This window comes from Polypterus senegalus, chromosome 10, assembly GCF_016835505.1.
Source record: "Polypterus senegalus isolate Bchr_013 chromosome 10, ASM1683550v1, whole genome shotgun sequence".
Lineage (NCBI taxonomy): Eukaryota > Metazoa > Chordata > Cladistia > Polypteriformes > Polypteridae > Polypterus > Polypterus senegalus.
In genome coordinates, this window is record NC_053163.1 from 129664460 (window position 1) to 129736548 (window position 72089).

General features: G+C 41.5%; 1 protein-coding gene and 1 long non-coding RNA gene across 3 annotated transcripts; one reads left to right on the forward strand and one right to left on the reverse strand.

Moving 5' to 3' along the window:
• The first annotated feature begins 3955 nt into the window (after positions 1–3955).
• LOC120538248 lies at positions 3956–29906 on the forward strand. The gene is made up of 3 exons (XM_039767700.1): positions 3956–4104; positions 20169–20259; positions 25607–29906. The coding sequence occupies exons 1-3, from the start codon at positions 3956–3958 to the stop codon at positions 26876–26878; spliced, it is 1512 nt and encodes a 503-aa protein (XP_039623634.1). The 3' UTR covers positions 26879–29906.
• Positions 29907–40850: 10944 nt separating this feature from the next.
• Positions 40851–59826, reverse strand: LOC120537583. 2 transcript variants are annotated; one of them, XR_005635352.1, is made up of 2 exons: positions 59790–59826; positions 40851–41129 (listed from the first exon to the last, which is right to left on the reverse strand). It is a non-coding gene; the product is annotated as an uncharacterized LOC120537583 (long non-coding RNA). The 2 variants fall into 2 exon arrangements; XR_005635353.1 differs by lacking the exon at positions 59790–59826 and adding an exon at positions 57803–58023.
• Positions 59827–72089: the final 12263 nt, after the last annotated feature.

Below are 72089 nucleotides of genomic sequence, written 5' to 3' on the forward strand. Positions count from 1 at the left end.
TTGTCATTATGGGGTGTTGTGTGTAGAATTCTGAGGAAAAAAATGAATTTAATCCATTTTGGAATAAGGCTGTAACATTACAAAATGTGGAAAAAGTGATGTGCTGTGAATACTTTCCGGATGCACTGTACATCTTGATATACACAGGCCAGATCTTGATGATTTGCAGATGCAAAGGCTGCCAAATTTAATATCTTTTATCTTTTGTCCCCTGTCACCACTGCAGTTGTTTTCTTCTTTAATGCAAGTGTGGAAAAGCCCCTCATCGCCCACCAGTTGGTGCTTCTGTGCAAAAATTAATCAAGTAATTAATGCTGAGTGAAACAATTTGTGCAAAACTAAATTAGCAGCAAACAAAAAAAAGTTGCTAAACAAATTAGGTTTCACCACAAGCAAAATCCATACCATTACCACATATTTTTTATTTATACTTTCTGCAGCCTTGTATCTCCATGTGCAAAAGCAGAGAAGTTTATTTTGGTGCAGAGCATTGAAAAGGAGCACACAGCCAGAAGGCAAACACCTGCTGGCACTTTGCTGCTACTAAAAGGAGGTGGCCTGGGTATATGGCTGCCAGCAAATCAGCTTTTTCCAGAAATTAGGAAAACTACGTGGCAGCGGCTGTGGAATAACCCTTAGGGAGCAAAATTTCTTACTTCCCATACTAAAAAAATTAAAAACCAACAAAATCTTGTTTAAGTGTCTTTCACATTTCACAATTATTAAATCACAAACAAAGGGAATTTTGCAAAACTGTGTGCAAAACAGAACTCACCACTATAAGTAGTGCATTTGCCTCACTATTATGTAGTGTATTGTTAAAATAATTTTTTAGTCAACATAATCACATTTTTCCAACTTTCCATAATATGTTCACTACAAATTCTTGTCTAGAAAAATATTTCTTTTTGGAATATGTGACATTTTCTTTGTGCCTGGTGTCACTTCCCAATTTCAATTTGTTTCAACCCTGCAGTGTAATTTTTATACCTTTTCAGTAGTTTTCCAGTAGTCTATTATAAACAAATTAAATTCTTTCACCAGGATAGATTTACCTGATTTATATAAAATCATTTCTCAACTGAGACCCTCCACCTGTGTCCTTGACCCAATACCAACAAGTTTTTTCAAAGAAGTATCTGGCGTGCTAATTGACAGTATTCTTGACATAGTAAACTCATCATTAGAAACGGGGGTCTTCCCAGACTGTCTTAAGACTGCTGTAGTTAAACCCCTGCTGAAGAAAAATAATCTTGACTCATCTGCTTTTGAAAGTTTGAGACCTATTTCCAACCTGCCTTTCTTCAGTAAAATTCTAGAGAAGATAGTCATTGTGCAGTTAAATGACCACCTCAATAAACATGCTATTGTTGATAAGTTTCAGTCGGGTTTCAGAACAAATCACAGTACAGAAACTGCACTTGCTAAAGTAGTAAATGACTTGGGGTTTAATGCAAACAGAGCCCGTTTATCTGTTATCATCCTCTTAGATCTGAGTGCTGCATTTGACACCATTGATCACAATATTCTTATAAATCACCTTAGTCAATGGGTGGGCCTCTCTGGCAGTGTCTTAAATTGGTTTGAATCCTACCTGGCAGGTAGAAAATTCTTTGTAAGTTGTGGTAATTATACTTCAAAGACACATGATATTCTATATGGTGTTCCACAAGGCTCTATCCTGGGTCCACTGCTCTTTTCGATTTACATGCTTCCATTAGGTCAGATTATCTCGGGGCATAACGTGAGCTACCACAGCTATGCCAATGACACACAACTGTACTTATCAATAGCGCCTGACATCTCCGACACTGACACTGACACAATGTCTCACTTGTGTTTTCGAATGGATGAGTAGTAATTTTCTTAAACTAAATAAGGAGAAAACAGAAATCTTAGTGATTGGCAAAAATGTATATAATGAGGTTATTAGAAATAAACTTGATGCATTAGGATTAAAAGTCAAGACAGAGGTAAAGAATTTAGGGGTAACTATTGACTCTGACCTAAGTTTTAAATCACATACTAATCAGATGGGCGGCACAGTGGCGCAGTGCTAGCGCTGTTGCCGCGCAGTTAGGAGACCTGGGTTAGCTTCCCGGGTCCTCCCTGCGTGGACTTTGCATGTTCTCCCTATGTCTGCGTGAGTTTCCTCCAACAGTCCAAAAACATGCAAGTTAGGTGCATTGGCAATCCTAAGTTGTGCTTGGTGTGTGGGTGGGTATGTGTGTGTGCCCTGTGGTGGGCTGGCACCCTGCCTGGGGTTTGTTTCCTGCCTTACACCCTGGGACTGGCTCCAGCAGACTCCCATGACCCTGTTGTTAGCATATAGCGGGTTGGATAATGGATGGATGGATATTAATCAGATTACTAGGACAGCATTTTTTCACTTAAGAAATATAACAAAAGTTAGACCCCTTATAACACTGCAAGATGCTGAAAGATTAGTTCACACTTTTGTTTTTAGTTGGCTAGATTACTTTAATACACTCCTCTCAGAACTACCCAAAAAAGGCATCAATCAATTGCAATTAGTACAGAATGCAGCTGGCAGAATCTTAATTAGAAAAAGAAAATCCAAGCACATCTCTCCTGTTCTGATGTCACTACACTGGTTACCTGTGTCATTTAGAATTGACTTTAAAATACTGCTTATGGTTTATAAAGCCTTAAATAATTTCGCGCCATCTTATATTTCGGAATGTCTTACACTTTACACTCCAAATCGTAACCTTAGATCTTCAAATGAGTGTCTGCTTAGAATTCCAAGAGCTAAACTTAAAAGAAGTGGTGAGGCGGCCCTCTGCTGTTACGCACCTAAAATCTGGAATAGCCTGCCAATAGGAATTTGCCAGGCTAATACAGTGGAGCACATTAAAACACTGCTGAAAACACATTATTTTAACATGGCTTTCTCATAGCTTTATCTTAGTTAAATCTTGATATTCTGTATATTCAATTAATTATCATTATCATTCCTGGTGGCTCCATAATCTGTACTAAACCCTACTTTCCCTTCTGCTCTTTATCTGGTTTTCTGTGTTGGCGATCTGCACCATCACCACCTGATCAAAGCACCGTGATGTCCCTACATCAATGGATTAAAGGCCAGAAGTCCACATGACCATCATCATCAAATTCTTCCATGAGAACCCTGAATACAATTAGGACTGATTGAGGTAATTTATGTGAGGTAGAATGCCTAGATTGGGTTGGGTGGTCTTGTGGCCTGGAACCCCTGCAGATTTTATTTTTTTCTCCAGCCGTCTGGAGTTTTTTTTTTTTCTGTCCTCCTTGGCCATCGGACCTTACTTTTATTCTATGTTAATTAGTGTTCCCTAATTTTAATTATTTATTTTGTCTTTTTTCTCTTTCTTCATCATGTAAAGCACTTTGAGCTACAATATTTGTATGAAAATGTTCTATAGAAATAAATGTTGTTGTTGCTATTATCATTTACATACATAAAAATAAATAACAATACAATTTAGGTTCAGTTCAGTTTGATTAATATAGCAAACATGACAATACAAATTAACAGTATAAGAGAAAGAGAATATTGATGATGGAAGAAAAGAAAACAAAAACTCGAATTTGCAGTATTCATGGAGAAAACAAATGCCTGGGAGGCTCCCAGTCAGTTATAATGGATAAAGTTAGACGCAGCCACAGCTGGACCTGACAATCCTGCTACCCTTAAGTAGTCTGGTATTGTCACATCTCAGCATCAGATCACTTTCATATGTCCCACCAAAGTAAATATAACATTACCAGTATAGTCGGTGGCTAAGGGGCGTGTGTGGTGACTGCAGAAAGAGCAGCTGTCACAGTGCAGAGCCCATGTGGTCACAGCAGGCACGGCAAGGTGGCTTCACTGCAGCAGAAGAGACTCCGCCCTCTGAAAAGTGAACGTGAATAACCAGTTCTATTTCCTCAAACTGTAGTTAGCCCAATCATGTCTGAGAATTTTCCAGGAGCTAAACTACTCGGCAGGTTACGTCATCATTTAAACCTCATCGAGACTGAGTGCAGTGAAACCGGGGAAGAAAGAACTTCTGTGAGGCTTCAAGAGAAAGCGTTAATGCTGCTATCCATAAGAAAGAGGTAAAGGAACAGCTCTGGTGTTTTAGATTGTGGTGGTGATGGTCATAAGATGCTACCGGTAACCTTTATATTTTTATTACAATATTGGCTTTGGAGTGGCCTTTTAACATCAGTCTGAGATTTTTTTTTTCATCCTATAAATTTTCTTTTCTCTTGCAAACGCCTTTGTCTCAAAAGGAATTGGAATGAGAAAAAGAGATGTTTTAAAGACAGAAAAAAGCTTGGTTGGGAACTCTAAGAAAAGGACTAATAAAAAACTGAACGAGGGTTAATCAGGAAGAAGTCTGCCTGGCAGGTTGCAGGCTTATCAGGGCCTGTGTGTTGTTCTGCTTAAGAACAATAGGTGGCAGCATCTCTGAGAAGACTCAGACCTTGAAGTTAAAGTAAGGTACTGAAGTTTGGAATCAGAAGGTTAAGGAGTATAAGTCACTAGTGTGAAATAATGTAGAACATGACTTTTCCAGTGATTTTCAGTTGTAGTCTTCATTGAAATAATCTTAGTGAGTTGGAGGCAGTCAGCAGGAATAAACAAAGAAGGTGTATTGGTCCTCACAAACAGAAGCTTTTCAGCCTGATGCCTCATGTTTCACATACCAATACAGAATGGACAAAGACTGAAGCTGATCTAACCTGTTAATCCTTTATCTAGTGTTGGCTCTGTCAGGCAGGACTCAACAGGGTGTCAGAAAGTAGGTGAACATGACTGTATGGGACGAAGTGTGACATCGGCAGCAATTGTTAGGTAAATCTGACGTACCCTACAACTGGAAGTCACGTAATGTGACAACTGGAGCTTAGGCCATGTCCACACTACTGTTCTTTCATTTAAAAACACAAACCTGAGCCTCTGCTTTAACCTTTCATCCATACTATTTCAGAATTTTTAAAACCCTGAAAACCGAGACTTTTGAAAGCACTCTCCAGATCAGTGTACTTCTGAAAGTGGAGACTTAGAGTTGCAATGTGGACGGGTGAAAACATAGACTTTTGAAAATGCAGGCTGTAATTGTGCTGTGATTTACTCATACTTACTACATAGCCCTTCACTGATTGGATCTTTCTCATTACAACATCTCATTCTCTGACTGGGACATAGAAATGTTGCTTTGCAAAGTGCTTGTTGTGTTGCCTACTTGTATGCATCTAAACTCCATTTTACACAGTCTCAATGGGGTGGCACGGAGGCCAAGCGGATTTGCAGTAAGGAGACCAGGGTTCATGTTCTGGGATTTCACTGCGTGGAGTTTGCAAATTCTTCCCACGTAAGTGTAGGTTTCCTCTGGGTGCACTGGCTTTCTCCCACAGTCCAAAGACATGCAGGTTAGGTGGAATTGCAGTACTAAATTGTCACTAGTGTGTCATTGAGGTGTGTATGCGTATGTGTGTTCACCCTTCGATGGACTGGCACCCTGTTCAGGGCTTTTTTTTGCCTTGCACCCTATTGTCACCTTTGAAAAGATCCAGCCCCACCTCCGGTGACCTTGTTCAGGACTAAACGAGTTAGACAATGACTGACAGTCTGAATGCAAAACAGGCAAATAATTTTCCAGTCTCTAGACTTTGTGATAAATTCCATGGCCAACAGTATTACCACCCATCAAGGATTTTTCCATCAAAGTATGCATAACCAGTGTGGGCCAATGTCTACATTATATGTGTTTATGATCGCTTTATAGTGTGATAGCAAAATACCCGCACTTCATAGCGGAGAAGTAGTGTGTTAATGAAGTTATGAAAAAGAAAAGGAAACATTTTAAAAATAACGTAACCTGATTGTCAATGTAATTGTTTTGTCACTGTTGTGAGTGATGAGTGTTGCTGTCATATATATATATATATATATATATATATATTGTATATATATATACACACACACATATAAACATATATATATATACATATATACACATACATCCACATATATATACATATATATACATACTGTACATACATATACATACACACATACATACATACACACACATACTATATACAGACAAATACATATATATATACATACACACACATATTTAAACATATATATATACATATACATACATATCTACATATATACATATACACACATATATATATATTTCTTTCAATCAGGTTCGTATTTGTAGGATGTGTTGTGTTCAAGTTACATTCTGTGTTTGTCAATCGTTATAAAGATTACAGGTTTCATTCATCGATTCGTTTCTTACTGCATCAATAAGCAGCTCGTCTTCTTCTTTATCTGAGATACGACACACTGCATGCACGGGTTTTTTTTTTACACTGTCTTCCTTTAGCGGGACATTGACTTTTTCCCCCGTGTGCTTTATTTCCGCAGTAGCTGCACTTATGAATATGCTTGTATGTATCACACGCTTCATATTTTTTTGCTGCCTTCTCAATTGTGTAATTCGGTTTTTGTTCAGCACTCTTTGGAACTGTTGCTTTTATCTGTGCACGCGTCAGTTCACATGAGCCACTCGGTGTACTTGCATCGAAGGTTCACATCTGTGCTGGTGCCATCTTGTGCAATGTCCACGGCTGTATTTAATGTTAGCTAAGACCCGGCACTTAAAAATTTCTCTCGCAGTTTCGCTGAGTTTGTGCCAAACACCACCCTGACCATCTTATCTTTGTCTGCATAAGCACAGTCCTTCACCCGTGAATATTTAGCGGCAGTGTTTCTATTGGATTGCTGCTGACGGACGACCTTATATGGGCAGGCACTAAATTACGGGAGGCGTAACTCCGCCTCCCACGGCTATCGAGCAGACGTCTATTATAGTATATGGACGAAAAAATAGGTTCCAGTTATGACCATTACGAATAGAATTTTAATATATATGAAACCTGCCCAACTTTTGTAAGGAAGCTGTAAGGAATGAGCCTGCCAGATTTCAGCCTTCTACCTACACTGGAAGTTGGAGAATTAATGATGAGTCAGTCAGTGAGTGAGTGAGTGAGTGAGTCAGTGAGGGCTTTGCCTTTTATTAGTATAGATATACTTTCATAAATGATGTGAAAACACACACACTCTGGGTGGATAGATAATTTCATTTAAAAATGCTATTTTAAATGAAAACGTAGTAGTGTGAACAATGCCTTAGATATAGAGACTGGTGTTATGATCTGTTAAGCTGTTATCCAAACTACAGGACTCAACACTATATCACTTGCAGAAGTTTCAAGAGCAAGAATGAAAGTAAAAAAAAGTCTGAATTCAAGCTGGATTATAACTGGGAAGATTATAATTAAATCAGCAAAAATCTTGGGATTAATAAAGTATCTATCTATCTATCTATGTATCTATTGATGTAGAGCCAAAATACTGGCCAAAAAACAGAGCATTAAGTCGTAAGGGAAAAAATGGCTATTGTTCCGCTTTTAGTGAGCAAAGGGATTTCAAGGAGGCTGACCAGGAGAGAAGACGTGGTTAGGATGTAGCGAAAAAGTAGAAAACCAGGGGATCATTAGCACCAGTGACAAGACCAAGACATTTGGCAAAAACCAAAGTCAAACGTCATAACCAAAATAACACAGAAAAAATAATATGACAGCACAAAGACATGTAAGAATTTATCCATGAACTCAGATAGAAGAGCTCCATATTAGGGAATCTTTTAACCAGTCACAAATTAGCTTTTGGGTCACAACCTCCATAATCTTGCAAAGCCACAAAATATCAAAAGAGGCAGGAAGACAAAATAGCTACAACTGCAATATCTAAAACAGCAGCGGAAACAATTCTAAACAAGGAACAGAAATGTAATTCCAATACGAAAGATAAATTCTCTAGCCTCAAACATTTATATAACGAGTTTCTAATATTTAAGTTTGCCTCAAAATAGGTGCAAAAATTATGAAAATAATTCCTTTCGTAACAGCTACACTTAATCAGAACTAGATGGAAAGTGAGATATAATTCATAGTCACAGAGCAGAAAAGTTGCCATAACCATGCTGCAATCTCAAAACTAGTAATAAGAGGTGGTCTAAAGTTTTTTTTTTGTGAGTGACTGCAGTCTTGGGTGAGCAGGAAACGCCTGATGCTGCTCTTTAACCCATCTTGGCCATAATGTCAACTGCTGCACACTCCTGGCCATGTAGCCTATGAAAGATATAACATCTGTCAACAGAAATATCCCAGAATGGCAGTGTCCATAAGCAAACCAAGACAGAACAGCACAAGAATGGAAATCTTTTCTAATAACAATAAAACAAAATGGGAACACAAAATAAACATTACCAACCAGTTCTTTGATCGTCAAAACCACAGGAACTATAATCAAAAACAATTTTTAAAGTTGGAAAAATTTAAATTCAAAAGCCAAATCATGGCAAAAGATTAGTATGAGGCCTAGAACAAAAATCAGCATGGCCTAAAACTCAAGAAGCCAACTTTGAGACCTGCACAGGCCTGAAGGAGCCAAGACTGAATTCTTTAAAGAGAGCAGAGAGGGGAACCATTAAAAGCTACAACAACAACAACAACATTTATTTATATAGCACATTTTCATACAAACAGTAGCTCAAAGTGCTTTACATATTAAAGAATAGAAAAATGAAAGACACAATTATAAAACAAAATAAATCAACATTAATTAACATCGAGTAAGAGTAAGGTTCAATGGCCAGGGGACAGAAAAAACAAAAAAACTCCAGACGGCTGGAGAAAAATAAAATCTGTAGGGATTCCAGACCATGAGACCGCCCAGTCCCCTCTGGGCATTCTACCTAACATAAATGAAACAGTCCTCTTTGGATTTAGGATTCTCACGGAAGGGCTTGATGATGATGATGGTCACGTAGACTTCTGCCTTTTAATCCGTCCAACATTGTTAGAGCATCATGAAGCTTTGAGTAGGTGGTGGTGGCGCAGGAAAAAGAAACAGAAAAGAGAGTAGGGGTCAGTACCGATTTTAGAGCCACCATGAATAGTTATTTTGAGGAGATTGAACATATAGAGTATCAGGATTAAGTTAAATTACGATTAAAATGAAGTTATAAAAAGGCCATGTTAAAGTAAAAAAGCTGTGGCGCAAAGAAAAAAAACAGATTTCTTTAAATAGTTATGAGGTTTATTAGTTGTGAAAAACAAAACAAGAGCAAAATGGTAAGCAAAACATAGACTGAAAAGACAGATTTAAAAACAAAGCCAAGTCCACAAACCAAGAACAAACCCATTCATCCGAGGCAGAGAGTCAAAATGAGAACTTACTCAAAGCAAGAATCCAAAGATGAGCTGAGCAACATGAGCAGCAGCTAATGCACTCAGCTCAGTACTGGTATTCAGTTTTCTACCAGCTTATAAAGGACTGGGGCCAATCATCGATATCATAAAATATCTGAAAATAAAGAACGGCAAAAGTCTCAGAAACGTTGATCAGCTCAGGTCCACAAAACATTTTAACAGTGCTCTTAGAAAAGAGAAAATGAACAATTTCAGAAATGTCTGCTAATGCACAATGAGAGCAGCAACAAGCCATGGAATTAAAGAACGGTTTTAGTTAATGACAGGAATCGGCAACTCATTGGAGTGAAATTGGTTGGAGTTTGAGATCCTGACTTAGTTGGTCTTCTGTTCTCTCACTCACTTCTCATTTCATTTCTGTTTGGGTACCATTTAGGGAAAGAAATGAAGAAATTCAGGGGAACAAATCTTAAAGAAGCAATTCAATTAAAATGAATTCACAAAAAGTGAATTAGCAGCACAAACAGGGCACTCTTTAAAAAGGGTTAGAATGAAAACCTGCAGCCGTGGTGGTCCTCCTGGACCGGAGTTGGCAACCCCTGTACTAGGATACAGAAGTGATCCCAAGGATGACCTTTAAAACCCATCATGTCATTAGCCAAAGATTACAACCTATGAAGCTAACATGGCAGTGGCCCCAATGACAAGAAGACAAAATAGCACCAATCGTGTATAATTTAAAATTGCATTGAAAACAGAGCAATTATTTGAATACAAACAGAAGTAAGCACTAAATCAAAACACTAGCATTGAGATCAAATTGTAAGTCACAATAAACACCCTTTCTGAGTGTCAGATCTCTAAAAAGGACAAGAAAAAAATGCAAAAAAATGAATAAATGATTCAATCATAACAAAACCAAAAATCAATAGTCAAAAACAAAGCCAAACTCTTAGCCCTGGAATGCTGTAGAAATACGTCTAAATATTGCACAATTCTTTTAATTTGATTTACAAATTTGGAGTGTTGCTGATAGCAAGACGGTGGTTTGAAAACCATCGACTTGCTGACATCATCCTGCATGACTTATGGGTACCCGCCCATAGCAACCTACCAACGCATTCTAGCAATGGCAACACAACATGTAAAAATGGCATCATGGAAAAAATGCTAAATAACAATAATCCATTAAAAATTCATTTATATACAAATGTGAAGCAAATGTAAAACCCTAAGCTAAATAAAAGTGAAGCTAAAGTCTCCGTCCCAACATCATTATGTTGATCTGATGTTTACATTGCATTTTTCATCTCTGGTGTCACCTTTTCACACTCATTATTCAAGGCAGCAGCCATTTTTTTTTGACTTTGATGCCCATTGCTAGTTATCCGAGATGCATGATTTTATCTTTTAATAACTATTTAAGATGGTAGCATGATAAAGATGGCATCCAATCATTAGCAGATTGTCTATTATGATAAAAGAGAGCAATGAACTAAGACAGAGATCCACCAGATAGCCTACTATCCAGGTTGTATTAATATTATTTTGCCAACACTCACATTTGCACTCTTTTTCCATTTTGGGTATATTATCTCTGATGCATGAATAAATGTGTGACTTTCTTTCCTGTTTGTCCTGTTACTCTGTCTGCTCTACCTGATTACCTGGAGTTACAGAGGTGACAGAAATGACAGTCAATCCTGACAGTGTGGTAAGAGTTTGCGATTAGGGTCATTTTTTGAATAAAGTACCTTAAAGCAAAATAGGGTAACCCTAAAACCCTAACATGGCAGAATACATATTTACAAAAACTCTCAGAAGATTAACTTTGGCCACTGCCTTTTGTTTCTCGTTCAGTTTTGACATTTGAGATGTTCTTTTGACCACTTATCTTTGTTTCCTATTTCAGCTCTGCTGGAAGGTCATCTTGATTTACAGATTTCCTGACCCTGGCTTGTTCTCGATTTTAATTTTTGCCCGCTCCATTTAAAAGTTCATCTCCTGGCCTTATTGCTCCAATCCCTTGTCAGCACTGATTTTTCACTCTGGTAAATCACGGCACAAACAGACCAAACCACCTCTCTTAACAGACACGGAGTGCACCTCTCTGTCTTTGCAATTTTTTTTTAAATTGACTGTTATATGCGGTGTGTGACTTCCTCTTGAACCTTCTCCTGTGACTCTGGTGTTTGTAATAAAGGTCCTGGCATGCTGTTACTTTTGTCATTTTGGGACTCTCGCTTCCTACAACAGACTAAAGACCTAAAGACTTTCTCCCCATTATATTGTTTTAGATCATTGACATGGCATTCCACGAGGACCTCCTGAGCATTCAGTCAGAGACATATCTCGCCCTAACCTAAACAAGGGTGAACTTCACCATGTTTTTATCAGCTACAGTAGCTTGGATACTTCCTGGGCCAGCAGTTTTATTAAAACCTAGAGTCCCCAGAATACGGATTAAAAGTATGTTACCACGAGAGGGACTTTGTTGCTGGAAAATCAGTGATGGACAACATGGCAGACTGCATCCGAGCCAGCCAGAAGGTGGTGCTGATCCTCAGTGAGGACTTCTTGCGCAGCCGCTGGTGCCTTCTAGAGGCCAACCTGTCACTCTTCCAGGACTGCAGCCAGGGCAAGCCAGTGGTACCCATCCTCCTACAGCCCTGCGTTATCCCCTTGCACCTCAGACACCTGACCTATTTAGACATTCAGGATCCTCGATTCTACAAAAACTCTTTGAGATCCTTTGTACCCCAACCATCTTCTGAGGAACCCCATGGGACCTCTCTGCCAGCCTGTTTCTGCATACGAAGGAAACTGCTGGCAACAGTGTCAGCAGTGGATGAGGACATTCCCCATCGGCCTCTGGGACATTTAGCAACTTGGGACCCCAGGGCAGCTGGAAATGGTGGCAGACAGTTACAGAGAGGCAATTGAAATGATCAATCAGGTTGCTGCCACCACATCAGTGCTTCAATCTAAGTGGATAAGAAGCATGCTCGGGTTTCTGTTTGGCTTACTTATCGGTTGTGCCTTAACTTTATTTGTCCTAAATCTGACTATATTTAAAATGTCTTTTCCTTCACATTTACTGTTAGGAGTGCTGCTGTTTCCTATTGCCATTGGTCTGCTCTTCATTTCAGCATTTAAGGTTGGTAACTGGGAGAAGCAGGAAGGTAAAGTAAAGCTGGCAAATCTGAGGCAAATTGCTGGGCGTGCGAACATCCTCATGTCTGAGCAAAATGTGCTCCTTGGCTTTGAATCGAGGATACGACTACATTCCATCTACATGCCACTGGAAAGCTGCCGGAGACCTTTCAGGACACCTTCCCAGGCACTTTAGGGAAGAGATGTTTCACAAGTCCTTGCTTCATTTCTCTTCCGGTATGCAGTCTGTGTGGCCAAGAAGCATTTTCCTTTTCCTCTAACTGCCCTAAATGATAGCAGGGTGCACACAGAAGTGGGGGCTTGCTTTTGCCAGTATGTATCCCAACAGCTCCGCCGAGACATTTGGACATAGACCTCTGTGATCTTACACCAGAACTTCTCTTTGACTGCACTCACAGTTCCCCAGCTTTTCTCACCAACAGATGTCTGTTGTTTTCAAGGAGCTATAAAGTAAAATTTGAAGAGCAGCAAAGAAGCTTTACTAATCAATGAATACACACAGACCCAAAAGCAGATCTGCATCATCTTTCACAGAACATCTTGTATGGCTTGAGTCATTAAAAGTAAGGTTTGACTTCTATGGAATCCGAATTTATTTCCAATTTACATAGACATAATTGGACTATAAGACAGCCTGAGGTAAAGGGGTATCGAGGAGATGGTTTAATGTGATTTGAATCTACATGGGTCTAATATGTAAAACTAAAAGTTCATCAGGGTCGCTGGTCTCAAGTATGATTGCTTCAGTATCAAGATCTGGACCCATATTTATCTAGCATCTCAGAATTACTCCAAGGAATTGCACTAAAGGTCACACTAGGATAGGAATTTGTCCAACCTTGGAGTAGGAAATAAAAGTATTAATAAAGGATCCTAGTTCCAGTCCCAGCAAGGAGTAAGAATAAACATCAGAGAGCAAATGATATCACAATTTTACAGCATCCCTCATCATAAACTATGGGTCCCCAACTCAGGTCCTGGAGGACCACAGTGGCTGCAGGTTTTCATTCTAACCTTTTTCTTTATTAGTGGACTGTTTTGCTGCTAATTAACTTCTTTTAAATTTATTTTATGTGGCTTGTTTTTGTTCCCTGAATTTCTTCATCGTTCCTCTGAATTGCTTCATTTATTTCCTTAAATGGCACCCAAATAGAAATGAAATGTGAAGTGAGTGAGCCAAAAGAAATGCAACTAAGCCAGGGCCTCAAACTCCAACTAGTTTCACTCCAACCAGTTGCTTAATTAGCGCCGATTCTTGCTGTTAATTAAACCCGTTCTTTAATTCCATGGCTGGTTGCTGTTCTCATTGTGCAATAGCAGACATTTCCAAAGTTGTTCATTTCCTCTTTTCTAAGAGCACTGTTAAAATGTTTTGTGTATCTGAGCAGATCAACATTTCTGATACTTTCGCCTTTCTTTATTTTCATATTATTTATTTTCGACAATATTGGTCATGTTTTGGTTCATTTTTTATCTCATTATTGTTTGGCTATTAATTAAGGAAAAAGAAACAATTAAGGGGTCTGAGTCTTCAAAAGCAAGTTAAATAAAATGAATGCAAAAGAAGTTAATTATGAGCAAAAAAAGGTCACTAATTAAGAAAACGGTTAGAATGAAAGCCTGCAGCTACTTGGGCCCTCCAGGACCGCTATCATAAACTTATGAGAGTGTTTTGTAGTTTTCTGATAGTAATGCAGAGGCTTCACCACAAAGACAAAAATAATAATAATAATAATAATAATAAAGCAGTAAAAGAAGTGGGAAAACACAATAAGGTAGGAAATTGTGCTGATGTGCATATAATTGCTACCATTTGGCTACCTGACTACTCCTCGCTTCATTCTTACGGCCTCATTCTGAGCTGTGAAGATTGATGGCCTTTCAGTTAATCAATTCTTAACAATTCAATTCTTAACAATTAAGCTGAGATCAGAAGTCCCTATATATGAAAACTGGACTGCCTAATTAATAATTCAATAAATGATTGCTTGTTGCACTAGCATCCTGTAAGGCTAAGGCTAACATAATAAGAGACTGTGCCAGTGAGCAGCAGAGAACAACGTCACTGGTAAGGGCCAAGCTGCAGACAGCCTTGACATGGTGCTTCATACTTGAAAGAAGGAAAAAGACAAGCCTTTAGCAATTGATTCTAAACTAATAAGTGCTACTGTATCTTTTTGTTATTATCACTAAGATGTACAGTATAAAGACGCATTGGTATATAAACTTAAATGTTAGCTAAATTAAATATAAATGTGCATGCTAATATAAAAGCCCATGAACGCGGACAGCAGTGCTGTTAAGTCATTGCTTGCAGCTGCCCAGTGGTCTGACAGAGGCCAAGCTACTGCTCACATCACAGGCACAAGTTCTGGAAAATGTCCCTAACTTTCAACAATCAACTCTTAAGCCCCTATAGTGCTCAAACTAACTAATAATATATGGCATCTTAATGTTATTGCCTAAGGTATTGAAGAGCCCTAATACTTCTAAATGCCATTTGAGTGCTTATATGTTTTATGCGCTAGCTTGGGAGCTTGTTCTTTACTCACATAGGCAAAGACCCTACACACAGTTTGGTTGGTCTTCTGTCAGTAAGAAGCTCCACATTGCATTCTCAAAACAAAATCTGCCTGCTCGCTTCCTCAGAGAGCATAATGACCTTGTCTCACAGAAACTCAAAACAATGCGAGTGACAAGGACAGGCAGGCAAGAGGCCTCTCTAACAAAATAAATGGTGTCCTTTTAAAGCTGCTCCAGGCCTAGGCTTTTAATAGCTAAAAGCACTATTAAAAGTGCTAAAAACTAATAATAAAGCATATTGATCCTTAATCGAAATTCTCAGCACTGGCTGGGATTCCCGTGAAGTGGAAGGATGGGGCAAAGCAGCTTCTATAGGGTAGTGCCTCCCCTGACCCGCTAGGTGGCAGCCCCCTTGTGTTGCAGCAGTACCCCGGATTCCCACAGGGCATTATGAGACTTGGAGTTTGCCAACTCGGCCCTGTTGGGTTACATGGGTGGTACTAGGTAGTGCTGTCGGAACCCTACTTTTTTTGGGCTCCCAGGCCAGTGGTGGCAAACCTATGGCACGTGTGCCAGCGTGGGCATGTGTGCCATTGCCCCAGCACAGAGTTTGTAACTAGAAAGCCAGAGGGACGCGGGGCCGGGCTGCTCCCTTCCCCCTCTCCACGCGCGCCTGAGGACATTTCTCACATCATTCGCCCCTCTGCCCAGCAGCCCAATGGCAGCGCTTCCTCCCTTTCCTGTCTGGGGTAAGGTGGGAAACTCACATGTGGCGCGGATGGCAGCCTGTTGAGTCTGTAGCAAAGGTGATTCCTGTGGTGGGGTGGGAGAGGAGCTAGGTTGTAGTGGATGAGGTGTAGCGGGTCCAAAGCTCAAAATTGAAAAGGCCCGTTTTAATAGATAATCGCCGCACTCGCAGCTTAGAGGGGGCGTGGTAGTGTGGCCAGAGCGGTTTCCGGGAGCTTCATGATGAGGGTGGTCCTCTCTAAAATGCACAGGTGAGGAGTCGTCCACATCTGTAATTGTTTCTGGGAGCTGCTAATCAGCATACCTGATCCAAGTCCCCGTAATATATAATAGATGCGCGAGGCAGATGGAAAGGGGAAAAAAGAGAGAGAGAACGGGAACGGAGGTTAATGGGGAAGACCTGCGTGAAACACTTGAGAAGATAGAAGGGATGACAAAGGACAGCACATTTAGTTCTGAAAATGAAATCCTTAAAGTGTGGAATTCTTTGCCAAATAATTTTAAGTCAGGCGGCACGGTGGTGCAGTTGTAGCGCTCCTGCCTCACAGTTAGGAGACTCGGGTTCACTTCCCCGGTCCTCTCTGCGTGGAGTCTACGTGTTCTCCCCGTGTCTGCATGGGTGTGCTCCAGTTTCCGTCCAAAGACATGCAGTTTAGGTGCACTGGCCTCAGTGTGCGTGTGCCCTGCCTGGGGTTTGATTCCTGCCTTGCGCCCCTGTGTTGGCTGGGATTGGCTCCAGCAGACCCCCTTGACCCTGTAGTTAGGATATAGCAGGTTGGATAATGGATGGATAATTTGAAGTCAATGAAAGCACTTGGGATTGCTTTACCTACTTTGTTTGGATCATCTTATGCTTGTGATTTGAATTATATCAAATCTGACACCAGAAACAGACTAACAGATGACCTGAGTGCTGCTTGTGTTGCTCTCAAACTTGCAAAGTATGAGCCAAGGTTAGACAAATTATCAGCATGCATACAACAACAAAAAGCACATTAATTGTTCAAAAGCATGCCAAATGCAAAGTTTTATCTTTCAATAAAAAGTTGCTTGTATCATTGAAAGCTCTGTTATTGTGTGTTTCTTTTAAGACAAAAGATGTTAATGTATGAGTTGTTTTTTCTAAACTAAAACCTCAATATTCAGGTTAAACTGCCGTGTTGGCACTTTGCGATAAATAAGTGGGTTTTGGGTTGCAGTCGGGAAGGTCAAGTAGGGTTTGAGCACTCGGTCTCTAAAAGGTTCGCCATCACTGTCCCAGGCCAATGCTTTGGGACCCCGAAGTACTCCCGGGTGCTACGTAAAAGAGGCTGGTTGCCTCAACCCCAGGAGCCAGAGTTGGGAGAAAGGTTGACGAAACTTGCGAGAAGGAGTGTAGGAGGCAGTGACCTGTGGCAGAGAGAGAGAGGAGAAGAAAACAAAGAGTTGCAACATTGTATTTTATTGCTGGTGCTTTGTACTGTGACTGTGCTGTGGGAAACGGGGAAGAGTTTCCCAAAATAAAATCCTGTTCTTTATTTTATACACTTGTCTCCGATCCTCTGTGCCGGGTGTCTGGGGAGATGGAGAGCACCCTGCTGTCCACATATGACAGGTTTCATTTCCACAATGCCAACTGTAGGATGACTTAAACGGAGGTTTCCTGTAAGACTTAAACTTGCCATGCTGTTGCTTCTGTTCATGGAACCTGTGGACAACCTGGTACCCTTTCAAAATACATCTTGAAATTGGTCAATTCATTAAACATTGGGGAATTAAAAGTGTGTTTTATTTTTGTTCTCAATAATGTTCTGTTTTTAGTTGCTAGAAGCTCTCTAATGAAATCAAGGAGACTGAAGGTCCAGAAGAAGTTCTGACACTTTCCTCCATAGCAATAATCTCTTGACGCCATCCACCTCCAGAATTGTTGATCTCCTGAACAATGTCTTCAGAGTGGTGGACTCTGTTATACCAGCAAATAATTCCTAGTTATCCGGAGAAGTCAAACAGTCTTTAAATCTGCATGGAAACTATGTTCTATCTTTCTGCTCCTTCTAGGGTTTCCTTAACCTATCCTTCGTTTGATCAGACAAGAAATATTTATGCTAACCTATTTTTATAAGATCTAGAAGACATACAGCCAAGGAATAGATCTGAACACCCATCAATTCACTTTCCTGAGCCGTGTTTCCTATTCTGCATAGTGAGAAAGCTTTAATCCATGCCAACAGGGGCAGCTGTGCCCCGGCTGATATGTTAGTCCATCCCATCTCATGCCCATGTTTACTCAGACAGAAGTCTTTGAACTGTGGATCCCAGCAGGATCTACAAAAACAGAGCTATCTAGTTGCCTGCGCAGCTTTGCAGTTTGAATTTATTAGATCCCTGTATCCACATTATCTTATCAGCTGTCACCACATCCCAGAACCGAAGCCTTCCAACACCATTTATTCTTGTAAATTTGATAGGACCGTTATTGTAGCTGACTAGTACTTTCTTAGGTGCAGTGGAAGCAAAACAAGGAAAGCTGCCAGAGAGGCTCGATAAACACTGTGACCTTGATCGCTAACATTTAAACTGGAAAGAGGGATAGATAGTTTTGGCTACAAGGGTAGCCAAGTGGCCTACTTGGAAGGTCATTGGCAGGACGGGGGTCAGCCTGACTAGAGCAGTGGCTTCTCTCCATGTACTTTCTCTCCTTTTTTAATGCCCTCACGTTGTTTTTCTCACCAGAAATTTCTGAAATTTAATTCTGATTAGCAACCAGGCATGCCAAAGAAAAACAGGTCATGTGTAAAATGGATTAGTATTAGTAGTAAAAGTATATTGGGTTAAACAGACCACGTACTATCACTCAACTCCTGCCCATAAGTCACATCATCATGTGAAGGCTTCCTATTAAATTAGAGACATGTCAAATAGTGGGTAGCTGGGTAGCTCTGCAGGAGACAAAAAGCCACCGACTGAGCTAAGCATTAGCTTTTCCTAGCTCCACAGTCATTTCAATGTAACCTATAAAGTGTTACAAATGTTCTCAATCCACCAAGCAATTAATGCTACATATTTTATAAGATCATTAATCAAAATAGCTACTTTTGCCAAGGCAGACCTGTAATGTCTTCTTAAGTGGTTCTGTTTCATAGTCATTGAAGTGGAACACTAGAGGGCTACCTTACAGCTTCATCATTTCCAGATACATGCATGCATTCTCAAACCCACTTAATCAAGGGTCGCGATGGCGGGACCCTATCTCAGCAACGCCAAGCACAAGACAGGAGGCAGACCAGGAAAGGGCAGCAGCACACAAACCCACACACACAGCCACTCAGGCTAATTAAGAGTCACCAGTTCACCCTAACCTGCAAGTATTTGGAAATGTGGGTGGGAAGATACAGGCAAAAGGAGAACAGGAACACTCCACACAAATAATTCACACCAAGAATGGCGAATCTACATGAAGAAACAGTACCAGTCACTGCACCACCACGTTCCCATGTAACCAACTATCTCATAGAGGAGGCAAAGGACTCCCTTACCTTAGAGTTTGTTCTGCTCCATCTCTCTGTAAGAGTGGAGATTTCAGTTGCACCAGACTTTCCCCTGATGGTTGTGATCAAGTGTTTGGAGGCCAACGACAACCAGAAAGGTCCAGAAACTAAGTTGAGTGATGTGCTGCTGCCAGCCAAATGACCCTCAGATTGAGTATAAAAGAAGAACAGAGGAAGAGGAGCGACATTACACCAGTGGTCAGCAGATCTGAAAGGAATTTTGTCTTTTTCTTTACATTTTTCTTGTTAACTAAGAATGGATTCAGCCTTTTTAGGTCTGTTTGCCTATAATGCGAGAAGCACATATTGTGGCTGCCATGTCCATCTGTCTGCCCATCCATCTGTCCACATTAAATAATTCAGCTTCCCAGTGGACTGATTTTGTTGAAACATAACGCACTTATCTGTAAAAGAAATTTTTTGGAAATCTCAAATACAGCATTCTGTACAATTTCCAAACTTATCTGTCTCAAAACAGCAAAATTGTGAGAACTCTGGGCAAATCCATATACAAATTAGTTTCCATCCATCCATTATCCAACCTGCTATATCCTAACTACAGGATCACGGGGGTCTGCTGGAGCCAATCCCAGCCAACACAGGGCGAAGGCAGAAAACAAACCCTGGGCAGGGCGCACACACCAGGGAAAATTTAGGATCACCAATGCACCTAACCTGCATATCTTTGGACTGTGGGAAGAAACCAGAGGAAACCCACACAGACATGGGGAGAACATGCAAACTCCACGCAGGGAGGACTTGGGAAGCGAACCTAGGATCTCCTAACTGCGAGGCAGCAGCATTACCCACTGCACCACCGTGCTGCCATTACAAATTAGTTTACTGCTTCAAATTTATCTTAAGAGAGGTCACTTCAATGTGTATATTTTATATATTTTCCTCTTTTAGTCGTGTGACAGCTGCTCCGGACAGCAATAGAAGTTACAACATGTGCAAGCTGCATGTCGGGTACGCCAGCTCACTTCTCCTGTCGCTTGAGGTAAGTAAACTGTGAAATTTAAAACAAAGCTAAATTTACCTATCTAGAAATAAATTCAAGAGAAAAAGAAATTATGTAAGCATCAAGTGAACAACTCAGTATTTACATTACACCAATAACAACCTCACAGCTTCATTTTCTTAACTTTATAATGATTTAGTGTTTCTCTGACACTGCAATCTATCAGGAAATCTCCAAACTTGGGGCCTCATTTATAAAACTTTGGGAAGATTCAAGTGTGAAAATACGTGCATAACAAAAAAAAAAAAAACAAGAAAATGTGTATGGCAAAAATAAAATCAGATTTATAAAATGTGGAGTATGCACATTTTTACACAATTTGCCCTTGATAAATCACAATTACATTATAAATATGCGTACATGAACATATACTGAACAATGCCCGGAAATATCCATAAACAGAGAATGCTAATCAACTTCATACATATTTCCATAATCAATACACACTTACATTAAACAGATATATGATGAGATCTTAAGTATAGAATCAACTTTTAAGACTCTAAATTTAAAAGCTCCAACTTTTACATCAATCAAGAACACTCGTGAATGTTACGTCACATCTACATTTTCTAGTTTGTCATACTTTAATAACTTTTATGGACAATTTGGTAAGGCTGCATTTCTGTTTCAAATAATTGATGGTTGATAACTGATAATTTGGGGGAAAAGAAGACACTTCATTAATTTTTTTCTTATTTTCTTTCCCCAAAATGTCCCCATCATGACTGGAATTAGTAATTAACTAGGCTCACCCGCCTTTTAAGGCGACCAGCTTTTAAGTTGACCACTTCTTAAGGCAATTCAATATACAGATCAATTTGATATTTTATACAAACTCATTAATTTGGTTATATTGCATTTGAGCGGTATTACTTTAATACTCGTAGTTTCTGTTATTTTTGTGATGAAATTTAAACTTTTTTTCTATATTCAGGTCGCCCTTCTGAACCCCCCTGATATTTACTACGTGGTGAGGCATTTGTACTCCATCAACATTAATTATTTCCAGAGACATAAGTTTGTCTATTTTTCCAGCGCATCGCGCACAAAAGCAAGGGAACGATGGGAGCACCAGAACTCTGCTCACATCATGTCGCCTGCATCGCAAGCTGCAAGTAGTAAGTCTGTGATAAGCGGAATACCTACGCTTTCCACTCACGGACGGAAGGACAATCCCGACCGCTTTTATATAGTAAGAAAGAAGAAGAAGATATCGTACAGTCTGGAGTAGAAAATCATCTTTTACCTGGAAAAACGAAACTACAAATCCCATCGTGCATTGCAAAATGGACAGGGCGTGTGTGAAACTCCGCGCCTGCGTAGCACTCACGGGACAGAAGGACAATCCCAACCGCTTTTATATAGTAAGAAGACTGTCAGGTCTGATATTTTGTCTAGAAGTGGCACAACAGTCAACCACCTACAGTGGAAGCCACACAACTGATAATATTTGCAACAAAAAAGTTGTGTCTGACATCTTGGTTGACATATGTTACATTGACGTAATATGTTGGTTATATAATATCGAGTAGCCAAAGTGGTCAGAATTATGTATGCCCAGCGTATATGTTTGTTTGAATGGCTGAGGTACAAAAGCAAATCTTTATGCGTTTTCTAAATGTTGTCCCTTTTGTCATTGCTCTCTGAAGTGCAGGCGCCCACTCTGTCATCTACACTACATCTCTATTAAATTCTTTGCTCTCATGAGTCAAGAATTTGCTCTTTTGTGTATAATTGGATCCCATAATTGTGTCAAATCCTTGCTGAGTTGAAATCATGAATGATACTTCCTTGTATTTCATGGTTTAGTGTGGTTTCACGAATAGATGTTTAGTTCCACTTTAATAAACTGAATGGCTTCTTAAATAATTGAATTATTGCTGGGCAAAATTATTATTTATGTGTTGCTCCCTCTATTAACCCTCAATTCATGTTGAAAAATTTGATACTGCATAAACTCCATATGTTAAGTAGGGCGAACTGTAATATATGTGGAAAACTTCAGGATCATCCACTCTGTTTTGGGGTAATGAATGAGTTTGGTGGCATTGGCCCTTCCATTATAACTACCCAGTGAAGTTCTTCATACTCCATGAGGCCTGTATTTCAAACTGTATTAACAATAATGTAAATACAAACTTTTGTGAAAGTAGACATTACCGCTTTTGAGTGATGTGCAATCATAAGCACTGTTGTACATATTGAGTCGCTGAGTTGGAATGGAGCCTTCATTGTGTGTAGGACCAAACCTAAACAACATGCCAAATACATTGCCACCTGCTAAAGCATTTAGGTAGCTATTTTGACTGCAAACAGAAACATTCATAAGCATCAGAAGCATCTTGCTGCCCCCAGTCAGTGCCCATTCTGCCCAAATGTTAAGACAGCAGTGTGGTCTTGAAAAAGGCTGGGAAACACTGCATTTAGAACACAAGAACAAAGGAAATTTGATGAACAGGAGGAGACCATTCAGTCCATCAAGCTTGTTTATTTAGCTAATAGCTAAACTGTGCCAACAAACTTTCTGTACAAATGACACTCATGAACATATTCTTATATTAATAGTAACATACAAATTCCAAATCTGCCTTACCCAACCCAAAGACTTGGGGCCAGAGCTTTTGCCAGTAATACTGGACACAAGGCTAGAAATAGCCACATATGGGCAGAAGTCAATTGCATGGCCCACCTACCACGCACTCCTCCACACTCACAATCAGGGCCATCTTAACAGCATTATAGGCCCCGGGGAAAAGCAGTGCACTGAGGCCCCTACCTACACAACCACTCAGCAAGTCACAACATGCATAGATTAGCATGAAGGCCCCTATTCTCGTGAGGCCCCCTAGGCAACTACCCATTGTGCCATGCGTTAAGAAGGCCCTGCTCAGGATGTAGAATCGCAAGCTAACCTGTATAAACACCTAGTAGAAAATTCGGATAGCAAAGTTATCTCGGAATTGTCTCACGGGAAGCTACATCTTTAGAAGTGCTTTAGACTTTAGGAGTTCAAATTCCGCTAAGCACGCAGAACCAAAGGACCGGCCTTCGCCGTGATGATTTCCGTTTGTACCAGTAGGTGGAGCCAAATGCCACTCTATAACATTAGAGGCCCGCCTCCAGGAAAAGGCTCGTATTAGCCCTCTTTTGGTAACATTTAAACTTTCAGTTCCTTACACCTGGAAGAGTTTGGGCCCATCAGATGTGTTTGATGTCCCCTGGCCATCTGTCCTGCTGCGAGCTGGCGACCTTCTGTCTGTCTTGACGTTGGTGAGGTAAGGGCTTTGTTCTGGCGTGCAGGCTTATAGAACAGTATAGGGTGACCAGGCGTCCCCGTTTTTTCCGGGGCAGTCTCGCTTTTAGGCAGCGTGTCCCATTTTTAACAGACTGGCCTTTTAATAAAGATATAGTGCAGAAAGCATAGCTTAGTCGATTTACATCAGAGAGGAACACCGCTCGCTTGTCGATTTATTACACATCTAACAACGTGCAAGAATCGCCATCGCTTCATTTTTTTAAGTTGTGTCCTGGTGTGGGACTTTGAAAATCTAGTTATCCTAACATTAGTAATAGCTTATTATGGATAAACCGTTTTTTATTCTTCTTCTGTTTTAACTTGACATTGTTCGTGTTTTCTGTAATACTTTTGAAACCAATATCAGTTTTCTAACTGTCCAGTACAGAGCCAGAGGGGGACAGCAGCCATCCTGGCAGCACTGAGCACCAGGCAGTAAACAACCCTGGCAGTCCATGGCAAAGCACTTCTAAAGTCGGCCTTCACGTTGTACAGTTCGTTATTAGAGAATTTCAGAGCTTGCTGCCTAATGTTGTACGTCAAATCACCATGACTGCAAAAGTAATATTTACATGTCTGTCATTTTTAGCCACTCATTTGGCAGTGCACGTAGTAGCGAACTGCACTGTTCTTATTTCTTTAAGATCCCCCTGGCAGGACACTTTTAAAATCGACTTTCACGTCCTACATTTAAATTATCAGAAACTTTCAAAGCTTTTAGTGTACCTGTTTTCAGAATGAATGCTTGCTTGCCACTGGCATTTTTGGACACTCACTTGGCAATGTGCATACTCATGGTGTGCCCCTTTTTATTGTTTCAGGTCACTAAACTGTAAAAAGAAAAACAAATGTGAAAGTACGGTAAAAAGTATGGCAGTACTTTATGCCAACCAAAAACCTAAAAATGACAATCATTTGCTGTATTACAAAATTATAATAAAATACCACTAAAATCATAATAAACTCAATAATGACATTAAGTGGCAAAATGCTCTTAATTCACTATTCAAAAGATAAATGACTGTTAAAAAAATGTTTTTCCCATATTAAAAGGTTTTAAATATTTCAAATCAGTACTGAAATCCTAAAAGAGACAGATCTTTTGCAAAAATATCAATCTATTAATATAAATAAAAATATAAAAAAATACATTTATGTTTACAGAGCCCATTCATAATTCTACATATGTATTTACATAAAAAGAGGTTTTAAACATGTACCATTACTACCGTAAATTGTAAAGATATTTTCGAATGCTCCTTATTTTTTTTCCATCCATCCATTTTCCAAACCCACTTACCCTGAGCAGGGCATCTGGAGCCAACCGAAGCAAGCATGGGGTACTCTTTTATGTTGTTGAAGCAGGTAATCAAGCAACTCTTAAAATATTACATATTATTTTTTATTACCTTTCCAAGCCAAATTCATTTAATTAATTAAAAAAAAAACAAATCAAGATAGAGGTCACTGAATCTGATACACTGCGCCACCGTGCCACCCTTAAATACAGCAATTGATTGTTATTGTAAGGTTTTTGGTTGGCACCCATTGCTGCTGTACTTTTTCCTGTATTTTACCATTTTTTACTGGGTATAATTTTGAGCTTATTTTTTAAATATTTTTTTTCTGTAATACTACTTGAATTTCCAAATACAACTAAAGGAGGAAACCTTTGTGTTCTATAGACTTCTTTAAATCTTCCGAACACTTACAAAGCAACATTAAAGTGTTTATTCATCTCTGCAATGTGACCTACCAACAAAATGTCACTTTGGAGTGGTCTGGGGTGGCTTAACCAAGACATGTTTCCATTGATATTACATATTTAGTATAAGATCTGTGAATGCTTCATATTATCAAGTCATTTTAAAATCATGTTAATATGCCACACTGCACAGAGATGAATGACCTGCTGTTTTATAAGTGACCAAAAGTAGCCTTTGTTAAGGTCTTGTTACATAGGAGGAAATGAGGAATACATTCATTTTTGCAGAACCTAAGGCATCACCTTTTTTTTTTTTTTTGCAGTGTACCATGGCATCCCAAGAAACCCTCATCAGCACAGAGTCAGAGGCACTCCCTGATCCCACCCAGTCTCCCATAGTCACCCCTGACCTAGGAAGGGGCGAGCGCCATCATGTATTCATCAGCTATAGCAGTTTGGATTCCTCCTGGGCTCACACATTTATTGCACGCCTTGAGTCATCCGATCTAGGACTGAAAGTGTGTCACCATGAGAGAGACTTCATCGCTGGGAAATCAGTCATGGACAACATGGCAGACTGTATCCGAGCCAGCCAGAAGGTGGTGCTGGTCCTCAGTGAGGACTTTCTGCGCAGCCGCTGGTGCCTTCTGGAGGCCAACCTGTCACTCTTCCAGGACTGCAGCCAGGGTAAGCCAGTAATACCCATCCTTCTACAGCCTTGTGTCATCCCCTTACACCTTAAACACTTGACTTATCTGGATGTCCAAGATCCCCAGTTCTACAAAAAACTCATTGACATTCTTTGTATTCCCAACCATTTCCTGCGGAACACGATGGGGCCATTGTGCCAGCCTGCTTCCGTATATGAAGGGAAACTGCTGGCAACAGTGTATGCAGTGAATGAGGAAATACCCCAGTGGGCCTCGGGAGTGTTCAGTAAAATGGGACCCCCAGGGCAGCTGGAAATGGTAGCAGACAGTTACAGAGAGGCAATTGAAATGATCAACAATGTTGCTGCCAAAAGATCACTGCTCCAGCCTCTGTGGCTTAGGGTCATACTCTCCATACTGCTAATCTTAATCGCCGTGGTCTCTGCAAACCTGGCCATGGCTTTCTGTGTGGGTGCCTTTACTTTTAATAAGTTTTCCCTTAAAACTCAAATATTAGCAGGCTTACTGTTCTTTTTCAATGGTATTGTGCTGTTCCCCATCTTAATTCAGAAGGTTATCTGTTGGGGAAAACAAGAGGGAAAAACAAAGCTGAATATGATGCAGAAGATTGCTGGCCAGGTGAACATCTTAATGTCTCAGCAGAATGTGCTCCTCAGCTGCAAGTCCAGGACCTGCCTGCTTGCTGTCTATGTACCTCTGGACGGCTGTCGGGAGGCCTTCTTAAACACCTTCCCAGGCGCCCTGGGAGATGAGATGTATCTCAGGGCTTTGCTAAACTTCTCCCCAGGATATGCACTCTGTGTTGCCAAAAAGCATTTTGCTTTTCCACTGGATGTCATAGATTCCAGCAGGAGCCACATGGAGGTGGGAGCATGTTTCTGTCAGTACGTGTCTCAGCAGCTGCGTCAAGACATGTGGTCTTAGACATCTGCAGTCTCATACCTGAATTGCTGCCCTGTGGTTTTACCTCCACTTCAAGCGCATCAAAGTCCATCCGGTCAATTAACTGACACGGGTTTAAAAGGTTGTATAATGCTTTGAAAGGTGCTATAATGCAGAATTTGTAGGGTTGCACAGAAGCATCACTGACCTCTTAATAGAAGAAGGGACAGCAACCTTTAACTTAAAGCTCAACAGCACTTGCTTTCCCAAATTGTTTTCTCAGAGACAAGTTTATGATGTTTAGGACAAGATGACGCTCCAGATAATCAAAAGACGATTTCCTTCTCATTTCATTTGAACTGATCCCCTGGGAGTCCATAGTGGGGAGGACATGGGTCATGTTTTTAATATTAACTACATTTGAGAATTGCTGAGGATTCACACTACAAAGCAATTTGTTTTGTCACTTGCCACTGGCAGTGGTTAGTCTCAGACCTGGAACATCTGGCTCAGAAGGACCCCTTTGCAGTCTGAGCAAAATGGAAAGATCCTTTAGTCAGCCATGTTGAACTTTTCTCAGAACACTGTGAGCAGTGCCCTTCCTGATGACATCAGCTGATCTCTGTCTGTGTCAGCTTGCACCTTTTCTGTGCAGTAATACCACTACACTCCACCCATCCACAGTACAAATCCCATCCTCAGCGCCAAATGAATTACTTTGGATGTACACCACAGAACATCTCAATTTGAAAGTTTATGCTGTGGTAGATTGCCCGTGGTGAGTCTCAAACATGCAACATTTGGCTCAGAAACGAGCTCTTGGCAGCATGAGCTAAATGGAAAGCTCCTTTAGTCAGCCATGTCGAACCCATTTCTGAACACTTCTGATCAACTTGTAGCTGTGGTGGTCTCTGTGTGTGCATCTGTCTCTTCTGTGGCTGTGCTCACTACAATGTTCAAATCAATCATTAAGCTGCAGTTACCTTGTGTTACTTTTAGCCTCTAATTTCTCTCAGCATCAAGTCTTTACCTCAGTTTCTTTCCCTGTTTCATTGAGCACCTGGCTGTTTAAAGTGTATAGACAGGAGGAATTGGGGGTGGGTGTTTTAGGAAGAAATCATCAGGGTTGGGGCAGAACTTTTAGAGCTGTGGATTTTCCCACAGTTCACTATAAACTTAATGGTCGGACCTCAGACGTGCCATGTTTGACCCTGTGAGTCTACTGGATCCTTGGCTCTGTTTTGTTCAGCTGTGAAATTTGGGTCTGATATTTTGACGCTGAAGGAAAATAGGGCAGACTTTAGGGTTAGGATTTGATTCATGCTTCATCTCCTGGTTGTGATGTAAAATTCTTTTGGTGTCACCACTTAGAAATCAGAACAGTTCAGAACATCAAGAGCAAAGTCCAAAATTAATAAAGTATAAAAAATGAAAAGTTCAAAATACCCCTTAAATTTAAAAAAGCATATAACAGTTGGTGTTGGAAGGAAAGCAAGGTAACAAATTTCTGAGTAAGCTGGGAGAAGCAAGCAAATGGCAAAACAGAAGAAACTAAAAATAAACTGGAACAACTGAAACTCAGATGAGAAGCAGAACTGAAGTAAAACGAAACAGACAATGAGTTGAAAACCATGCAAAACTAGAAGATCAGATGCTCAATAAATCAAAAGGAAACAAGGATTTATTCGCAGATCAGATAAGGTTCATGGCCAAGGCCGATTTTTCTGCTGGTTGCTGATTAAGTCACAGCCTCAACCCTGGCGATTCCGCCCCTAGAAACAAGGCTCGTCACCCTGACAACAGTACACAATATGGCTTCTCACAAAGGCAAAGCATCATTTTCCAGCATAAATCATGGCAGATGGAAAGAAATGAATAAAGAATTCAAAGTACAAAACTTACAAAAAAATAAAATTCAAGCTTTAAAAGCTTCCGTAATTAAAAACGCATACAATCCACAATTCAAAAACTAAATCCTAGTATAAAACCAGTGGTTCAAATATTACAGTTAACCAGAGTTTCTTCTCTGACTTTATTTGATTATTTTGTAATTTATTTTGATATACTGTATTTGTTTATTATTCTTCCTTTGTAATTATCTCTCATTTTTTATTATATCCTGTCTTTTTGTTATTTATTCTGTCATTTGCATTTTGTAGCCCTTGACTTCTTTTCCAACATCAGCATCTGACCTGTAATGTATTCTTTTGGCTGAATGGGCACAAATTCCCACAGACGCAGAGAAGTGGAGGCTGTTAAAACTGCAAAGGGGGACCAACTCCATATTCATTTTATTGATTCCTGTTAATATACACGTTGTAGAATATTCTGCCTTGTTGGTATCACAGAACAACTAACTGATTTGCAAATTTTATGTGAAGAAGTAGCTTCCTGTGAGAGAATAAGTGGCTAGGAGTGACTAAGAAGATACCTAACTTCTGCCACATGTCCATTTCAGACTTAACATCATGGGTCATGGATGGACTAGGGTTCCGGCCAAGATGGACCCTGCACCTTTGCCTGGCTGGGTGGCCATTGCAAAGGAAGGTCAGGGAGGGAGCTGTGATATTCCCTTTCTGTGCCACAACATGGACAGGGATGGATGCTGCAGCAGCTTCTGTACTGGGGCTGGTGTCCCAGTAGCCACAGAGGGACGCCATGGATGGGTTTGGGAGATTTGAAGGACAGCACATTGGATGGCAGCATCCCATTTGGCAAACTTCATTATGGACACCCACAGGGTAGCATGGGAGTTGTGGTCTCATGGGGCTTTCCTGTTAGGCTCTGTGGCGGCCACCAGTGGGAGCTGTCAGATATTGATGGTACAAGGACCAGGATAGTTCTGTCTGACCCAGCAGGGCTTCCCAGGGGTAATGGACTGAGCACTGGAAGTGCTTCTGGGTCAGGAGTTAAAAGAAAGCCCACTACTTGACTCAGAAGAGGAGAATGAAAACAAAAGGAGCAAAGACAATGACTAAAGGTTGGGTGGCTGCTGCTACAACCCTAAGGGAAGGAAGCTTGTAAAAGGTACATATTATTATAAATAAAAGTACTGGATTAGAACCTGGGACTATATGTGTGTAGTTGTGTACCATGAGAGTTAAATGACAAAAGTGACCATCAACACTTTCACAAACTTATTTCGTGGAAAAGAACATGTTCAGCTGTTGTAAGTTTTCACTCTTCATGCATGGAAATGGATGTGCCTTCCCTCAAGTTCCTTTTTCTTGTCCCTTCCATTCAAGATCATGTGAACTACCAATATAGTTTGCACACAGAACTGATATACTTAACACACAAATCTGTGACAGGCTGCATTATACAGTTCATATTGAAAGCAGTATATTCAGAAAACCTTTGATAAGGTGCCACATGAGAGGATGGGCATCAAACTAAAAGAAATGGGAGTTCAAGGTGACGTTTTTAGACGGGTGCAGAATTGGCTCAGACACAGGAAGCAGAGGGTGATGGTGCGAGGGACCTCTTCAGAATTGGTTGATGTCAAGAGTGGTGTCCAGCAGGGGTCAGTGCTAGGGCCGCTGTCATTTCTAATGTATACAGTGCCCTCCCCTATTATTGGCACCCCTTATAAAAATGAGTATGTAGGGATTGAAAAAAAATCACTTTTTGCTGAAGAACATCATTTTTTCATCTTACACTAAAAAAATCAGAAACATCTGACTTTTAATTGAAACAAGTTCATTCAAAGAAATAAATATTTTTAACAAAAACATCATATGTTACAATTGTTGGCACCCCTGCATTTAATACTTTGTACAACCTCCCTTTGCCAGTATAACAGCACAGAGTCTTCTCCTGTAATCTTTTATAAGGTTGGAGAATACAGAGCTTGGTATCTGAGCCCATTCCTCTTTACGGGTTATGTTTCATATCTCATCACCACACTTTACACACACATAGGTAAAGGTTAAGAAAGAATGTTACATTTATAGCGGTGGGAGAGAGCGCATTTGCTCTGCACCCTCTACGTGTTCTAAATTTGCCGTTGCAATTCCACAATTCACACTCATTCAATACAAATGAAAGTACAGAGTGGTGTACAAAAAAAACAGATTTCAGTTTCGACCTTAATTGAAACATTTAGGGCGGCATGGTGGCACAGTGGTAGCGCTGCTGCCTCGCAGTTAGGAGACGCGGGTTCGCTTCCTGGGTCCTCCCTGTGTGGTTTGCATGTTTTCCCTGTGTCTGCGTGGGTTTCCTCTGGGCTCTCTGGTTTCCTCCCACAGTCCAAAGACATGCAGGTTAGGTGGATTGGCGATTCTAAATTGTGCTTTGTGTGTGTCCTGCTGTGGGTTGGCACCTTGCCCAGGATTGGTTCCTGCCTTGTGCCCTGTGTTGGCTGGGATTGGCTCCAGCAGACCCCCGTGACCCTGTAGTTAGGATTCAGCGGGTTGGAAAATGGATGGACCTTTTAATTATGATGCTTTAATCAATTTTAATACAGACTGTTCAACAAAAGGATAACAAGAAAAACAAAAGAATATTTTAGTTAAGGTCAAAATGTTTTTAAATGTTGGATTTATTTTTCTTAGGCTGATCCCATTTTTTATAAAGTTGAAAACCGTTTATGGTCTTACCTTTATTTGGAAATGAAGTCCATTCACCTATCCTCCTCCACGAAAATCTCCGTCACTTTCTTGTAAAAGTCCTCCTTATTTTTAAAAATTGTAATCTTCCATTATGGTAGTCAGTCGGAACAAAAAATAAAAATAAACGGACCGCTGCAGTGCACTTGACTTTCTGATATCACTAACTTATTGGCGCCCAGAGCCTCTGCGTACAAGAACAGCAGCAACGAGCACCTGTTGGGCTCACATGCGCCCCCTTCAGGGCAGCATGGTACTGTCTGCCTCACCTTGTGCCTTTTCTCTGCGGTGTTATGTCCGATTAGCAAGACTAAATATGTCACACACATTCATTAAAGATAATAACCAGACTGTGGAAAGTCAGAGTGTATCATAAATGTGTCTGCAAACCTTATATTGGTGACATACAGAGAGAAAGCAAAAGGCACGTGCCAATTGCACGCATCAACCCAATATGTGAGGGAGAGCGAAGTCTGAGGGGAGGCTAAGCTCGGCTTCTTGCTGCCACCCCTTGCATTTCTCCCCTATATTTGAACATGAAATACACCAATTCAGTGATTTTGACTATAAAAATCATTAAAATTATTGGAATCATACAGAAAACAAATTTATAGCACAAGCCAGTGGACAAATTTACTTTATGTTATCATTTTTAGTTGTTCTAATTTTCATGATGACAGGTGAGGCAAAGCACCCTGACCACATCTCCCTGATTTGAATGGCACTACAGAAGCTTCACTGACCACTGAAAAGGAGCAAATTAAGATATGTGATATTTGACTCCATGCAGTGTATTTGGGTACTTTTACCATCTTTCTGACATAAATGCTGTGTTCTTCTCATAACAGAGCTTGGAACTTGCCTTGTATTTATTTATTAAGTAGGATATGGGCCTTCCATTGGTAAATTTTACATTAATCCTCTTTCTTTATGAGTAGGAGTGTTTGGATTTGACTTTGCTGCACAAATTTGCTGTGGCATTGTTTTAAGTGTTGCTCCCTCACAACTATGGGAGAGTGGGTTCTGTTCTTGGCCCGGACACTGTCTTCTTGGATTTTCAGCTTGTTATCTCTTGTGTTTACCGTAGATTTCCAAAAGACATACAATTCAAGTTGAGTGACAGGTCTAGGCTGGCCCAGTATGAGTGAGTGAGAGTTTTTTGCATGAATGTGCCTGGTAATTGAATGGCATTCAAAACCAGGTCTGGATTTAATCAAGGAGGCAGGGTTCCCCTCTCCCTATTTTACATTTTTATTGTTTCTACTTTAATTAAAAGGCATAGCACCTTTTTTGAAGTTTTAGAATTGTTCTATATTTGGGAGGCATAAAAGCCACTGCCACTGCGACAACTACTGCCACTTGCAAAGGGTCAGTTTTGTGTTATTTATTGTCAGGTATTTGTGTCAGATGACTCAAGTTAAAATAATGAAAAAGCTTAATCCACAAGCTTTCATCACTTAAGATACTACAATGTGCTGTAATTACAAAGATGAGAGGTCAAGGATTAGAGCAGTTTCTTGATACTGAAAGAATTGTCTGCAGCTAAACTTCAGCAAAATGAAGAAACTGGTTATTGAATTTTGCCGTACCAAAGAGACTATTCACTATTCATGGAGTAGATGCAGAGGTGATACACTCCTACAGGTACTTGGGGGCCCACATTAATGACAGTTTAGACTGGTCTTGCAACACACTGAGGAATTATAGAAAAAGACAGAATAGGCCTTCTGTGTGGGTAAGGATATCCTTCACACATCTTCTAAAACTCTGTGATGGCCACAGTAGTGTGCTGGGCTGGTAACACCACTTCAGGAGAGGCCCACCAATTCACTAAACTAATTAAAAGGAGAGGTTCAGTTATGGGACGCACTCTGCACTCCCTGGAGGTAGGAGTGAAGGAGAGAATTAAAACAAAACTGAGTGTCATTATGAACCATGCTGCACATCCCCTCTCTGACACACTGACACTGAAGACTTTCAGTCAACGAATTATTCAGCAGAAGTGTGTGAGGAAACGCAATTGAGACTCCTTTATACCCACAGCAGTATGCCTGTATAATGCCTCACTGGGACTGGGACTGCCAATTCAGACCCTTTTTCTTTTTTTTTTTCTTCCCTTTTGGTTATTCTTGTGTGTGTTCAGATTATTAGTATGTGTGTATATATATTTATTTACTGAGCTTCTGTAGAAAGCCAGATTTCCCCCGGGTATAAATTAAGATCTATGTATCTAAACTTGAAGGTGACAGAATTCTACAATCCATCTCCTTGTTGTGTTACATGAGATTAGAATGAATTGCTAAAGACATATTGTTTTCTAGTATTACAAATGCAGTGATACCAGGATAGTTAACATTGCAAATGTTAACATCCATGTTGGCTTTATTCTGTAATAAGAAACAGACAGTTTCTTATTACAGAATAAACTTTGTGAATGCTGGCCCGGACACAGACAGACGGACAACATGGTTCCACCCAACACACTGTTTATTTACACTATATACAAATTTAAAGTCCAGTGCACTCACAAAACCCCAGTGCCTCCAGCACCGATTCCCCCAAAGTCCAGGCCACACAGTCCTGTGCCTTTCTCTCTCCTGGCCGCCTCCAGTCCTCACTCCAGCTCCGTCCTCTTCCGCCCTGACTGAAGGGAGGCGGCCCCTTATATAGTACTTCCGGATGAGAACCAGGTGTTCCCGGCATTCCTTCCTTGGCCACGCCCCAGCGTGGCGGAAGTGCCGGCTGTCCTCCCGGCAGCTCTCCGGGGGTCACGTAAAGTCTTCCCCCCAGCACTTCCTGGTGTGGCGGAAGTGCTGGGCTCCAGGGTTCCTCAGGCACCTGGGCGCCGCCTGACGGTGGCCACGGTCCCCTACAGGGTTGGGCTTCCAAGCCCTCTACCCGTGGCCCCCAGCATAACCAGGACGGACGCCCCCTCGCGGTCTGGAGGAGGCACAAGCCCTCCTCTGGTCCTCCTAGGCTTCCCGGCCGGGGACCACACGGGATATTCCGGCATCGGGGCGCCGCCTGGCGGTGGCCACGGGTCCCTACAGGGCTGGGCTTCCAAGCCCTATACCCGAGGCCCCCAACAGAACCAGGACGGACGCCCCCTCGCGGTCTGGAGGAGGCACAAGCCCTCCTCTGGTCCTCCTGGGACCACAACTTGTATAAACTACAACTACTAGAAAAATATACAGTAAATCAAATACCGAGTCATTATTGTCACTTGTACAGAGATCAGCATTTATTCATTGGTTCTCAGGAACCGATGTTTGGCTACTTACCAATTGTCACAATAGTTCAGGTTCAGGCTCAAAACATTTTGATCAGCTGCTACAATAACTCAAATGGGTAATTTGACTGGCACTTCCCGGAGCTTGGTGAATATTAAAAAGGTATGTTTCCAGGATTATGAATTGTTTTGCAATCTCATCCCCTCAATTTAGAAAGCATGGAATGTAATATACAGTGAATTGAATTTTTCAACCAAGTCATTACATTGAGCTTGTGTCTACTTGCCAATTGTGAATCATCACTTAATAATTCTTTTAAATACCTTTAGTTTCTTCATTATATCATCATAATTTGTTTTGCAATGCAATCATCAATACAATTTAAAGAAACATGTCATGTCATTTTGTAGCCCACTTAATCCAGACCAGTGTCACAGGGGACTGGAGCCAATCCCAGTTAGCATAGGGTGCAAGGCAGGAAAAACCCCGGGCAGGACGTCAGTCCATCACAAGACACACACATGGGCCAGTTTAGCATTGTCAAGTCACCCAATCTGCATGTCTTTGGACTGTGGGAGGAAACAGCAACACCTGTGGAGAACTACAGACACAGGGAGAACATGCAAACCTCATGCAGGGAGGACACAGAAAACAAACCCTGGTCTCCTTATTGTGAGGCAGCAGCACTACCGACATTCCAGCATGTCATTAAAGAAACATCATAAATAATGAGATACTTGAACAATTGATTAATCAAAAGGCAATAAACCTCAGCAAATGATTACCAGTGTCATTTACAATAGAAAAGATAACAGTGGCAGAATTTCAAAGAAAAAGCCATATCTGCAACCAGCAAATAAAAAAGGATTAAATGGGCAAAAGAACAGGCATTGGACAGAAGATGACTGGAAAAGTGTATTATGGTCAGCATCCTGGACTCCTCCATTCTCTGTCGCAGGTTGTCAGGGGTCATTTAAATCATCCGCATGACCCCCTGGTAGTTTGTAAACTGTAAAGTTTATTGTGCACAGAAAAAAAAGAAAGGCAGGTCAGTAAATAATTTAAATGATCGCACAATTCAGGAATATAAATTAAAACAATAAGAATCCTCTTTTAAATGAGTCTGTCACAGGAAAGTACACACACCATCACACATTAAGTTTGCCGACACCGTTAGCACCAGGTATGCCCTCTCCAATGCTTTTTAGCTGGCACTACTTCGTTTTCCACACCTGCACTCATGTTTACCCCAAGGCATCCTCAGCAGCCATCTTCCACTCTGCTCTGTGGCACCAGAGTACTAGCCACCTCACTTCACCACGTGCTGCCAACAAAAGGTACCCCAGCAGTCTTCCTTCCACCGATACCAGCTCTTGGTGGCCATCCCCTCCTCATGTCTTGCCTGCTGTACTTCTAGTGGGGCTCCAGACATTCCACCTCAATACTGCTCAGACATATTCCTGGCGTGGACCTGTTGACGGACTCTCACTTGTCTTCCTTCTCTCATCGCTTGTAAGGCCATTAACAGCAAGATTGCGGTGTTCTTAACAAAACTGTCTCTTTTCCAAAGCTCACTTCCAACTTCACTGCACCTGTTGCTCTTAAAAGCACTTCCGTCCTCATGACCCCTTCCGACTCCATCTGCTCCAGTCACACAGCACTAATTTAATTATTCACTTAATCTAAAACTGATGGCTTTAAAATACTGCTTATGGTTTATAAAGCCTTAAATAATCTCGCTCCATCTTATATATCGGAATGCCTGACACGTTATATTCCAAATCGTAACCTTAGATCTTCAAATGAGTGTCTCCTTATAATTCCAAAAGCTAAACTTAAAAGAAGTGGTGAGGCGGGCGGCCTTCTGCTGTTATGCACCCAAAATCTGGAATAGCCTGCCAATAGGAATTCGCCAGGCTGATACAGTAGAGCACTTTAAAACACTGCTGAAAACACATTACTTTAACATGGCCTTTTTATAACTTCACTTTAACTTAATCCTGATACTCTGTATGTTCAATTCTTCATAATAACTATTCATGGTGGCTCTAAAATCCATACTGACCCTACTCTCTTCTGTTTCTTTTTCCGGTTTTTTGTGGTGGCGGCCTGCGCCACCACCACCTACTCAAAGCATCATGATGCACCAACATTGATGGACTGAAAGCCAGAAGTCTACGTGACCATCATCATCAAGTCCTTCCATGAAAACCCTAAATACAAAGAGGACTGTTTGACTTATGTTAGGTAGATTGCCCAGAGGGGACTGGGCGGTCTCTTGGTCTGGAACCCCTACAGATTTTATTTTTTTCTCCAGCCTTTGGAGTTTTTTTTTGTTTTTTCTGTCCACCCTGGCCATCGGACCTTACTCTTATTCTATGTTAATTAATGTTGACTTATGTTTATCTTTTATTGTGTCTTCTATTTCTCTATTCATTTTGTAAAGCACTTTGAGCTACATTTTTTTGTATGAATATGTGCTATATAAATAAATGTTGATTGATTGATTGATTGATTGATGGGAGCATTACACTTTCAGCACAAGGCGCACATCAATAAAACCACTGTTAAAAAATCATTTCAAGGTCCAGAGGCCCCACAGACGACACTGGTATTTTTTACACATTTAAGAAAGAAGCCAACTGAGGAGCTGTAAAGCATTTGTCTCTCACACTACACACTCTGCACTCTTAGACCCAGTTTGCTCTCTTCTCACAGGACGGTAATAGACGCCTTACACCTTTGTATGAAATCTTCAGTTTCTTGGCCAACTGACATGTTTCTTGAGAAAGCTGCTTCATTGTTGATCTTTAGCAATGCCACTACCCCGTGCCACTTGAAGGCAATTTGGAGCCCTAGACAGGGCATGGCTTCGGTGCCCAGTGTACCTGCCCTTGGATCGCGCAAACTGCGCCATTGAAATTAGCGTAGACCTCAGTGTAATGTTTGAAGTGCACCATGCAATGCATAATATGTCTCTGTTATATGCCACTTAGCACGGGATTCATAAAAGCAGTAGTGATGTTCGTGATGCGTCCTCTATTGCAATGCATTTTATTACTAAAAATGTTTGGGATGCGCCATCTTCTGGAATGACAGAGACACAGCAACAATACAAATAATCTTATCCTTTTACTAAAGTGGATATGCACACACACAATGTATACTATATTTTAAGCAGAGAGATTTGCCTGCAGTTGAGAGTTTCTGGTGTGTGTTCTGAGTATTTGTTTGAATTACATTTGTTAAATAAAGAGTTTCAGAGATATTAAAGTTTATTGTTAGTGTTCCTTGTAGAAGACAAGATCATGACAGACAGAGTCCTCTTTAACCCTCTGTTATTTATAGTCCATCACTAGTCATCACCCCAAGACACAGACACGTCTTCCTCGATCACACAAGAGGTCAGGAACTACTTAGACTCGAGGTGGCAGATGTGATTTTGAAACACAATTTTGAAATTTGTCACTGCAAAGGTTATGCTCAGGGGGCTTCTTCCTAAAACACCCGGCTTCAGTTTCTCCAGTCTGTAATCCACCAGTCTTTCAACGAGAGAGCAAAACAAACTGAACCAAAGGCGTGACACTGACAGAAGATAAAAAGTTAAAATTGGTTTGATCAATTCAGGAGCTCAGTAGCACAAGGCAACTGAAGCCTCGTGATGAATCTGTACATTGTTATGAGCGCTGCGACAGAGGAGACACACACAGACCACTGCAGCTACTTGGCTGCACGCATTTGAGAAGCATTTCTGGCTGCCATGACATTGTGCTGTCCTTTTCATTAAACTGCATCACTGTATGGTGGGGTACTCAACTTCAGTCCTGGAGGTCTGTGGTGGGTGCAGCGTTTCATTCCAACTATATTTGTAATTAGAAGCCAGGCTATGCAAATAATGAAGCTTGGTATTTAATTATATGGATTGTTCATGCTTTCATTCTTCCAAGTCTTCCATTCCAAGAGAATGTTATCCATATGTTTTGTAGTCCAGGACAGACTTGGACTTTCCCTTACTCTTTCATTTATTTAAAAGCATTTTATTAATGCAGATACTTCATGATGCAGTCACGCAGGTTTAAAGAGAAACACGTTAGCTGGAGAGCTAGAGGGCCCTTTGTCATGTCGTGTTATTATTAACTGATGGCTGGTTAAGAAAACAGACAACAATTAAAACCTAAATGCAGCTGTTTAAAAGTAAAATGGGCAATGAAGAGTTCTTAATCCCTCCATCTTCCAACCTGCTGAATCCGAACACAGGGGTCTGCTGGAGCCAATCCCAGCCAACACAGGGCATGAACCAATCCCAGGCAGGGTGCCAACCCACCGCAGGACACACACAAACACACCAAGCCCAATTTAGAATCACCAATCCACCTAATCTGCATGTCTTTGGACTGTGGGAGGAAACCCACACAGACACGGGGAGAACATGCAAACTCCACACAGGGAGGACCTGGGAAGTGAACCCGGGTCTCCTAACTGCAAGGCAGCAGCGCTACCACTGCGCCACCATGCTGCCCCGAGTTCTTAATCATAATAAACAATTAAAACTAAGCCCAAAAAATCACATTGCTTTCATAGTAAATAAATAAGTTCTAATTAAAAATTTGGTTAAAGCAAAAACCTGTGACCCTCCAGTACCAGAGCTGAATACCCCTGCTATATGGTATAACAACGGCAAGTAGAGTTTAGATAAGCATTGTCATCTAGGAGTATACTACATGTACAGTATATTCTGGAATGATAAGTTTGCATTTCCATTTAGACCATAACATTAGTTACTCGTTTAGATGTGTAGTCAGAAAGTGGAAGCTGTGCAGCCTCGTCCGTGCTTCTGCTGGTGTCATTAAGCAGATTTGTTGATTTGGGTGTGTTGAGTACTGAAATCTTCACCTCCTGTGGCTCTTTGTTATCAGCTCATTTAACGTGTGTCCTTTTCCGATCATTTTGACGGGGTGTGACACATCATTTACCTTGGATGCAAATTTTGCAGTGTGGCGGACGGCCGGCTGCTCAACCTGGCCAGGATGCCCAAAGAAGAGAAGGACAAAGGAAGGCAGCTACTAAGGGGCACTGCTTCCCCCAAGATGCCAGATGGCGACTTCCCTGCAGGAAAGCGGTGCCCTGGATTCCCGCAAGGCATCATGGAATCTGTAGTTCTGCATCACACCCTTGCTTAGTACCATGGGTGCCACCAGGAGATGCTGCAGGAAGATCTGGGGATCTTTATTTTCTGTATAGCCCAGAAGTACTCCCAAGTAACAGGATTGGAAGCCCAAAGTACTTCCGGACTGAAGAAAACCTCAAGTCCTCCATCTGACCCCAAAGTGCTGACAAGTCATGAGGATGGAAGAACAGAAGCACCTCCCGGTCAAGGACTATATAAAGGATTACTGAAGACCTAGCAAGCGAGTCAGAGTTGGGAGGTAGAGGACAGAGCTTGCTGGGAGGTGTGGAGGAGAGACTTCAGGAATTAAATATTGTTGTGTTTATGTGTTTATTGTGGTGGAGATGCTTTTATTATTGATATATAATCAATATATTGATTTATTTAAAGAAAGGAGTTAAAGAACTGCTTGGTGCTTTTAAAACATGTTGTCAGTGTCTGTGTGTCGGGTTAAGCGCTGGTATAGCGCCATCTAGTGTTACAGCAGTTCATATTTTCACAACTGTAGCAGCCAAACCTTTCAGCCTTGCATCGGCTCCTACACTGTCATCATAACTGAACAACAGACAGCACACACAGCACCAGTGTCTGGGTATCATTCACGTTTACCATTCGTCCATTGATGTCTTCAAATGCCAGTGCATCATCTCATGTTGGAGAAAGGTTTTTTACTGTCTGTCGGACCAGGTTAATGATGCCACCATTTGTTTTAGTGGTTCAAAATCACCACCCCTACTTTGAGCACCGCCATGATGAGGCATTGCATTGGTTTAAAAATGTGATATTTAGCAATCCGCACAGCTGGATTAACCATTAAGCAAAAAAAGCATGTGCTTAAGGCGTTAAGGGAAGGGGGGGGGGACCACAGAAGTTTTTCATTGTCGGATTTACCACGGGACATATGGTACAAAAAATCAAATGGTGCAGCTGAACCAGGCTCCACAAAAAGGGGCTCCCACATTAAATGAAAAAATATATATTGTCACAAAAATAAAATACAGAGACAAACATAAAGTGTCGGGGAAGCTTCCCAGTATAATCTCCAGGTAGAGAGTAAGAAATTCGGACTGATCTTCTGGTCATATGCAAGGTTTACATTCGACAAAGTGTTACAGCGATGGTGGTTCATATACATCATGAAAGACAGGAAGGAAACAGCCTAAAAAAGAAGAAGTGGAAATGAGGTTGTCAAAGATGTGACGGACATGACGTCATCGACTGGAGACAGGAAGTGGTGTTATTGGATGAGGACAGAAGTGATGTCATCTTAGAGGTAAGTGCATTGTGGTCTGTTGAAGAAAGGAAAAAGACGTTAGTAATTCTTTGCAACCCTCTCTCTATATTACTTTCACTCTCATTTGGACCCTTTGGCTGCCTCCTAAGCACATGTGTGTAACTATATATATATATATATATAGTGCATCTAGAAAGTATTCACAGCACATCACTTTTTCAACATTTTATAATGTTACAGCCTTATTCCAAAATGGATTAAATTCATTTTTTTTCCTCAGAATTCTACACACAACACCCCATAATGACAATGTAAAAAAAGTTTACTTGAGATTTTTACAAATTTATTAAAAATAAAAAAATTGAGAAATCACATGTACATAAGCATTCACAGCCTTTGCCATGAAGCTCAAAATTGAGCTCAGGTGCATCCTGTTTCCCCTGATCATCCTTGAGATGTTTCTGCAGCTTAATTGGAGTCCACCTGTGGTAAATTCAGTTGATTGGACATGATTTGGAGAGGCACACACCTGTCTATATAAGGTCCCACAGTTGACAGTTCATGTCAGAGCACAAACCATGCATGAAGTCAAAGGAATTGTCTCAAGGCACAAATCTGGGGAAGGTTACAGAAAAATTTCTGCTGCTTTGAAGGTCCCAATGAGCACAGTGGCCTCCATCATCTGTAAGTGGAAGAAGTTCGAAACCACCAGGACTCTTCCTAGACCTGGCCGGCCATCTAAACTGAGCGATTGGGGGAGAAGGGCCTTAGTCAGGGAGGTGACCAAGAACCTGATGGTCATTCTGTCAGAGCTCCAGAGGTCTTCTGTGGAGAGAGGAGAACCTTCCAGAAGGACAACCATCTCTGCAGCAATCCACCAATCAGGCCTGTATAGGTAGAGTAGCCAGACGGAAGCCACTCCTTAGTAAAAGGCACATGGCAGCCCGCCTGGAGTTTGCCAAAAGGCACCTGAAGGACTGAGAAACAAAATTCTCTGGTCTGATGAGACAAAGATTGAACTCTTTGGTGTGAATGCCAGGGATCACGTTTAGAGGAAACCAGGCACCGCTCACCACCAGGCCAATACCATACCTACAGTGAAGCGTGGTGGTGGCAGCATCATGCTGTGGGGATGTTTTTCAGCGGCAGGAACTGGGAGACTAGTCAGAATAAAGGGAAAGATGACTGCAGCAATGTACAGAGACATCCTGGATGAAAACCTGCTCCAGAGCGCTCTTGACCTCAGACTGGGGCGACGGTTCATCTTTCAGCAGGACAACGACCCTAAGCACACAGCCAAGATATCAAAGGTGTGGCTTCAACTCTGTGAATGTCCTTGAGTGGCCCAGCCAGAGCCCAGACTTGAATCTGATTGAACATCTCTGGAGAGATCTTAAAATGGCTGTGCACCGACGCTTCCCATCCAACCAGATGGAGCTTGAGAGGTGCTGCAAAGAGGAATGGGCGAAACTGGCCAAGGATAGGTGTGCCAAGCTTGTGGCATCATATTCAAAAAGACTTGAGGCTGTGAATAGTTATGTACATGTGATTTCTCAGTTTTTTTATTTTTAATAAACGTGCAAAAACCTCAAGCAAACTTTTTTCACATTGTCATTATGGGGTGTTGTGTGTAGAATTCAGGGGGAAAAAATGAATTTAAACCATTTTGGAATAAGGCTGTAACATAACAAAATGTGGAAAAAGTGATGCACTGTGAATATATATATATATATATATATATATATATATATATATATATGTCAATTTATTTATATAGCACATTTAAAACAACATAGGAATGCTGCGGCCAAAGTGCTTTACAATAATAGAATAAAAGAAAGCGACAAAATAACATAAATAGAAACAAAATATATGAATATAAAATAAAATACACAATAAATAGAAGTAATGTTATATAATCACAAAAAGGAAACCATCAGTATTAATGAAGGTCACGGAATACAAGTGAATAGAAATGAGTCTTTAGTCTTGTTTTGAACAGTTCAGTTTTAGACGACTCCTTTATGTGATGAGGTAAAGAGTTCCACAGGCGAGGAGCAGCAGATGCACAAGCCCTGTCCCCTTTAGTTTTTCACTTGGTACGAGGGACAACAAGAGAAAAGTGACCAGAAGATCTAAGCACTCTGGATGGATGGTGTAAAACACACAATTCGGATAAATAGGCAGGAGCAAACCCATGTAAAGATTTAAAAACTAGCAACAAGATTTTAAAATCAATTCGAAAACTGACAGGCAGCCAGTGTAAAGAAGCTAAAATGGGAGAAACAGAGTCATACTTTCTTGCCCTAACCAGAAATCGAGCAGCAGCATTCTGGACCAACTGTAACTTGCGTATCAGAGATTTGTTAATCCCAGAATACAGCGAGTTGCAGTAATCGAGGCGAGAAAAAAAAAAAAAATCCTGTGACGAGACGAGACTTGGACTATAACATTTTTTAAGTCCCGCCCTGCCACCATATTCAAACATGCCCACAATCCTCTCACTTCTCATTGGTGTGAGTGCTTTTGACAGACACAGTTCCTGCTTTCTCAGCTCTTATAAATTTTTACGTTTTTTTTTCACTGTAAGTTCCCAATTAAAGGAGAAGTATTATGTCCAAATCTTATTGAAGTATTATTGAAGTATTATTCCTTGAATTCATCAGGAAGGGTTAGCAACAGAAGAAATGAGTACACGGGCAATCCTAGCACCAAGAAATGATAAAGTCAAATGAATTAACTGAAAGATTGTCGATCAGTTACACGGCAAATTGGTTAAATGTGTATCAATAGACTATGCTAAAGCAGTTGGTGGTGATGGTGCAGAAGATGAAAATGTCAACTTACAATATCCCGAAAAACATCTACAATAGTTAACACCATCCGGTCTTCCACCAGCTGAATTTCTGTAGAAAGAAATATCATAATGATGTGAAATTTATGTATGAGTGATGGGTTATGCAATAGGACAAGATTAGCTGTATTCAAAATTTGTCAAACAATTCTGACATGTAAAATTTTAATAGGCGACAAGAAAGTTAGTGTAGTACATCCTCCGCACATAACATTAGACAACAAAGGAAATGCTGATATGCCATTCGTATTAAAACGTTAACAGTTTCCCATTAGAATTTAATTCAAAAAATTGTTTTGACTGAAGTTTTACAGTAAAAGTGTAAGTTTAAATAGTATTTGCGTGTTAATTTCAAAGACAAACAGAACAAAATCGTATTGCGCAACGAATAGTTCTATATTTATCTATACTAATAAAAGGCAAAGCCCTCACTCACTCACTCACTCACTCACTCACTGACTCACTCACTGACTCATCACTAATTCTCCAACTTCCCGTGTGGGTGGAAGGCTGAAATTTGGCAGGTTCATTCCTTACAGCTTCCTTACAAAAGTTGGGCAGGTTTTATATCGAAATTCTACGCGTAATGGTCATAACTGGAAGCAGTTTTTCTCCATTTACTGTAATGGAGATGAGCTTCAACGCCATGGGGGCGGAGTTTCGTGTGACATAATCACGCCTCCCACGTAATCACGCAGCACATAGAAAATCAGGAAGACCTCAAAAAAGCGCTGAAGAAAACATATAAATGAGAAGGCAGCGAAACAATAAGAAGCAAGCGAGTGACATATACAACCATATTGATGAGTTCTGCTACTTCGGAAACAAAGCACGATGTAAACCTACACTTTAAATTAAGTTTATAGACAGGCTGCCGCTGGCGTTTGTAATTTAGTGCCTGCCCATATAAGGCCGTCCGTCAGCGCAATCCAATAGCAAACTCCCACTAAATATTCACGGGTTAAGGACTGTGCTTATGCAGAGGAAGATGAGATGGTCAGCGTGGTGTTCGGCACAAACTCAGCGAAACTGCGAGAGAAAGTTTTAAGTGCCAGGACTAAGGTAACATTAAATAAAGCTATGGACATAGCACGAGATGGCACCAGCACAGCTGGGAACCTTCGATGCAAGTACACCGAGTGGCTCACATGAACTGACGCAGTGCACAGATAAAAGCAACAGTTCCAAAGAGCGCTGAACAAAAACCGAATTACACAATTGAAAAGGCAGCAAAAAATATGAAGCGTCTGATAAGCATATTCATAAATGCAACTACTGTGGAAACAAAGCACACGGTGGAAAAAGTCAATGTCCCGCTAAAGGAAGACAGTGTAAAAAAAACCCGTGCATGCAGTGTGTCAGGTCTCAGATAAAGAAGAAGACGAGCTGTTTATTGATGCAGTAAGAAACGAATCGATGAATGAAACCTGTCATCTTTACAACGATTGACAAACACGGAATGTAACTTGAACACAACACATCCTACAAATACGAACCTGATTGAAAGAAATAATGATAATCAAATCCTTGATGACAGCAACACTCAGTAACACTCACAAAACAAATACTGTATATTGAAAGTCATGTTACGTTATTTTTAAAATGTTCCCTTTTCTTTTTCTACCTTTTTTAACACACTACTTCTCCGCTGCGATACGCGGGTATATATATGTATATATATTGTAGCGTCTTCCCAGACGTAATGACGATGCGAGACGGTCACTTGGTTAGTCCTTTCTTTATTAAATAAAAAACGGTTGCTGTTGGCCGCAACCACGCCGAACAGGCAGAACTCAAAAAAAACAAACTCACAGCGAGAGCGACATGACCGAACTTCTCCTGTCTCCACCCTCCTCGTTCCAAACCAGCGCTCCCCGCCTCGGCTCCACCCCCCCATCCCTCCAGAACCTCCTTTACCTTCCACTCTATTACATGAGAAATAACAGGGACAACAGAATAAATAACTGAGGGATGCAAATCACAGAACACAAACTGCAAAACAGAACTCTACAATAAAGAACAGAACGCTACACTGCTCCCTCCCCACTAAAAGTCCCTGAGGTGCCCGGGGGGTCTTCTCAGTCTCCGAGGCCTGCAGGGTGTGAACGCAGGTGGCTGTGCCTGTGGTCCCGCAGCAGGAGGGTGCAGCGCAGGGGGGGAAGTCAAAGGGTCAGCAGATGGAATAGCAGCTGGGAAGGGGGTGGTGGCCACCCGGTCCCTTTGAGAGGGCATGGGCCGCCTAGGGCTCTGTTGAGGCTGACCAGTGCCCCTGTAGGGTGCCAACCTGTCCCTGTGGAGGGCCACCCGCCTTCCCCTAGGAGGGAGCTGGACTCTATAAACCACCTCTCCCAGTCTTTCAAGCACTCTACAAGGGCCCACCCAGTGGCAGTCCAACTTAGGACAGAGACCCTTCTTTTTTTTCGGGCTATAGACCCAGACCAGATTCCCAGCCTGGAAGTAATGACCTTTAGCCCGCATGTCATAACACCTCTTCTGTCTTATGCCCGCTTTTTGTAGCTGGTCACGGGCAAAGGCATGAGCTGAATCCATTCTGTGCTGGAGCTTGCTAGCATATTCCGGCCCTGGCGGAACAGCGGCACGTCAGGGGTCTCCCAAAGGTCATCTCCGTGGTGTGCGCAGTTCTCGTCCCAACATGAGCAGGGCTGGTGTGCATAGGGTGGAGTCCTGTACCGCAGACCTGTAGGCCAATAAGACGAGGGGGAGGGGAGTGTCCCAGTCGCGCTGGTGCTCTGCCGTGAGGATGGCTAACTGTTTCACCAGGGTTCGATTGAAGCGTTCAACCAAGCCGCCGCTCTGGGGTGCAATGGTGTGGTCCGGGTCTTCCGCATGCCCAGGCGCGCACATGGCTGAAAACACAGCCGACTCAAAGTTCCTTCCCTGGTCACTGTGGATGGTCTCTGCGGCTCCAAACCTTGCAAACATGCCCTCCACCAGGGCATCAGCCACGGTCTCTGCCTCCTGGTCTGGAATGGCATACGCCTCTGGCCACTTGGTAAAGTAGTCCATTGCAACAAGGATATAACGGTTCCCCTTATCTGTACAGGGAACGGGCCCACTATGTCCACCGCACTCTCTCCATCGGGCTCCCACTGCCATCTGCTGAAGTTCGCACGGGACTGATGAGGGGACCCTTGTGCGCTGTGCAGAGGTCACAGCGACGGCAGAAGTCTTCCACGTCCCTCCTGACCTGACCCCAGTAAAACCCTTGCCTGATGCGACGGAGAGTCTTTGCCACCCCAAAGTGACCAGTCCCTGTGGCACCATGGCATGCCTGGAGGATATAGTCCCTCAGGGCCCGGGGAACCACCACCTGCCACCTCTCCTCTCCAGTGGCCGGCTCCTTCCAGGCCCTCTGCAGTACCCGTTCTCTACCCTAAGGGCATCAAATTTCTCAAATAGTCCTTTGGAGGCAGGAGAACACCCTGCCACCTCCTCCCACTGTGGTTTGCGGCCTGCCTCCACCCAGCGTAGCACCGGCTGTAGATCAGCGTCTAGCCCTTGTTGAGCTCTCCACTCTGTTTGGTCCAACATTTGAGTCAACCTGCAAACCGGTCCACCCCCCTCACATGTAGCATCTTGCTCCTCCTCCCCCTTGATCTCGGCCTCCCTGGCCTCTCTCTTCTCACAGTACTTGCAGCCCGCATGCACACAAGGCGTCGGGACATGGCGTCAGCATTAGTGTGCCGGGTTCCCGCCCTGTGCTCCACTGTGAAGGAATACGATGCCAGCTCCTCAAGCCAGCGGGCTATCTGGCCCTCTGGGTCTTTAAAGGACATCAGCCACTGTAGGGCAGAGTGGTCGGAGCGGACGGTGAAAGGGAGGCCGCACAGGTAGTACCTGAAATGTCCTATGGCCTTAACAACTGCAAGGAGCTCCCTGCGGGTCACGCAATAGCGCCGCTCAGCTTTGTTGAAAGTCCTGCTAAAATAGGCCACTACTTTTTCCCCTTCCTCCCCTACTTGGCTCAGCACCGCCCCCATCCCAACACCACTGGCATCCGTGTCAAGGATGAACGGCCGACTGGGGTCGGGGGGGGTGAGGATCGGAGCGTTTGTCAGTGCCATCTTCAAGGAGCTGAAGGCCTGCTCGCACTCTGGTGTCCACACAAAGTCACAGCCCTTTCCCTGCAGGCGGAACAGGGTGCAGCTATACAGGAGAACCCCTGACGAACCGCCTGTAATAGGAGGCCAGCCCAAGGAAGCTCTTCAAGTCCTTGATGCTGGTAGGCGCCGACCAGTCCTTACCGATCGGACCTTGTCCTCCAAAGTGCTGATTCCCTCACCCCGATCCTGTGTCCCAAAAATTCCAGTTCCTTCCTCATGAAGCAGCACTTTTCTGGGTGCAGCTTCAGTCCTGCTGCTGCTATCCTCTGTAGGACTCTCCTCAGCGAACCCAGTGCCGCCTCGAAGGAGCCCCCATGCACAAGAATATCGTCCAAATAAACCAAGCATTCTTGGCGGGGATGGCATCCAGGACCCTTTCCATTAGCCGCTCAAATGTGGCTGGGCGTTACAAAGGCCAAAGCTGAGGACCTTGAACTGCCACAACCCCGCCCGGTGCAGAAAGCGGTCTTGGACGGGCCTCTGGGCTGAGTGGGACCTGCCAATAACCGCTGCGTAGGTCTAATGAGGAGAACCACGATGACCCCGACACCAGATCCAAGGACTCATCTATGCGGGGTAGCGGGTACGAGTCTTTTTTAGTCACACTGTTCAGAGGCCTGTAGTCTACGCAGAACCTCATTTTCTGACTCTTCTTTTTGTGGACCATCACAACCCCCGAAGCCCACGGGCTATTGGACGGCTCAATGATCCCTGCGTTGAGCATTTCCTCAATCGCCGTGTCAGCGGCCTCCTGATGTGCCAGGGGGAGGCGGCGGGGGCGTGTCTTGATCGGCGCGTCCCCTGTGTCGATCTCATGGTGGACCAGGTGTGTCAGGCCGGTCTCTTCTGAGAGTGCGAAGATGTCCTTGAATTCCCACAACACCTGCCACAGCTGCTCTTGTTGCTCGGGTTGCAGGCCATCACAGCTGCGCCTCCAGATCTCTTTCACCGCCGTCAACCTGTCAGCCTCCCCCGACACCGGCTGGTGGACCAAGGACTGTGGCTGTACATCTCCCTGGTGTGGATGACAGGGTGCACGGGACAGGCGGGTCCACCTGCAGGGGTAAGTCCTCCATCTGATGGGTCCCCGCTGCTTCGATGCCGCTGGAGGTGAGCTTTGGGACTGCGCAGGTTGGACCATCTGCACCATGGGACCCCCCGGGAACTGTAGTGTGTTTTTCCCCAAGTCCAGTACACACCGAGCTGCCCTTAGAAAGTCTAGGCCTAATATGCACTCATCCTGTACAGCTGCAACCCACACCTTAAAGTCCACTACTAGGCCACCTACCCGGATGTTCACCAGCCCCCGCCCCAGCATGGGAGTTAACTCCCCCGTCACAGTTCGAAGCTTGACGGATGTGGCTTCCAACTGCGTCCCTGCTGGAACCATGTCGGGTCTGAGGAGCGTGGCAGTGGAGCCCGTATCTATTAGAGCTACACAGAGCACCCCCTTCAGGGTGATAGGGACATGGCAGAAGTCCCCAACATGAGTCCAGCCGACGACCCTGATCCATTCCGCGCCGTCGTCTGCTTCTGGGGAAAGCTGAGCCATACTTTCCCGGCTTTGCAAGTGGGCTCTATCCCCCGACGGACCCACGGTGGGACGGATGAGTAGGGGTCTCGCCGTCCCTTCTACGCAGACCCTGGGCCGTTTCCCTGTCGGTCAGCACGCTTTGGGCACCGCACGCTGATGTGGCCGCCCTGGCCGCACACCCAGCAGACAAGATCTCCGCGGCGAGGTCGGCCGCTCTGCGGGGGCTGGAGTGACACAGCTCGAATCATCTCTGTCCCACGCCGGCCTCTCTGGTCCTTGAATTTCGCTACCCACGGCCCTTGCAACAGGGCTACAGGTGAAGGCATCAGTCTCAACCGTAGCTCCCACCAGCTCCCTCTCCAGCGCTATCTCTAAAGCGTTCTGCAGCGTGCGAGGGTGGGCCAGCTGCGTCTGTACCCCAGATCCCTCGGGACAGAGCCCGGATGAATTGGTCCCTTGCAAGCTCGCTCTGCACCACGGCTGGCATGTGCGAGTAAGCCCTCCTCGTCAGCGTTTCAATCTCCGCAGCCAAAACGCGGAGCGGCTCCCCTGTCAGTCTCTGTCTATTAGCCAGTTCAGAGCGCAGGACAGCGGGCTGATTAAATTGTCCAAACCGCCGCTGCAAGGCCCCAACTAAGGCCTCATAGTCACCCCGTTCTTCTGGGCTAAGTAACAGCAGACAGCACGAGGCATCATCCGTGAGGCACAGAGCCAGCTGAAGTGCTTTGAAGTCTTCGGACCAGCCCGCAGCCTTCGCCAGCAGTTCAAATTGGGCATAAAAGGCCTCCCAGTCAGTCTTACCAGAATATTTTGGCGTTTTCATCTGCGGCTGGACAAATAGGGGCCGCCATTTCTGTTTCCGCTCGCTTCCCTCCTTCCTGGTGAGTATTTGCGCGCCAGCGCCGTCCCCCGCCAACCCCGCGCTGAATCCGGCGTCAGCAGCTAGCTTCCTGGCCGTCTGCCTCAGGCGAGCTACGTGCTCCGTATCACAGAGAGCGTCTATCCTACGTCCCGGTGTATCAGCGTTATCACCGTACTCCACCTCCTCCTTGACTTTTGGTCGAGCGCCTGCGTTGTCCCGCTGTGCGGCCATGCTGCTCACGGTGATAGCAGGGTTAGCTGGAAGCTGCTAGATAGCTCACCCGAAAGCCGAGCACAATCCGCCGGTGTTTACTTCTGACACCAGTGTAGCGTCTTCCCAGACGTAATGACTATGCGAGACGGTCACTTGGTTAGTCCTTTCTTTATTAAATAAAAAACGGTTGCTGTTGGCCGCAACCACGCCGAACAGGCAGAACTCAAAAAAAACAAACTCACAGCGAGAGCGACATGACCGAACTTCTCCTGTCTCCACCCTCCTCGTTCCAAACCAGCGCTCCCCCCCATCCATCCCTCCGGAACCTCCTTTACCTTCCACTCTATTACATGAGAAATAACAGGGACAACAGAATAAATAACTGAGGGATGCAAATCACAGAACACAAACTGCAAAACAGAACTCTACAATAAAGAACAGAACGCTACAATATATATCCCGCTCTACATACTCGAATAATGGATACTTTATTCGCCATCAATGATTGTTTTGGTAAAGCCATACTCAGTGTATTCATTAGATGAACGGTAAAAAGTAAGAGCGAGGGGAGGATGACTCATTGAGGCATGCAGGCTGTAGTGCGCGTCAACTCTATCTGAATTGCGCGATCACATTTGAAAAAATATATCTTTTCAAGTTCTATTTAGTCCATATGTGTCAAACTCAAGGGCGCGGGCCACATCCGCCCGGCGTGTAATTATATCCGCCCGAGATCATTTTATATACTGTATTATTGTTATTAAAGCCCGGGTATATGAAGCGCTGGTAACACAATAAACTACAGATCCCATAATGCAGCGCTTCAGCTGCCTTGCCGAACACTTACCACGTTAATCAAGTCTACCTTATGATGCTGCAAGTTATTGCGAAGCTAGAGTTATTGCGCACTGAGTTTGCACGGCGCTTTGGTGACTTTGAAGAACAAAAAAAGTCCGTCTACATGCGGCTCGAACCTTGTGCATGTTTGGTAGCACATATCTGTGTGAGAAGCTCTTCTCAGTGATAAAGACTAACAAAACAGCACACAGGAGTCGCCTCACTGATGAGCACCTGCAATCCATCCTGAGAATCTCCACAACACAGAACCTCACACCAAACAGAAACGAACTTGTGGCCAAAAAAAGATGCCAGGCGTCCAGCTCTAAAATGACACATGAGCAAAGACAACTGAATGATTTGATTTGTTATTGCACGTAAGAGCGGGAGTCAACCGTTTTAACAAACAGCGTATTGCACTGATATGAAATAGCTGTGTGTGTATATATGTAGATATGTATGTATATGTATATATATGCTTATATATGTGTGTGTGTATGTATGTATATATATATATATATATATGTATTTCTGTGTATATATGTGTGTGTATGTATGTATGTGTGTGTATATATGTGTGTGTATATATGTAGATATATATATGTATGCATATATGTGTATATGTATAGATATGTATATATATATGTTTATGTGTGTGTGTGTAAATATATATATATATATATATATATATATATATATATATATATATATATATATATGACAACAACACTCAACACTCACAACAGTGACAAAACAATTACATTGACAATCAGGTTACGTTATTTTCAAAATGTTTCCTTTTCTTTTCATTGCTTCTTTAACACACTACTTCTCTCTGCATGGCTGGTATTTTTTATACTATATAAAAGAAAAGGCAACTTTCCTTTCTTTACACCTTTTTTCCTTTTATCCCAAACCAAAGCCTTTCTCTCTTAACACTTCAGAGGACACAAAACTAATTTTCTTTAAATGCTGGTAAGGCACATTACCAGAGGCACAAATTTGAATGTTCACATAGAAAATGTAATTTCAATGTACCTGTACTTCTTAAAACGTTAATGTTTTACTGTTTAATAACTTATAGACTATAATTTATTATTTTTCCCTTGCACTCAGTGACCAAACCTATACACACACATATAGACACATACAAACATACACACAAGTATATGTATGTGTATATATATACACACACATACATACATACATACATACACACATATATATAATTTGTGTGTGTGTATGTATGTATGTGTGTGTATATATGATGTAGATAGGTATGTATGTATATATATATGTGTATATGTAGATATGTATATAGATATGTAGATATGAAGATATGTATGTGTGTATATATATATATATATATATGTATATATATATATATATATATATATGTATGTATGTATGTATATGTGTGTGTGTGTGTGTGTGTGTATATGACAGCAGCAATCCAAGCTGTGAGAAAACAGTAAAAAGGAGGCGTGTCAGACGTTGTGGTACATTTTCTGATGCAGCTACCGAAAACAACTTCGTGACGCTGCCGTCAAATACACAAAACAATTACTTTGACAATCATGTTACATTATTTTTAAAATGTTTCCTTTTCTTTCTCTTTCCTTCTTTAACACACTACTTCTCCGCTGCCAAGAGCGGGTATATATATATATATAGATAGATAGATAGAGAAATATATATATAGATAGATATGAGAACAACACTCATATCAATGACAAAACAATTACATTAACAACCATGTTACGTTAGTTTTAAAATTTTTCCTTTTCTTTTCCGTACCTTCTTTAACACACTACTTCTCCGCTGCGAAGCGCGGGTATTCTGCTATATATATATATAGATAGATAGAGATATATATAGATAGATAGATAGAGGTATATATATATATAGATATATATATATATATATATATATATATATATATATATATATAGATAGATAGATAGATAGATATGAGAACAACACTCATATCAATGACAAAACAATTACATTAACAATCATGTTACGTTATTTTTAAAATTTTTCCTTTCTTTTTCGTACCTTCTTTAAAACACTACTTCTCCGCTGCGAAGCGCGGGTATTCTGCTAGTATTTTATATACAGTATGTTTATAAAATAATAACAACAGAGGCAGGCTGGATGACTTATCTCTACTAAATTTAGAAGCAAATGTGTTACGTAAGATTAGCTTTGAGGATCTGATTAAACGATTTTGCAATTAGAAAAAGTGAGAGAAAACTTCATCCATCACAAGGCAGGAACCAATCCCGGGCAGGGTGCCAACCCACCACAGGACACACACAAACACACCAAGCACACACTAGGGCCAATTCAGAATTGCCAATCCACCTAACCTGCATGTCTTTGGACTGTGGGAGGAAACCCACGCAGACACGAGAAGAATATGCGAACCCGGGTCTCCTAACTGCGAGGCAGCAGCGCTACCACTGCGCCACCGTGCCTCCCGAGAGAAATAAAATGGACGTATGCAAGTACACTTGATGATTTGTCAGTTTCAAAATTTAAACATTATGTTTTTTTCAGTAAATAAACAAAAGATGTAGCTCTTGGACTCTGGGCCTCTGTATACCTTCAGAGTATGTCAAACTTGATCCAAACGCAACCTAAGCGTTAAGCCACTTTTTGGTTTACAGAAGAGGCGCTGCTAATCACACGTGTGATGATTTAATACGAACCTACGGTCCCTCAGTGCAGTAGACGTTGTATTCATGCTGTGTGTTATTTACTGATATCACTTGTTATGGATTTGTGCACTAATAGTTTTGATAGCATTGATTGTTCTTTTTTTATTCTGTTAAAAGTTTGAGATGTGCCTGGGTCAGATGTGAGCAAAATGTTTGTTTAAAAATGGATGCAAATGTTTTTGCTACCGTGCACTATTTTGTTTTTATTGAGATGTGCCTGAGTTTTATATAACCAAAATGTTCACTTTTTTATTTTAAAAGTGGAAAAAAGTATTGCTTCTACCTCAGATTTTGTTCCGTTATAGCGTTATGCACTTTTTGAGATGCCAGTGTCACATGAGATCAAATTTTAAAGTGAAACAATGACTAAACGTTACTTGTTTTTCAAAATATTCCTGTTGGTTTAAAATTTGTTATTACCTGCTGCCTACTAGCCGCTGAAAATTTCTGGCCCTGCTAAATTTTTGGGTTTGAAAATCTGACCGAACTGAATTTGTAATTGAATAGCCCTGCTCTTGTGATGTCGACATTAACGCAGCAGAGCACATTTACACGCAATCTCGAACACTCATACAGGCTCAATGTAATGTAGAAATTCTGTGTAAAGCGAAAGTCTTCTAAATTTGGGGTATAACGGGGTTAGCCTTCACACTGCTTTGTCGGCCAGAGTTCTTTAAACCGATCAGTCGCATAATTGAGATTCCCTGCCGCTCAATTGAGAGTTAAATCTTTATCTACCGATCATTCATGAGCAGACACATTTTAGGTTTCATTTTCGTTTCTCCTCTTAGTGCTCATAGCACAGACACTGCCGATATGGAGTCGTATCGTCTTTTGGAGAGACGTCCGCAAAGTGGGAAAGTTGTTTCGCTAAGCAAATTGAATATTATCGCAATCATCGTCCTGATAATTCTACTGCTCTGGTCAGTTTTGAGCACTACTTTCTTGGCGATAAATGTAACGTCAGATAAAGCCGCGAAACTGAGAGAATGTCAAAATGAGCTGCAACAGGCTCTCGACGACTGGTCGAAAGAAACACAACATCTTCAAGAGCAGATTAGCCAGTGCAGAGAGGCGCTGGACAAAGCGATGGAGAATCTGAGAAAATCCCTTGAGCAACTCAAAGAATGCCAGGCGGAGAAGGTGAGAGCCAAGTCAAAATTATAAACCAGTAGGATTGATGACTTTTCCCGAGTTACGCGTTGGTTACATTTTATTTTCCAGTTATTTCGTTGACAGCCTTCAACACCAAAGAAATCTGAAAAGATGCAAATGTTTTTATTTATGGATGTATTCATATAGTACCGCGGAGAACTTGAACACAAGCCAAGATAACTACTTTATCATTCATCGGACACGCTCACACTCAATCCCACGATCGATTTCATGGGTTTCAAAGCAAAGCGTCGTTTATCTTAAAACCCCCACGTTGAAATGTAAAGGAAAGGCGGAGAGACGTTGAGAAGGTATGCAGACAGAGCCGGATTAAGACCTTTAAAGGCCCTAAACAATATTTCAAAGCCCCATATAACTGATTCAAAAAATAAACAATAATAACCGTAAAATAGAATGTTATTTTTCTAAATGAAACAAAACTTATAAGAAAAATATTGTTTATTTTTGTATACTTCAACTTTATTTATATTTTAAAAGTTTTCTCTTACTTTTTCTAATTGCAAGGTCTTTGATCAGATCCTCAAAACTATATCTTACGCAACACATCTGCTTCTCTTAGTAGAGATTAAAACATCCAGCATTTCCTCAATTGTTACTATTTAATTATATGTATGTATGTACTTTTTAAATTTAATGAGGGAGCCCATTTTTGTGGAACCTGGTTCAGCTACGCCATTTGCAGTTTTGCACCATATGGTCCAAAGTAAATACGGCAATGGAAAATTTCTGTGGTGCCCCCTTCCCCTGATGCCCTAAACACGGGTTTATTTTGCTTAATGGTTAATCCAGATGCACGTGCAAACTCCAAACACAATGCAAGGAAGCAGGACTCGGGCTCAGCGCTCAGAAGTCGGGGAGCAGTAGCTCTGTAATTACTGCGTCACCATGCTGCCCGCAATGAGCGAAACTGACCTTGAGTGTGTGTGCGTTGTAATACAGAAGAACAACCCAGAGAGTATGCATATAATAAAGAATAAACAATAATGTTGTAAAATTAAATACGTGTTTTAAAGTGCGCGCAACACGCCAGTCTGCAAACGTTCTATTTAATTTTACGAACCCGTGTTCAGTGGCCATTTTTTAAACTTCAAAACTGCATTATGTAATATATGCTTTACTGAGATTTAAAATGGATCGATTTTTTTGTCACATTTGTATGCACCAAGGCCATCCCAGCCATTATCCAACCCGCTATATCCTAACTACAGGGTCACGGGGGTCTGCTGGAGCCAATTCCAGCCAACGCAGGGCGCAAGGCAGGAAACAAACCCTGGGCAGGGCGCCAGTCCACCGCAGGGCACGCACACACACACACACACACACACACACTAGGGACAATTTAGAATCGCAAAATCCACCTAACCTGCATGTCTTTGGACTGTGGGAGGAAACCTGAGTACCCGAAGGAAAAAAAACACGCTGTCACGGTGAGAGCATGCAAACTCCACGCAGGGAAGACCGGAGAAGCAAACCCGGTTTTCCTAACTGCGCGGCAGCAGCGCTATCCACTGCGCCACCGTGCCGCCCTCACCAAGACCAGTACCAGTGAAAAGACACACATGTTTAATAGAATCATCTTAAAAATAAAGTTGCTGGAGTGGTTCTTCGGAGCGATGCCATAGACGAACCATCAACGTGAATGTTCCAGAAAAAAAAAAACAAACTTTTATTTATTTAGATCTGTAACAGGCTTTATAAATAATAATAGATTTGTGAATGGCTCCTTATTTTAGAAGGACACAGGTTAAGTTCAGGTTTTCTTAATCTGTTAGTGTCCTGGGTAGACAACAATACATTAAAGATTTCAGGTTTTCTGAACAGGACGTTTTTCAGGACACAAAGAACCAACTTTATATATGCTAGGAACTCTCCTCAAAATGAAATTTTTGTTTGTCAATCAATAGCACTATGAGGAACCAAACAACTCAGTATCTAAAGAACCAGGATTTTTAAGAGCGTCTTTCTAAAGATTACTAACGATTTAATAAATGATTTCTAGACATGTGTATCCAAACGGTAACAGAACCGTCATTGAAAAATAAAGAAAGCAAGGCGCTATGAAGAGAACAGAGAGGAACTAAAGACACATTCGTTTGTTTCTCGGCCCTGCTTTTTCTTTTCTTTTCTTTTTTTATCCAATTACTAATTTGTTTAATTTCATTAAAAACTTTTCCTGTCAGTTTTTACAAAGTTGACGCATATAGTTTTACCCAATAGCAGGGCCAAGGTTTCATAAAAGGTTGGCCATCAGTTTGTCACGACGGTGCTAAATATTATTTTGTTTTATGTTAATTTATTTAAAAACAATTTTAGAAATCCAGTCGTACCAATGTAAATGGGGACATTCAGCGTTTATTTTGCTTATTCATTTTTGCACGTCTAGTTTTGTAAATAAATCAACTTACTGATGGTGAACATAAACTGAAGGCCGGCCTTGGCATGATAGTACGACGAGATATCAGCAGATCGTAAAGGCACAAACGCCCAAATACCATCCGTTATCATTTTGACCAGTAACATCACAGATACAGAATAACAGGAAACAGACGGATGATCGTCTTGCATCTCCTTATTGTGTGTTTCCAAAGCGCTGCCCCGTGAGTTTTACAAGCGGCTCAGGTTCTAAACTTGCCTGATTCGTGCGTTTCCAGTCCCTGAGTGAACAGGGCCGTTTGAAGGAATTTGGGGGCCCCAAGCAAAATGGACATGGAGGCCCCCGCACACACGCACGCACGCACGCAAAGGAACCACAGCATAGCCATACAGTTTAAATTCGCTCACACTTTATATAAATAAAAAAGGTTTACAGTGCAAATACTGCTGTTGCATATACTGTGCATAAATAAAAAATGTTTAGAGTGCAAATACTGCTGTTGCATATAAAGTGCATAAAATTTGAACATTTTCAACAATTGAACATTTGCAAAAAACACCACTGTACAAATAAACAATCATTAATAGAAGGTAAATTGACAGTTAATTAATCTTTAGTCTTTAGCTATGCATTTACTGAATGAGCACTGTGCAGCTGTTCGTCCGACTGTACTGTATTTTATTTTATTTTTCTAAACTGTTTTAATTATTCTTATTTCTTTTTATTATTTTAATTTCTTCTATGTAAAGCACTTTGAATTGCCATTGTGTATGAAATGTGCTATATAAATAAACTTTTTACTGTTAACAAACAGTGAAATTATAATTAAATGTTTAGTAGTGCTGTGAGTCGACTACCAATGCTTAAAAACATCCCAAGCTAATGTTTGATGCACAGAATTTATTGTGTTGTTTTCCTAAATAGATTATCACAGACGTGGAATAGTTAGTATAGCATGCTATGCCACTTTCATCAAAACCTATTACAAAGCTATAGCAATGTCATGTCATTTATGTATGATACATACAGTAATCCCTCGCTATATCGCGCTTCGACTTTCGCGGCTTCACTCTATCGCGGATTTTAAATGTAAAATATCTAAATACATATGACGGATTTTTCGCTGGTTCATGGATTTCTCGGACAATGGGTCTTTAATTTATGGTACTTGCTTCCTCAGTTTGTTTGCCCTGTTGATTTCATACAAGGGACACTATTGGCGGATGGCTTAGAAGCTACCAAATCAGAACATGTATTACATATTAAATAAAACTCCTCAATGCTATAAGATATGCTTCCGCGAACTTGATTGTTTACTTGTCTCTGCCTCTCTCTCACCCTCTCTGACATTCTCTGCGCCTGACGGAGGGCTGTGAGCAGAGGGGCTGCTTGCACAGAAGCTGTTTGCCTAGTGGATACGAACGCACCTCTAAGAAATGCCGCTTTATCACGGTGCTTCCAAAAAACACACTTATTGATTTTTGGATTGTTTGCTTTAATCTCGCTCGCTCGTTCTCTCTCTCTCTGACGTTGTCTGCGCCTGACGGAGGAGATGTGAGCAGAGAGGCTAAAGGCAAACTTTAAAGCACAAGTATTGATTTTTTGATTGTTTGCTTTTCTTTGCGAGCGCGAGCTCTCTCTCTCCCTCTGAAATTCTCTGCTCCTAAAGAGAAGATCTATTTGCATTCTTTTAATTGTGAGAAAAAACTGTCATCTCTGTCTTGTCATGGAGGACAGTTTAAACTTTTGACTAAAATGTGTTATTTCATGTCTAGAGGGCTCTAATAATGTTAACAGTGTGGGAGAGTTTCTAAGGGCTTAAAATATATAAAAATAACCATACAAACATATGGTTTGTACTTCGCGGATTTTCATCTATCGCGGGGGGTTCTGGAACGCAAACCCCGCGATCGAGGAGGGATTACTGTAAACATATTTCTGCTAGCCTACCTGCTGCAAAATTGCACCATTTGTACAAGACAAGTAGAGCTATTTTATGTGTGTAATTTATCACTTACCACTGTCTTGTTTTTTCTTATCCCCCTCTTCCTTTCTCTTCTTTCTTTTTTGGCTTCCTGAAGCATAATTCCGCTTCCTGACTGCCGAGGAAGTTTTGTATTTTGCCGGCAGCAGAGATCGCGTGGTTGGCTGGCTGCTGTCAGCGAGGGGGGCCCCCTTGAGGGGGATCCCGATAACAGTGTCATTGCACTTTACTGCATTCACTATCAATGGGGCCCTCACCCAGTTTGTCGCTGCATTTTATTCTTAACCAGTCGTTGTCTTGGGGCCCCAGGCCAGCTCGGGGCCCCAAGCAATTGCTTGGTTTGCCTGCCTTGTCGCGACGGGCCTGTGAGTGAATATGTCCTCTGTTATGTAAATCCTAACCAGAACATGCACCGCATGATTGGCAAAGCCTTACTGGCTCATAACAGAACCTGGAAACTATACGACTGATTGAGGTGGGGTCCCAAATATCAGACCAACCCGTGACCTGGCCGATGTTCGGGGCCGTAGTGGTTGGAGATTATCCAGCGCACTCGTCAGCTTTGTTGGCAGCAAACGCATCACTAGTGTTAGAGGAGCGGGGCTGAGCAGAGCTGCGGGGTTCTCAGTTGCTATTGGGGGGCGTCACTGAAACTGTTAAGTGCCGGCATCAGATTGCTTTGCAGTTCTGTTTGTTTCCTTTCACTAAAAACACCTAAAAGGCTTTGCACTGCTAGTCTCCTATGCACACCTCATGCACTGCTATCCACTGTGTGGTTATGATTATAAAATGTTTGTTTTGTAAGTCATCTGTTGCCATACCTTTTCCATTATTTAAAACAAATGATAATTTACCTTCATGCTCTTCTCCTCCTTCTCATCCTCCAACAAACCTCCACAATATTATTTAAGCACTTCATATATTCTCACACATTTATCAGATCTTTTGTATCGATTTGGTTTTCCCCTGATGAGCTATTACTTTGCTCTTCTTAATATTGTTCATATAAGTATAATGTAAATGCGTTCTTCTCCTGTTTATTTGCTGCCAAGTCTATGAAACTATATATGTGATATAATGTTAGTTTATAAACATTGGGGACCCTTTGCCCTCCTTTATGTGTCAGTTTTGAGCAGGGAGATTAGTGGCATCTAATGGGTGTAAAGCTTTAGTTAAACATTTGTTACATAATAGACAGATGTCCTGTATTGTCGTATGTGCATCGGGTTTTAAGTTTTAATAAGATCAAAAAAAGCGTTGGTTAAGGTCTTGTTACGTGGTGGTAGCTAACTAAGATGCTTCACAGTGATTTCAGTTCTCGTGTTACCTTCAAGTCTTAGCCATCTATCACATTCTGAATCCTAACAAGATTGAAAATGGACACATGGCGTTAGATTCACGGGCATTTGGGTACGTATTGTAGTCTATTTTATAAGATTCTGGAGCATTTTTCATTTTTATTGATTTCATCAAAGTGACGTGACGGATATCATGTTTATCTTTAATATATTTTTTTGTGACAATGCAGGTTGTCCCAAAAATCTATACACACTTTGAATGTTTATAAATATAGTGCCTATTCAGACACAAAACACCTATGTTTTATAATTCAATTTAACGAAGAGGAATCATTTTCAGTGACTACGCAGTGGTTCTCAAATTAGGGCGGGGGCCAAGTAACAAAAAGGGGGGCGCGAAGATGTGAAAAAAAGAAAACAAGAATCGAAAATATGAAAAATACATCTATTGAAACCAAAACAAATGAACTTAAACTACATTCTGATACTAGAAAAATAAATATAGAGTTAGATAAATGTCGATAAAAGTTAACTGGGTATAATAAAATATGCATCTATGATATATCATTAATTAAAAAAGAACAAATTGGTATTAGTGGGCTCCTTTCAAAAAAAGTTAGCTGTTATGAAAACTACTTAAAGGTTGAGAAACGCTGGACTACAGTGTTCAACTGGCACTGTGAATAACGTGGACCAATGGATTTGCAATCATCACAAATCATTTCATTTGTTATTTGGGTACATTCTCTTTTGATGGTTGCTTTCAACTCACTGATTATTGCCAGTCAAACCTAATTTTTGATGTGGTCCTCATAAAAGACAGAGTTGTTAGGAGCAGCCACTGATACAGCGCGTTGCCGTGCCCACCACACAACGAACCACCCCAGGGTCCCAAATTAGGACCCGGATGACAACTCAGCACCACGTGAGTTCAGACAGAATGGAACACTGTAAGCTTTTTTACAGTGGCTGGAGCGCCAATTCTGCCACCCACCCCCGAGTTTTCCCTGAAGTTGGAGGACCCCTGGAAAAAAAAGAGTCAATTGGCATGAGGTCTGGTGAACGCGGGGGAGACTTAATGCTGCCCCTTCGCCCAATCCATCTCTTCAGCAGATATTCATCAAGGTAGGCTCTCACTTTATAATGGTTGTGGGGAGGTGCTCCACCTTGTTGGAAATAAAACTCCTCCTCATCCCCAAACTCTTCTCGAATGCGCGGCATGACGGAATCCGCCAGCAAGTTCAAATAAACGACACCGGTTACAGTGTTGTCAAAAAGAATTGTCTAAATAACTCCATGATGACAATCCACATCACACTGTAACCCCTAGTAAGTTCACCTAATGTACCTCTGTAATATGTGGAATCTCTGTCTGCATACACACTTCGAATTAAGGTCATTGCAATTTTTATTAAGATACATCTAACTTTTATAATTAGTTTCTGGGACACACTGTACTTAAAAATAACTGTTCGAATTTAATTACATGAATTAGAGTACAATGCCATGTTTGGAATAGGTGGGCACATGCAGTTAGGAATTCCATTACACTACTTCTGAAATTGCAATTGTTTTGATGGGAAAGTGATTTAGAAAACTGACAGATGAGTAAATATAAACTCATTGTATTTGTTCACACGATGTCACTCCATAACATGTGGATTCTATTTCAGCATACACACTTTGAATAAAGATAATTGCAATGTTTATTAAGATACATCTAAGTTTTTTAATTCAATCAATTTGGTCTCCCAACCAGCAGTTAATGGACATGAGATGGCCGTCTCTTCCAATAAGGGATGTGATTTTGTAAATTATTTTGTCTCAATATAACCATGCCTTTTTATTTTCATCCGCCTTTATTTTAGACACAACTTAAAAAGGAAAATGAAGAACTGAAGGAGGAAATCAATAAACTACTGAATGATGGGACAAGACTTACTCCGTTAAAAAAAGGTCAGTGGAAGAGATTTCTGGTCCTTTCTTTAGTCTTTTACAGCAAAGAGTCTTCCAGATATACTGTATAGTGATTGTCCTCTTTATTAGGTACACCTTCTTCATATCTGCTTTGCTCCCCATTTGCCCTTAGAGTATCTTGACCTCATCTGGATTTGCAATCAACAAGGCGTGAGAACTGCTGCCCATGGATTCTGGGCTATGTCTGTTTAATCATGTAATATACTATGGTTTTTGTAAATTAATTGATTCCAAGAAACACCTCATCTCAATCTGATAAGCAGTTGTGGGATGAGACTGAATTAATTAATTTATTGGGAATTAGACCTCATCCCACAAGCGTCTAATCCAGGGGTGGATCTACTATCAGAGTGTTCTGCGTGCGAGCCCTGAAGTGGTCAAGTTTAAAATCAAAAGTGAGAAATGCCATGCTGCGCTAAACGACCTGGTGTCCATGTGTCGCACTGTTAAAAGTATGATCAACTCTTTTGTTAAGGAGCTTAGTCACCCAGGGACTTGTGGGGGTCTTAATCCAACCTTGGCCTAATCAAATTGACATATGGTGTTTCTGGAAATCAACATGTCAAACTCACTTCATTTATCATGTTCCAGAACTTTCTTCGTTTTGTTGTGTGGAACGTAAGCTTCTGCCATGAAGCAACACGTCTGATTGACCACAATATTCACATACAGTCTCAGGTGAAATCCATCCTGTCATCTATATCCAGGGAACAGGAATCCACCGAACACCATTACAGGTTACATTTTAAACACCCAGCAGGATAGATCCATAGATCCATCTCAAGGAATTTTTAAAATATTGTGGTTGTCTCATTAGCAATACCTGGGATTCTTTAGTTTGGTTCTTGTGACCTTTGCATCTTCTAATTTCATATTGTCCAGAGGAGGCTCTCAATCGGGCCATTGGCAGACTTACTTCATTTACAACAAGTGTGTCGGACGGCTGGGATGACACCTTAATGGAAGGAGCAGGGAAGTGGACAAACACAGGGCTCTACCTCCTCTGGAGTGGTAAACAACAGCCCCCCTGGGTTGCAGCAGTTGTAAGTTTCCCACAGGGCAGCATAGAAATGTGGAGTTCTGTAACTCAGCCCTGTTGGCTGCCATGGTGCCACCAGGGGGAGCTGCAGGGACTGAGAAGCCCAACTTTATGGGCCTCCAGCCTTACCTGGAAGTGTTCCCAGGCCAAGCCTTCAAGACACAGGTAGTACATAAAAAAAAAACAGCAGACGCTATTCAAGGACCCAGAGTCAGGAGGAAGAGGGACGAAGCTTGCTGGAGGTGGAGTGGAGGTGGAAGGAGAGGGGAAGAGAAAGAGAGAGGGAAGACAAAGACAAGTGCTATATTTATTTATTGTGCTTGGTGCAAGACATAAAATGCTTGGAATAGGTGGGCACAGTCAGCAATTCCATTTCACTACTTCTGAAATTTGAAATGTTTTGATAGAAAGATGATTTAGAAAATTGATGGATGAGTTGATATAAACGAGTGAAAGCATTTCCTACAGTTAAATAAAAAAAAAAAGTGTGTGTTGCGGGACTTGTGCCTGGTGTCTGTGTGTGTCAGGTTTAGGGAGCTGGTGCACCCCCTGATGGCCAAACAAGATATGAGAAGTTGTTCCTTCTGATATTGCTCTTTTGGCCCCATTGTGCTACTCTGCTGTGCAAACTCAGGCTATGATTTTCTGTTAGTATACACTTCTTCTTTTTTCGGCTGCTCCCGTTAGGGATTGCCACAGCGGATCATCTTCTTTCATATCTTTCTGTCCCCTGCATCTTGTTCTGTTACACCCATCACCTGCATATGCTCTCTCACCACATCCATAAACCTTTGCTTAGGCCTTCCTCTTTTCCTCTTCTCTGGCAGCTCTATCCTTAGCATCCTTCTCTCAATATACACAGCATCTCTCCTCTGCACATGTCCAAACCAATGCAATCTCAACTGTCTGACTTTGTCTCCCAAACGTCCAACTTGAGCTGACCCTCTAATGTACTCATTTCTAATCCTATCCATCCTCATCACACTCAATGCAAATCTTAGCATCTTTAATTGTGCCACCTTCAGCTCTGTCTCCTGCTTTGATGGTCAGTGCCACTGTCTCCAACCCATATAACATAGCTGGTCTCACTACCATCCTGTAGATCTTCCCTCTCACTCTTGCTGATACCCATCTGTCACAAATCACTCCTGACACTCTTCTCCACCCATTCCACCCTGCCTGCACTCTCTTTTTCACCTCTCTTCCACAATCCCCATTACTCTGTACTGTTGATCCCAAGTATTTAAACTCATCCACCTTTGTCAGCTCTACTCCCTGCATCCTCACCATTCCACTGACCTCCCTCTCATTCATACACATGTATTCTGTCTTGTTTCAGCTGACCTTCATTCCTCTCCTCTCTAGAGCATATCTCCACCTCTCCAGGGTCTCCTCATCCTGCTCACTACTATCGCTACAGATCACAACGTCATCAGCAAACATCATAGTCCACGGGGACTCATTTCTAATCCAGTCTGTCAACCTGTCCATCACCATTGCAAATAAGAAAGGGCTCAGAGCCGATCCCTGATGTAATCCCACCTCCACCTTGAATGCATCCATCACTCCTACTGCAGACCTCACCACTGTCACACTTCCCTTGTACGTATCCTGTACAACTGTTACATACTGCTCTGCGACACCCGACTTCCTCATACAATACCACAACTCCTCTTGAGGCACCCTGTCATATGCTTTCTCCAGGTCCACAAAGACACAATGCAACTCCTTCTGGCCTTCTCTAAACTTCTCCACCAACACCCTCAGAGCAAAAATCGCATCTGTGGTGCTCTTTCTTGGCATGAAACCATACTGCTGCTCACTAATCATCACCTCACTTATTAACCCCACTACTCTTTCCCATAACTTCATGCTGTGGCTCATCAATTTTATTCCCTTGTAGTTACTGCAGTCCTGCATATCCCCCTTATTCTTAAATATCACCTCCAGTGCACTTCTTCTCCGCTCCTCAGGCATCCTCTCATTTTCCAAGATTCCATTAAACAATCTGGTTAAAAACTCCATTGCCATCTCTCATAAACACCTCCATGCTTCCACAGGTATGTCATCTGGACCAACGGCCTTTCCATTTTTCATCCTCTTTATAGCTGTCCTTACTTCCTCCTTGCTAATCCGTTGCACTTCCTGATTCACTATCTGGTCCTGATTTCTTCTGCTATTGGACATTTTTGACATTGAATGTTTTCAGGTTTTCAGCCGAGATCTGGTATTAGATTACAAGCAACTGTGTAGACAAGTAATGCGTGTTTCTTAATTTATGTCATGTATTAAATGAACATAGATTAAATACTTTAGTTATGGTCAGGGGTTCCCAACCTGGGGTGCCCACATCCCCAAGTGGAATGGGATGGTATTTTAGTGGGTTCGACAATGAGGAAGGCCGTGTCACAATTCACCAACACTGAATGAAGTGCATTGTCCTATGTTATTGTAGTGCAGTCAGTGTCCTGCAGTGCGCTATCATCTGTAGGTCATTTATTAGCTTGTGCTCATGCTCTGTGATATGAAAAGAATCAAGCATTTCATGTGCAATTGTCACCTGTGAATGAGCTGCAGAAATGTGTGTTCTCACGGGTTCCTTGTTGCAGGCGGAGGTTCATAATGGCGAATAATTTTTTTTAAGGGAATGAAATTTGGACTTTGCAATGATCCATAGAGAAGAGCGACCTCTAGTCCTGATTTCAGTGCAAGCCCTGATCAAGGTTTGATTGACATTCTAGCCAATTGGAGGCAACACCTACTACTTACACTCAGCCCATCTCTCCTGCTGGCGGTCCTGGCAATAGCACAGCAATTTTAACTGTGTGGCACGTCTGTTTTTGAGCTGCTGTGTAGGTGTTATTGGAAGACAAAGCTCATCAACTGTGTTTCATTGCTTAATGGCACATTGGCAACTGTTGGTTTGTGGGGGTCTCCAATCTCCCAAGCACTTCGATCATTGATCATGTTTCATTTCCTCACAGTATTTGATGTTTGATACCCCAACCCCCAGATCATCAATTGAGTGTCTATGCTTCGCGGGGAACACATTTACAAGATTACAGAGATTTATAAAAGTAAAATGCTCAATTTATATTTAAACTTTATGCCCAGAGTTAAAAGTTGATTCATTTTTTTGTTCAATTTGTTCACCTCCAACACTGTAAGTAACATCTTTGAATGTGATATTATTCTTGCAGGGTGTGCAAACATAAATTAACTATTTTCTAGGGGTGCGGGTTATAAAAAAGTTTGTGAAATACGGATTTAGGTGCTGCAAAATTTGCATCTATTACTCATTTGCTGTTATGTAAGAAGTGCTTAACAAAACCATCCTTTGGTCTTAATAACACATATAAAGCTTCAGTAAGTGGTTATTCATCAGTGCAATGTGGCCTCTAAAATCATTTTTAGGTGGCTTAAGAGAGACATATTTTTCTTGATATTGCATACTTTAGTAAATCCTTCATGTTCACAAGTAATTCTACCAGCATATTAAAAGTGTGTTAATATGTCACACTGCACAGACATGAACGATGGTGTCACTGATACTTTATATGTACCACTAAGACCAAAAGACTTCTTGGTTAAGGTCTTGTTGCATCACAATAAATGAGTAATCAATGCATTCTTGCAATACCTAAACTAAAGTGTAACCGAACATAGTTATTCAGCACTGTGTGAGAAAGTAAATGGCCCCTTGTTAAATTGTTCTAGTTAATGAAATAATGAGAATCAGCTCATTGATCATAACCAGGCTTGATTGTACAAGTGTACAAACCTCTGTTATTTTCACCCTTACCATCAGAGTCATTTTGCGAGGAGTTAGATTCAACAAGCACATATCAAATGAATTTTCTGAAATTGCAACCCTGAGATTTTCTGAGATCAGAAAATACGGTTTCATCTATCAGTCTGAAAAGCAGTTTCTAAGGATGCCAAGAAATCACAGTGAGTCTCCAAATTGAAAGCATTTGAAACAGTAGTGAATCCTCCCAGGGACTGCTACCTTGCCAAGATTACTACAGGGGTGCATGATTTAAATCCTCAGAGAAGTCACAAAGGATCCTAGGCAAACATCTAAAGAACTGCAAGCATCTCCTTCCTCACCTCCAGCAGCAATTAAAAAAGCAAAACAGGCCCCATTGTAGAGCAGCATTCACACCCCAAGTACTTCCTGCATGGAGTTTGCATTTTGTTCCTTTGTCACCATGGGTTTCCTTCAGGTGCTCCATTTTCCTCTCACAGTCCAAAAATATGCAGGTTAGGTGAATTTGCATTGCTAAATTGACCTTACTGTGTGTGGTGCAGGGTGTGTGTGTGTGTGCATGTGTGTGTATTTTCTCCCTGCTATGGACTGGCACCCTGTCCAGGTGTTGTCCCTTCCTTGTGACCATGATAGATTCCAGCTGCTCCGCAACCCTGCCCTGCATAAGTGGGTCAAGAAAATGGTTGGATCTTCAGATTGAGACCACTGAAGTGGTGTGTATATTAAGGAGCATTTAGGTATATTTAGATGGAAAGTGTATTTAAAACTGAAGCCAGGAAGCTCTTCTTCATGCAAAGAGCTGTGGAAGCTTTGAACAAACTACAGAGACATGTAGTTGAAGCTGAACCTTTGACAACCTTTAAGAAGCATCTGGATGAGATATTGGGACATCTTAGCCGTCAGCTAAACAAACAAGCTTGATGGACTGAATGGTCTCCTATCTTATTTGACAAATGTCTTACAGTATGTTCAAACCAAGAAGAACATAAATGTCTCTCATTTGCCAGGAATCCTCTAGGCCAGGGGTTCTCAAAGTCAGTTCTGGGGGCTCACTGTGGCTTCAGGTTTTTGTTCCAACCAGAGTAATAATCAGTGACAACAACTGATAACACTGATCTTGTTTAATTAGCTGGCTTTTCTTCCCCTCTTATTCTACATACAGAAAAGCACAGTAGCTGGATTTTTTACAAGAAATATTTTTATTTTTGCTATACATTTAAACGCTTAACTCTCTTTTGTTGATTTCATTATATTTTGCCCTTTTTCTGTTGCAGTTTGCTTCCTTCATTTTATCTTAATAATGACAATTAAAAATGAGCCGAGCAGACAAACAAGCAGACAATACTGAAATGTGAAAGGCTGCAAAATACTTTAGCATCCAATCCAATTATTAGTAAATAATAAATTCATTATAAACAATTAGAACACCTGTAAAATTAGAATGAAAATCAACATGAAAACACTGTTAAAAAGAAAAAAAACTACATGAATATAACTGCTTAGTACATTTTAATAAAAATTTTCTTACCAAACTTAGTTTTCTAATTTCTGTAATGTACCCAAAACGCAGAATCTGGGAAATAACAGTTCACTTAATTAGCCCATTAGTCCAATTACAAACAGAAACTGGTTGGAACAAAACCCTGCAGCCACAGTGGGTCCCCAGGGCTGGGTTTGAGAACCTTTGCTCTAGAAGATCATGGGAAGAACAATCTATGGACAGATGAAACAATCATGAGTAGTGAACTTGGAGGTCCAAGGCATGTAAGTCCCAAAAAGTACTTCCAATAATGCCCATTAGAGGAGTAAAACCGTAAAACCTGGCTAGCAATAAAACAAATATAGGATCTTTATCAAAATATTTATTGTCCAAAATTTTCAGTAACAAGAATAAAGCTTTGTAAAGCACAAAGGCAAAGAGGAATTGCCTAAACTAATGAGGCAATCCAAATCAAACCCTGCCCCAAAACACAATACACAGAATGGTCGAAAAAATGGAGCAGAGGATCAAAAAATCCAGAATCAAAAAGGTACAAAGTACAGAGAAACACAAGAACTCAGCCACTCCAGAGTGCATTCAAAATGAACCTTCAGGAACTACAAAAGACCCTCCTGATTTACACGGCCAAGGGCAGTTCTTGGTGGTGATTGGCAGGTGGGAAATCATCCACAAAAACACATGGGACATAACCAAGGCCTAGTACACAATGAATATTATAAACAAAAGAGCCATTAACATAAATAAATGATTCAATAATGAATAAACGTTTCATAAAACAAGGATTTGAACTTCAGCCAGGGGAGGAACCCTGGGTGAAATAAAAACACTTTTGGACAACATGGGTCTTGTTATGACTGGCATAAAGCAAAAACAACATTCCACAAGAAGAACTTCAAAATCATCCTCATCATACCAACAGCCACATATAGGAGTGATAGTGTGGCCATGGCTTCTTACTTCAGGACTGGAATGATTTGCCATAATTGAAGGAACCTTAAATTCTACTTCATATCAGAAACATTTTAAGGAGATTGTCAGGCTATCAGCCCATGAGCTGAAGCTAAAGTGTAGCTGTTCTTGCTACCAGACTATAATCCAAAATACAACAGCAATTCCACATTAGAACTGACAAATAAAAATAAGACATTTTTGACTGTTCTAGTCAAAGTGCAGACTTCATTCTAATAGAGATGCTGTGGTAGGACCTAAAACGAGCAGTTCATGCACAGAAACCTACCAGAGGTTTTGAATTAATGTAGCTCTGCAAGGAAAAGTGGATGCAGCTTCCTGCATAGAGAAGTTACTGCAGTTAAGGATGGCACAACCAGATATTCTGTATAAGGTAGGGCTGTCAAATTATACAAAAACAGGGTTTGAACACTCAAGTCAAAATTCGTAAATATTCAAATTCCAATATAGGTTAAATGTTTAATGTACTACAGCATATACATTTGTACTTAACATGCCTTTGTATGCTTTATTATTATTAATATTTTTGCTTTTTTGCTTGTGGTGTGATTACAAAGCATGCAGCACGCAGCTTTGGCACTGAAACAGCCTTCACTTGAAAAACATCACCCTTCACAAAAATGTAATTTTCTGTGCATGGAAAGTGATAAATAAAAGAAAAAATTGTGGAACTGGGGCACTTTACGTGATTGTTATGCATACAGTATATGAAACCCATAAAAAATCACTCATGATTACGTTAAGTGCTCTTGTTACTTTAATCCTCCATGCCCTGTCCCCTATTTCAGCCCTCTGCTCCGCAATGTGCCCTTCCGGTTCTTGGGTGCAAAAGATGTCAAGTCAGCACCCATCTATGTTTTATGTAAGACGAGGCACATTGAGTCTGTTAGTGTTTCACAAATGAAGTTACTGAATGTACTAAATGTTGCATTGTAATAATCTTTAGGTATTTCCTCTTCATTATATTTTTTATTTGGCAAACACTTTCATCAACAGCAACTTAGAAATCATACTACTAATTAATAGATAATATACAGCAAAATAATACAAGTTCGCTCAAGATTACACTAAACATACTCGTTACTTTATTCCTCCATACCCTGTCTCCTACTCCAGACTTCTGCTCCACAATGTGCCTATCTGATTCTTGGTTGCAAAAGATGTGAAGGTAGATCAAGTGTGCAGAGCAGTCTAATTTGATCAGTTTGTAGTGTGGGGTGATAGTCAAGTGCTGGGGGGGAGGAAGGGTGTCCAGTGGTCAAAGAATAACAAGATTGAACTAAATGGGATTCTCTTCTTCCCCCTTTACAGATTCACCAGAAATATAACATATGTAATCTTAATACTTAATTTGTGTCACGCCTTTGTTTTAGGAATTATGTGTCAGTAGCCTCCAAAAGATGTGTGTTATTTGAGGTAGCTAATTAGGCTTTCCTAACACTAGCGAAGCTGCAAAAGGAAGATCAGAACTATGGCAGTTATTTCCCTCTATATTTAATGGGAATGGAAAGCAGTTTTTGTTTGCTACAATGAATGATTAACAGTTTTAATATAAAACAACAGCAAATCAGGAATCTCATATTGAAGAGTGAAATGGGGCAAATTATACTTCTAATGTTTAAAACCTGCACACCTGTTAACCAAAAAGCAGACCAGGTCAGTAGAAAAATCTGTCTGTTTCATAAATGATGACATAAACTAACAACTAAACTGATTATGGACGTAATGTGTGAAACACATGCAAAATACAGAAATATTGTTTGAAATGACACAAAGACAAA

Coding starts and splice junctions, on each gene's coding strand:
- LOC120538248 (XM_039767700.1), top strand. CDS start 3,956: ATGTCTGAGAATTTTCCAGGAGCTAAACTACTCGGCAGGTTACGTCAT. Junction 4,105..20,168: donor CTGCTATCCATAAGAAAGAG/GTAAAGGAACAG, acceptor TTCCTCTTTTAG/TCGTGTGACAGCTGCTCCGG. Junction 20,260..25,606: donor CACTTCTCCTGTCGCTTGAG/GTAAGTAAACTG, acceptor TTTTTTTTGCAG/TGTACCATGGCATCCCAAGA.